At 44.0% G+C, this 60948-nt stretch overlaps 2 protein-coding genes across 2 annotated transcripts; both read right to left on the bottom strand.

Moving 5' to 3' along the window:
- Window positions 1–16017: 16017 nt before the first annotated feature.
- DERA (deoxyribose-phosphate aldolase) lies at window positions 16018–49327 on the bottom strand. The gene is made up of 9 exons (XM_085049248.1): window positions 49167–49327; window positions 44819–44916; window positions 43803–43950; window positions 43062–43157; window positions 41680–41814; window positions 37202–37330; window positions 23633–23745; window positions 19751–19900; window positions 16018–18421 (listed from the first exon to the last, which is right to left on the bottom strand). The coding sequence occupies exons 1-9, from the start codon at window positions 49195–49197 to the stop codon at window positions 18365–18367; spliced, it is 957 nt and encodes a 318-aa protein (XP_084905374.1). The 5' UTR covers window positions 49198–49327; the 3' UTR covers window positions 16018–18364.
- Window positions 49328–50313: 986 nt separating this feature from the next.
- On the bottom strand, window positions 50314–57862 carry STRAP (serine/threonine kinase receptor associated protein). The gene is made up of 10 exons (XM_085049249.1): window positions 57681–57862; window positions 56429–56564; window positions 55621–55702; window positions 55289–55361; window positions 54575–54671; window positions 53524–53661; window positions 53031–53167; window positions 52191–52340; window positions 51590–51655; window positions 50314–51260 (listed from the first exon to the last, which is right to left on the bottom strand). Exons 1-10 carry the CDS (start codon window positions 57790–57792, stop codon window positions 51193–51195), a joined length of 1059 nt encoding a protein of 352 aa, XP_084905375.1. The 5' UTR covers window positions 57793–57862; the 3' UTR covers window positions 50314–51192.
- Window positions 57863–60948: the final 3086 nt, after the last annotated feature.

The following is a 60948-nucleotide window of genomic DNA, read 5'->3' on the forward strand; positions in this document are numbered from 1 at the left end:
AGGGAGGGTTTGGGTGCTGTGTTGTTATTCCCTCTCAGCCCAATTCATCCCCCAGGCTGGTTTGATGCTCCCTCTGAGCAAACGTGGCAGAGGCTCTGCTGTGCCCCGAGATGGTGTTGGGAGCTATATTTAATTATGACAACCCCACACAAGGCCCTGCACTAGGAACAAACCTCCACCATCTGCAGGATGCCATGGGTTAGCTGTAGGCAGATGAGAGATGAACTTCCTCCAGGAGGCTGTAAATGCAGAGCTCCTTGCCCAGCACTGCCAGGGAGGCAGGGAAGGGAATTCCTCCCAGAGACAGTCATTACTGCTGCAGCAAGGTGGTAATTTTTACAATAAATAAGCTTAATCTTTTTGTGCAGATCGTTTTAGAAAATAAACAGGTAGTTTTTATGAGCTGCTTAGAACCAGGGCTGGGCTGGGATTTGTGGGAAGGTCCTGCACACACTACGAATTGTAAGCAATTTTGAATTCCTGGGGAACTACTGCAGATCATTATTTCTTGTGGGTTTTTAAATAACTTACAAATACAACATTTTTGCGTGTTTCAAAGCATTTAGATAGCAGAATCATTGCCTGGTGGAACTAAATTCCTGATTAGTAAAGAAAGACAACTCCAGTCCATGGCTGAGTTTGTAGTTTAACCACAGCACCTTTCTCTGATTGCTTCTGGAAGCTTGTAAGGAAAGCAGGGAGTGGGGGAGCTGGAGGGAGAGCCTTGGAAATATGAAATCCCTTGGTCTGCAGCTCTCTGCTAGCCATGGGTGTGACTCCAGCAGAGGACAGCAAACAGCAGGCAGCTCAGCTCGGGTGTCTTTAACCACTGACCTCACTTGCAGAAAGAAAATAATCAGAGTTTTGTGCTCCTGAGGATATCACTGTCCTGCCCTTCGTGGGCTGTGAATAGTAATGTACAGGAGATGTGTGATTCTGATGTGAGCTGTTGATTAATGTTTGCTGAAGAAATACTGCAGCTGTTGTCTTGAGGATAACAGAGATGTTGTCTTTTTCATGAAGTATTAGAGAAAGAAATGATATTATTAGGCAGAGTCAGGCATTTGATATCTTACAACATTAAATGACTGAATCTCGAGGGAGGACTGATTTTGCCTTCTGGCCAGCCTGAGATGAATGCATTTGTGTGACAGTCTCTGTTTTGACACTAGATTGATATCATGTCCTGGACAGAAGGTTTCACAGATTTGCTGAGAGTCTGGGAAGGAGCTCAACCATTCCAGCCCAGAAGCAGCCTGACTTTCAGGAGACAAATGTGGTCTCCAGGTTCAGCTGCTCCTGCTGCCCTTGAACCATGGGCTCAGTCCAGTGATCACAGAACCATGGAATGGTTTGGGCTGGGAGGGACCTTGAATTTCATCTTGTTCCACCCCCTGCCATGGCAGGGAACCTTTCACTGTCCCAGGCTGCTCCAAGCCCCATCCAGCCTGGCCAGAAACACTTCCAGGGATCCAGGGACACCACAGCTTCTCTGGACAACCTTCCAGTGCCTCCCAGGGAAGCTGCCTGGTGTCTGCCTGGGAGGCTGGATAAGGCTGGGGAGCCTAAGCCTTCACTCCTGTCTTGTAAACAAGCTGATTTCATATTGTTAGGAAATCTCATTTTCTCTTTATCTGTGGAAATGATGCTCAGGCACTGTGGAAAAGGGGATCACATAACCAGGTTAGCTTTGGCTGCATGCAGCCACACTTGGTGTCACTCCATCACAGGAGCATCATCATCATCTCAACAGCCACAAGTTCATGTAAAATGTCTCCATTCCCCACAGCAGGAAAGTTTGTTAGCACTGGATTCCTCTCCTTGCTATCCGAGCAGTTGTGTCTCACAATTACAGAAAGAAAAAAACAAACCCCTAATTCTGAAACATTGGCTTTAAATCAAATTCTAGGGAAAATAACAAGCATATGAAAACATCAGTAGTTCCATTTGGTGAGGTAGGTAGAGGTGTGTGTGTGTGTTTTTTTAAAATGCATTTTATAATGTAAATACAACCTGGATGAGAAAGAGAAAAATTGTTTTCATCATGAAAGCAACTGTAATTCCCAATTAAACAACTGCTAATAACTGTTGGTATTGTTCAGTCGCCGTGGAGGTCACCATGAACACCACACAGCCTGTGGGCCCCCAGAGCTCCTGCTTGTTTCCAAAGCCATCAGGTCACCCCACTCAGTTCCCCCCAATTTATTTAAATCTGTTACTTTGTTTCAAGTGCTAATTATCTCTCACAACAAACAGAGCCTTGTCAGCTGCAATTACTGGCATTACAATAGATTATCAACAGAAAAGTGTGTCTTGAAGCAAGAAGTGTTGCCTTGGTTACCAACCCAAAACGCTCCTGGATTGCATCTGTAACCACAATTTCCTGATTATACCTGAAATATTTCATGAGCAAGGCCCCTCTTTCCCTCCCAAATTAGCACAGAGCGTCGGGAGCCAAATTTTTCCCTGCAGAACTGTGATTTCAATCGCAGTGGAGCAAGTTTGGAGCCAATGGTAGAATATCCTAGAGGCAAAGCAAAGAGGTTACATTTTCCATGGCAGAGGAGATGCATTTTGCTCTTGCAGTCGGCGTTAGGATAATTCCTGTGCCTTCCCAGGCGCTGTGCCTGGCTGGAAATGGGAATTTCTGCTGCCCAGCAAAGCGAGCAGGTGTGCTCAGAAGGCTCCTCTCCTGCCCTGCAAACACGTGTGAGGAGCTGGCACAGCTCAGCAGCCTTGGACTGCTTGGAAATGCAGCTTCCAGGAGGGCTGGGAGGGAGAGAGGGATTGATGGGACTTGGCAGCAGGAGAAATGTCAGCCGTGAAGGAAGCGTGAGTTCAGGCGAGAAGCGGGGAGGTTGGGAATGTCTCTCCCCCTGTGTCACACAGCCCCAGGGAAATGCTCTGCCCAGGATGTGGCTGCTTGTCGCTCATTCCACACAGGGCTGCCAGCAGGAGGGGATCAAAGGCAGCCTGGATTTGTGGGGAATCTCTGTGACCTTGGCTCCTGAGCAAGGCTCTGGGACTCCTCAGGGTGTGCCTCAGCCTCCAGAGGGAAGGCAGGACAAGAACCGAGTGTTGTTCCCATTAAATGACAAGGATATCCTCAACTGCAGCCCTACTAAGCACCATTTCTTTGGATCCCCAGCTTGTGGCTCACAATCTTCCCTGGGCAGGTTTCTCCTTCTGTGCTTCCCCAAACCTTGGGATCGATTTTAATGCCCAGAGAGCAACTTCCTAGCCTTGAACTGGCTGAACAGCTCTTTGCCTGTCTTTACACCCAAACCTGACCAAGATCTCCAAACAATACATTTGCTTCCCCCAAAGGAGTCTGAACATTTGGGGGATGCTGACCAGTTTGGGTAAAATGTGGCCTGAGTTTTTCAGAAGGGCTGCTGAGAACAGTAAATCACCGCTGATGGAAATGTCACCTTTGAGCAATCCAAATCTACTGTGAGGTTTTGTTTCAGCTTTGGAATCACTGTCTAGGAATAAATAAGAGGTTTTGGGACATTCTGCAGGTCATTGGGGAGCACAGCCCAGAGTCTGAGCTTCACTCACATTTCTCATCCCCTCAATTTTCACAGCAGGAGCTCTGATTTGTACTCACAGCTGAACTGGTTTCTGTTCATCCAAACCCAAATATAAATATTTCCATAAAGATAAAATTTTAATGCAGGGCTTTATGACAAAGGCTGTTATTTCCAGGCTGCCATTAACAAATCCATGCTGCTGTGGTTTAAATGGAGAAATTGAGAGCTGATTATAAAATGTTGTATTTAGACAGAGCCAAGAGGATATGATGCTACCTGAACTGGAGACAGAGGGTCCTGTTGGGGATAAAAAAGCAGAGTGAAGGAGTATAAAGCAGTCCTAAAAGGGCACAGCCAGTGTCCAGCATGGCAGCACTGTCAGAAGAGCATCATGAGTTGCATTAGGTTCTCCCCCAGAAGAGTTTTCCATGAGTTAGCCCAGGAAAAGAATGGGAATCAACACAGCTTCTTCACAAGTACATTCTGGCTGCTTCAAAAATGAACTAATTAATTCTAAACAAACAGCAGTTCAAATAAAAATAGTCTGCCTTGAGAGGAAGTAACTAGAGTGAAGGGAGATGGTAAAGTAGCCCAAAGAGAAGTCTGGATTCCCATGGAGGAGCAGCTTTAAGGTTAGTCCATTCTGCTCTTACTAAAATGAGACTCTTCCCGTTTTTCCCTAACTGGAATTTGCATTGTTTTTGCCAACAGCCTCTCTGATGTCCTGAACAATCCCAGGGAATGAACTGGGATGGATTTCTGCCAGGCCTGGTGTTGGCTGAGCTGCAGAGTAGAGCAGGGCTGAGCAAGGGGCACAAAGACTGACCAGGGGGCACCCAGAGCTGACCAAAGGGCACACAGAGATGACCAAGGGGCACCCAGGCTGACCAAAGGGCACCCAGGGCTGAGCAGGGGGCACACAGGCTGACCAAAGGGCACCCAGGAATGACCAAAGGGCACCCAGGCTGACCAAGGGGCACCCAGGAATGACCAAGGGGCACACAGAGCTGACCAAGGGGCACCCAGGAATGACCAAAGGGCACCCAGGGCTGGCTGAAGGCCACCCAGACTGACCAAGGGGCACACAGAGATGACCAAGGGGCACCCAGGGTGCTCAGGCTGCCCTGTCCAGAGCAGCTTTCTGGGTCCATCATGTGTGCAATTTGGATTTTAATGCGCTTTGTCTGCATGGAGCCAGCCTTGGAACTCAGCTAAAAGGCTCCCCTGCTAGAGTGCAGCAGCTTTTGACAGCCACCAGTGCTCAGAGCAAGAACAAACGTGTGATTTCAACCATTGTTAAGGAGTTTTTCCCCGCAAAGAGTTGCCACATTGCAAAATTGTAAAGCTGCATATAATAGGATGCTGACTGCAAAATATGTTACAGCCATGCTCTCCTGTTATTTAACAACATAACTACAGTTATTTACCAATCTTAGATTGCCAACCACAGAGGGGCAAAACTACGTGAAAAACTTAGCATGTCTAAAACAAGAATTTGTTCTATCTCAGGCCATGTTATTGTATTTTAAAGTTTTATTAAGAAATAAATTTATTGAGCATTGTTTGCCTTAGAGGTGAGTGGTTCTGAAACTCTATTTCTTGTTTCCATGTGAGCATGCTTTGGTGAATTTTGAAGTTTTAACAGGAGTTTGGGGTCAGTTTCCTTAGGCAAGCTGAAGAAATTATTTCTGGTGATTCAGTCAGGAGTGGTGGTGAGATCTTCTGTAATCATACACAAGGCAGCTGGAATTAGATGTGGAAATTAATCTGTGGTGCACCTTTAAAATAGAGGGATAAATAAACCCAAAAGTAATTAAAGGAAAAATGTAACTTCAGACTGATTATAGGACTACTTTGTTTTCTGCATATAATGGAAGTTTACATGAAGAAGAGTGAGAGGCAGTGGAAAAGCTGAAATAACCCAATTCCAATGGATAGTTTTCCCATCATAATCTAAAATTAACAACATGGCACTGTGCAAGCACAGAACAGAGGGAGCTACTTTATCCCATAGCTTTGGCAGTGAGAAAAACGCAATTTCAAAATGCAGCCTTTGACTTTTTGATTTTCCTCCCTTTCTCTGAAGGTGCCCTGTGTGCAATGCTGGTTTCTGCCTTTCCTGCAGCCCCACATCGCTCAGCCCAGGAGCTGGGCGCTCAGCAGAGCTGCCAGATCAGCCCTTTGCCTTCCTCCCTCCCTCCTCGCACGGGTGCTGCTCCAGAACTGAAACAGCTAATCACAGTGTGGCTGCTCAAAGCCACATGGAGGGAGGAGAGAGAAGCTTTTCACTTCGGCAGTGCAAACAGAGCGAGAGCTTTCTGCAGGGTGTGTGGGAAGGGCATCAACAGAGCAATTACTGGGTGGGTGGGAAAGGGGATTTTGTCACTTTGGCAGTGCTGACAGACAGAAATAAACTGCTTCTAGGGGAATAGCAGGGTAAGAACTTGCACATCAAGAGCATAAGCAGAATTAAAATGGGCCCTTAAGGGGATTTATTGAGGGCTGGTTTTTTTTAATTTTATTTTTAAAGTGCCTAAGGCCCCTCCTATTCCATTGTGTGCCAGCCATCAGGAGAGGGTGAAAAAGTGAGCAAGTTGCATCAAAACTAGTCAGGAAGAGTTCTGACTGCAAGAGTTTGAGTGCAACCCTGATGCAGCTGTTCCAGATGTGGCAGAATGGCACATTCAGTGTGCAGGGCTGGTGAGGAAGGAGCAGTGGCCAAGAAAGCAGCGAGTAAGAAACCTTCTTCCCTTTTGAATTAAAAATGGAGTCCATTTCCTCTTTTGGAATGGAATGGGATGGGATGGGATAGAATAGAATAGAGTAGAATAGAATAGAATAGAATAGAATAGAATAGAATAGGCTGAGTTGTAAAGGAGCCATGAGGATTATCAAATCCAACTGCTGGCCCTACACAGGACACCTCAAAAGCTGCCCTTTGTGTCAGAGCATTGGCCAAACCCTTCTGGAGCTCTGCCAGGCTTGGGGCTGTGACCACTTCCCACCCAGTGCCCTACCATTTCTATCCTGGGCTACAGTGGACCACTGATAGACACATTCTGCTCATAGTTTTGCTTATTTTTCATGTTTTTTCTCACTAAAACAAAAGCAGTAGTGATGTCCACTGGTGTGGAGGAACAGACAGCTGTAGTGTGATAGTGATGAACTGGAAATAGCAGATTGCTGCCAAAAAAAGGTAAGAAATATGGGAGATTTCATAGAATGGAGACTGTAAAGCACACACTGCTGTTTCATGGAGGCAGATTTGAGTCACTGGTGGCTCAGTGGTGCAAACATCACCCTGATTTGGGGCTCCTTGCAGCAGGCTGGGCTCCATGCAGAGCTGAGACAGAACAATCCTGCCTTCAGCAAGACAGCCTGGAGATCCTTGAGATGGCAGATGATTGGTGATGTCACATAAAATTGACAGCTCTTCAGACAAAAGGAGGAAGCTTGACTTAATGAGTGCTATGGTGGGTGTATAAGCAAAGATTTTCTAAGAATTATCATTACCTGGGAAAGGCAATTTGCAGCTGAATTGACATCGCAGTAATTAAGGGCCAACGTGGAGAATCTTGGTCATTATAACTATTTAAATTTCCAAATTGCTTAGTTTGGAATTGCTTATGCTTGAAGTGCTGCTGACAGCCCCATCAGGGTCTATTCTCAGCCAGGCTGATTGGCAAATGGAGGAGTTTGTCCCACACAGCCACAGATCCTCCTTGGGGCCACAAGTCACACCTGGAGCTACATGGTCACATCAACCCACAGCAAATCCAAGCTTTGTGCTCATCCTGACACTGGAAATGCACATTAAAGGGTCACTGGGCAGCAGATTCTTGAAAGCCATGGTGTGGGATGTCTTCATATTTTAGTTATTTCAATTTACCTTACTGTGAATGCCTTTGATCAGCCTGGCTGGAATCCACACTGCTGGGCTATACAGAACCTCCTTTTTTCTGGCTTTTTTCCTCTGTGCTGCCAGCCTCGGGTGGACAGTGGTTTCAAATGGCAAATGCTATTCTGGGGTTGTAGGAACGTTTTTCAGAGATGGATAAAAGAAACATCTGGACCATCTGAGGGGAGTGCATTCTGTCTTGCAGCAACTCCCCTAATTCTGAAAGTGAATCATTATGTGTTGTACCTGCCAGTTGCTTTAATTCCCTTGTCACAGCAAAGTCAGAGAGACTGGGAGACACAAACCATATTTTTATTTTAACAATTTAGGAGACTTTGTGCATTATTCTGCAGGAATGGAGCCACTTTAGCTTGGTCTCCTTTAGCTTTACCACGTTGGCCTCCTTCTTTTCCCCTGTAAAAATGTATTAACTTATTGTGTACTTTGTTCTACTGACTTAGAGAGAGAGAAATTTTTATTTTTTTAGTCCCTCTTCCTCTGTACTGTCACTTTTGATTCACAGTTGCTAAGCGTTGCAAAAGCTCACCAGAGGGACACTCTCATAGTGTGATTTGCAAACTTTGAAATAACACCCACCAGCAGAAGCACCATATGCTACAAAGTTGCACAGCAAACTGACAGCAGTATTTCATTTATAATTTGAATTTCCAAAAATGTCAGCATTTTTCACATCAACAAATGCCTCTCAGCTTGCAGTGCAGGACTCTTTCCTCCGAGCGGACATTAAATTGTGCTAATTCCGCTTGAATTTCTACAGACTTTATTAATGAGACACACATTAAAATCAATTCACTTTTATTATGGTAACTTGTGGTGTTGAGACAAAAGAAATCTGTGAATTTCCTGAATGTGCAGATAAGGCACTGGGCTGAAGCACTCCCCAAATGTGTGTGCAGTTTATGGCATGTGGACCTCGTGGCTCTTGGTAACACTGATAATCCAGTGCACCCTCTGGTCATAAAATAAACTAGTAAGGAATAGTTTTTTAATCAATCAAAGGCAAACTTCACATAAAACACAAGCTGTTCCCTTTGTGGTAATTTTCATCCAGCTGCACTTAAGTACAACAGAGCCAGCAGAGAAAACTACTTGGCAACACTTCCTAATTAGGGGACGTTAATTACAGCTAAATACTATACAATTTCTATGTTATAAGAGTTCATCTAAATCAATGTTATTATGGCACTAAAGGAATTAATAATGATTTCATACGTAGAAGCTGTTGCCAAACTACCCATTAGTTCAGAGTTTAAAGCGACTTTACAATGAAATCTCTAAATCTGCACTTGGTGGAACTCTGGAGCTGCAGACAATCCACATGGCCCTGGAACTGGGAATTAATTGCTGTGCCTGGAGGCTGTCCCTGGCTGATGGGGTGGGGATGGGCTGGGGGAGATTGGGAGGGGAGAGGAGGGGAGAGCCCTACACAGCCCTACACAGCCCCACAGAGCCCCACAGAGCCCCATATGGCCCCATATGGCCCCACAGATCTCCACCAGGGAATGGAGATCCCTCCAACCCTCCCTGGGATCTTTGGTGAGGATCCATGGGATCTTTGGTGAGGATCCATGGGAGCTTTGTGCAAATCCCATGGGATTTTTGGTGCAAATCCTCTGCCACCCCCCCAGCCCCTTCCCCAGCAGCAGCTCAGACCCCATAGCTGCAATGCCCTGGCCTGTGCAGGGTGGTTTCCCAGCCCTCTGCCTCCAGGACACCATCTCAGACCTGCCCTGCCCTCCTTGTGGAGCTGATCCATGCCAAAACGTCCTACTTGTGTTGCTGCTTTAAATGCAACACGAGGATTAAATCACTCTTTGTTGCATCTTGCATTTCTGGCAGCATCTGCCTTGTTAAAATTATGGCTTAGCATTTCTAAATCAAATCCAAATTACCAAAAAGGGAGGAATGTTAACATACTACGCAGACAGAGACTTTATCCCAGGTTATTTATTCTCAAGCAGGGATCCAGAGGTGCCTGTCCCTGTCCCTGTCACAGCAGCCACTGCTGCCAGTGTCCAGCTCCCTTTTCCCATTCTGCCCCCTTTGTTCCCTGCAGTCTGAGAGGTGCAAAGAGATCCCTGAATCTGGTGGTTGGCAGAGGGAGCTGCTTTACAGCTTCACTGGTTTCTCTCCCAGAAATGGACAGAGAAAGATCTGTGTTGTTGCAGGGAAAAGCTGCTCAATTAGTATGTTTTAGAGCAAATCGGGATCAAAGCAAGTTATTGATTTATTAACGGTGTGTAATTAACTGGCAATCAGTGAACTACAAATCCAGGGTCAATATCAGCAGCGCAACAGATGAACCACAATGCCAGCTGCTTTCAAAATGCACAGAAACTTGCACATTCAAATAAAGCCTCCCACAGGTAATCCCCAAAAGGCTCCCACAGCACTGACCCCAGGGAGGGTGGAGAGGCACCTGCAGGGCTCCCTGTGCTCCAGAGGGACACAGGCTGGCCTGGCTGGGGCTGAGGAGCTCCCAAAAGGGTGAGAGCAGCTGGCAGGAGAGATCCCAGCGCAGGGAATGACGCTCAGCAAACACACGCAGAGACTGACACTGCAGCTCCTGAGCTGCTGCCTTTGAAGAGCCGACCTCCAGCCAAGGTATAAAAGTTGTTTTGCTGCACTGCCCCAGGACGGGAACATCAAAAAGATCAGCAGATGGAGGCAAAGTTAACCCTTTCCAAGAAGCAGCTGTGAGAACATGAGGAGGAAATGTTTGCAGCTCAATCCAGAATCCACAACCACTGAGGACAGGCAGCACCAGGAGGTGTGCAGCCTTCCCCTAAACCATCACCCACAGGGACTTCTGTAAAGTTTTGATCCATGTGGGGACAGGAATGCCCCAGACTGGGTTTGCTAACCCAAATTTGTTCCCAGGCTGGGTTACCTCCTGCCAGCCCAGAGCCAGGGGAGCACTGCCCAGCAGGCAGCAGAGCTGCAGGCAGGCTGTGCCATGGCCCAGGGATTGCCCAGAGTGCCTGGATTGTGGATATTCCAAACATCCCAGCTTTCACCCCATGGCCTCTGCTCTGCCTTGGCTCAGCGAGAGCTCTCTGCCTGCAAACCACAGTGTTTCGCCTTCCAGTTTGTAGCTGAAGCACTTTTTGTTTAAGAAAACATATCTAGATCAGCACTAGAATTGTATTTTAGTGAAACATTCAGCAATATTTACACCAGCAGAACACTAACAGATAGTGCTGCATCTTTTACGTATGGAGCAAAGGGCTGACTCGCAACAGACTGCTATTTTGATAAGAATACCTTCTGCTTAGGAACTATTCTTAAGTTTATTTTTCAAGCGTTATTCCAAATCCATGCTATAAAATGTTTATACATGCACTTAGGAACATGGTTATGGTATAGATGTAAAAGGAAAAAAAAACCATCCCACAACTGGTGTCTTTTCTCACACTTAAAATGTCAGAAGGGATTTGCAGCTCTCCCAGCCCGGGCTGTGCAAAGGCACAGGGGATGATGCTGCAATGCCCAGATGATGCCCTGAGCCCCAGCACAGCTCCATGCTCACAGCCCCAGGGCAGCCCCAGACACCCAGGGGGAGCACAGCAGCTCTGTCACCTTAAGATGGGAAAGGAGATGTTCCCGTGGCAATAAAAGCATCCCTAAGTGCACCTCCGATCATAAACCATTTTCAAAATTGCTCCTGGCTTTTTAATTTCTTTCACTGGGAGGATTTATAGCGCTGATGTGCCAGTGTGTTTATTCCGTGGGCTGCCCCTCACGTGGCACCCAATGGCACAGCAGCTCCAGAGCTCATCCCAACCTCTGCCACCATCCTCTGCAGCTCTAATAAATGACTGATAACTCTGGTGGAACTCTTGCCGTGATTAAAGTTAACATCAGCACAGCTTCAGTGGCTCAGCCTCTCCTTGGCGGCTGTTTGCCATTCTCCTTTTTAGTGTTGCCATCACTGAAACAAAAAGCTTCCTGTTTGAAAATTATTTATGGAGTGTTGCAGTGCTTTATAAGATTTTCATACAGCACTCTGTGAGCTGGGATCCTTCTGGATTAGAGTGAACTCTCAGTTTCAGTCCACAGATGAGAACGACTTGATTTCCTTTCATAGTTTGCAGCTCCAGAAATGGCCATGAATATGTATTCTGTCTTCTGACACTGCTTTGTGCTGGCTGGGGGGGAAGGCTGTGCAGAACCTGAGGGGCTGAAGCTGGAATGGACCCACCAGACCCTCTGCCTCCAGTGCAGGCTGTGCTTTCTGAACGTGGCTTTTCCTGTTGGGTTGGGTTCCCAAGTTAGCTGAGGAGCTCCTGCTGCCCTGGGCTGCCCAACACCCTCAGAAAATGACTTACAGACACACTTGGCACTCATCCTAAACTCCCCCTTGTTATTTTTGCCTGGTGCCCCCGAGGTAAACCCAGTATTTTGTACCAAACCCTCCTCCTCCACTGCTGGAATTCACATTTTTGCATCCCTGATGCGCAAAGGCACCAGGACAACACACCCCTGTGTGAAAACAGGACCAAAAAATCAACGCCTCAGTGAGTTAACTGCTGAGATGGAATCACACTCTGGCTGGCACCATGTGCCACACTAACCACAAAGGCATCTCCCGAGGATTGGCACCATTCTCCCCCTTGCCACAGGTCCATGCTCCCAAATATTGGAATTTCATAGCTCTCAGCTGCCCCAGTTTCTAGGAATGGGCCAAAAACTCCCAGCCCACTCCTTATTTTATTCAGCTTTATCTTCTGGCACTCTCTTCATAAGGAAGTTCAGTCAGGGAAGACACCAACCTGGCAAATGTCAGTCCTGGCAATTAACTCACCAGTGCCACAATTGGGGCATAATGGAGAATAAAACGTTTATGACTCTTGTAAGTGTTTGAGACTCCAACCTCTGCCTGGAACAAGCGTGATTTCTAAGGAGGATTTAAAGCTCTATTTGTGCTTTGCTCCTGCACTCCACTGCTGTTCTCTGCAAACAAACCCTACTGACCAATTAGGCTGTGTTCAAACACACAGGCAGCAATTAACTTCCTCATCTGCCTCACCTGTCACACGTGTATTTAAAATTCTCTCTTAGCATCTCAGCGTTTCTCAATCTCGTCAGCAAAACCCAAAGCACTGATGTATTCTCAGGCACAGCATATTTTTTCCTCTCCGTGTGTTGCACCAGTTTTACACCCCATTGAGTTCAGGAGAGTTGTACAGCAGGAAATTAGGCCCAAAGTACATATAGAGGTTTAAATCTGATCCTAAAACACTGTAACACACTGCTCTGGGGCCCTCTAATGGAGACAATGGCAGCCACGAGCAGCAAAATGAAATGGAATTAACACTGAACAAAGGAGTTTCTGCCCGAGGAGGCAGCTCAGGGAGCACACACTCAGTTAGCAGTGGATGGATACTCCTCTGCAGCTGAAGTGACTTTTATTTATGTATTTATTTGTTTATCAGAGCAGAAGGTCATGAGGGGTTTTTCTGAGAAGCAGGGGTGGGGAGTGAACAAAATTACATCAGGAAGAGTCCAGGTGAGACCTCCTGGGACCTCTGCAGCCCAACCTTCATGGGGAGCCAACTGCTGCTGGGGACATCTCTGTGTGTCCAGGGACAGGCTGGGCAGAGGATACCTGTCTGGGGATACCTGTCTGGGGATACCTGTCCATGCATACCTGTCCATCCATACCTGTCCATCCATACCTGTCCATCCATACCTGTCCATAGATACCTGTCCACAAATAGCTGTCCATAAATACCTGGGGACACCCATACCTGTCCCTGTCCCCGCTGTGTCTGACCTGCTGCAGTCCAACACACCTCAGCAGCACCTCAGCTCCCGTGACACTCACACACCTCTGCCCTGCCTGGCTCTGTGCAGCTCTGGGCACAGCTGCTGCTTCCTCCCTGGCAAATCCCACAAAGCCAACAATGCCAATCCCAGCAGCAGCTCTTTTAGGGATCTCGCCTTGGGATCTCACCTGGCATTGTCAGGACAAGCTCGGGAAATGTTTCAGGAATTATGAAACATCTTTGCCTTCAGCCCACTGGGGATATCTTTTACCTCTGCCTCAGCTGCCTCCTCCTCACCTCCTTAAGTGTCTTAAAGAAACAGGAGTTGTGGGGATTTGCTCAGGGTAATGGTAGAGAAAAGGAAAGATATTTTTCTCAGTCACTGCAGGAATAGACTCACTCTGGATCCCTTTGAGCTGTGTGAGTGTGTTGGACATCCACACTGGAACAGCAGCCAAGGAGATCTGTCATGTCTGACTCTTCCTGTAAGCTGGGGCATTAGTCACAGAGCTGTGCCTTTCTCATTTCAACCTGCATTCCACACTCAGAGGTGAAGAAGGAAACCATGTAAAGATTATTCCCATTTCATTAGCTGACCTGAACAAGCCAAGCAACCCCTGCCAGCTCTCCAGGAAATGTGGTGGCTCCCTGTCCAGCCTCACTACATCTTCAGCTATTTATTTAAAGCTCCTTGAAAAAAAAATTTTAAAAAATATGTTTAAAGCAGGACAGGTCGCTTTTCAGCTCCTGAGTGCCTCTGTGCCTGCATGGGCTGTTCTGAGCATTCCCAGGAAACAACAAAAGTTCCCCTTTTTCTTCACAGCTCTTTCACTTTTCGCCTAATGAAGGTGGAATATAAAATGTTGAAGGAAAAAGCAGTTTTCCCCCTACAGTAGAATTTCCTTTTCAGTTATTTTTAATCTGACATCTGTTTTAACATGCATTCACACACTACATTTATTTTAATTTTTTCCCTCCCTTGTGTTTTATTATTTACCTCCTGTTCCAAAGAGATCACAAAAGATTACACTTCTGTGAGGCCATAACAGCGCTGGTGATGATCTCTCTTACTTCTCACAACTTTTCTTTCCACCCCTCTGTTTTCCCTTTATCTACATCCTCCCATCCCTGCTGTCCCAGAGGCCTCGTTACAGCTGCTCTCACACGGGCTGAACATTCATGGGTTTTTTGGAATTGGACAGATTTGTGCTAACTAGAACACAAAGCCCTTCTTGTTCAGAGCCCACAGAGCTGCTTTTTGCTGTTTCAATTGATGCCTTTAAAAAGTTGCACCAAGAAATGCCTCTCTGGGTCAGCTGGTGTGCTTTGCAGAAAGCCCCAGACTCTGCTGAAGGCAGCAGAAAGGAGCAGAAAGGAGCAGAAAGGAGCAGAAAGCAGCAGAAAGCAGCAGAAAGCAGCAGAAAGCAGCAGAAAGGAGCAGAAAGCAGCAGAAAGGAGCAGAAAGGAGCAGAAAGCAGCAGAAAGCAGCAGTGCTGAGCCCTGCCAGCCTTCAGCCAGACTCCTGCCATGATGCTGGCTGAATGTTTCATGTCCCCTGGAAGTGAAGATAACATCCTTCATCATTTTGGGTGTAATTAAATTAAATCACAGGACACATGCACTCTGCAGCTAGTCCTGAGGAGCTGCTCAGTCTGAGCTCTAGGGGGGCAAAGAAGGGAGTTTGGCTGGGCAGTGAGCACTGCAGGCAGCTGTGTTCAAGAGAGCTTTGCTGTGTTCTTCTGCACTCACCATCCACTCACTCCTGCTTTGGGCAGTGCAAGGAATCAAACTTTCCTGGTGCTTCTAAGTCTTATCACCTCTTAATTGAGCACTGGCTTAGTGCACTTAATTTAGTTCTGACTTTGTGGGATTTTAATAAAAACAGGCAATCAGTCATTTTACCAATGGTGTCTTTAGATAGTAAGAATACTCTTCTCTCTGGTTGCCCTGTTACAGAAGGAATGACCAGAAGGACAATTCTGTTTCTCTCCTGTGCAGGTTGCATCTAAATAAAAGCACTTCCCTCCTTTTCCAATGCTTATCATCCAGCTGTAATTTCAGCAAAAGCTCACCAAGATTTGGATAAAACTTGTTGTTGTTGTTCATGGGGTTTTTTACCCCCAGGAGAGGAAAGGAGCTGAAGTTCCAACTGAGCAAAATAAAATTAAAAGTAGATCAGTTTTTTCTCTGGGTGGCATGTGCTATGGTATATAATGTATGTTCCCTGCTCCACAAAGGAAATGAAAGAATGAACTTATATGACTGATGAAATAAAGATATCAAAGTATTACTTGCCCCAGCTGATATGTGCACTTCACATATAATTACTATTTAATATCTTTGTTTCCTTCTAACCAGGAAAAAAGCTTACCCTCTGTCCCAATTCCCTCTTCTAGTAAATAAGCTGATGCAGAATATTCTAGATTTGAAGTTTCCACTTGACTTTCTTCTTGAATTTATTCTCTTCTTTGCAAAGCAATGCGGTCTACAAAACGAAGCTATTTAAAATCCTAAATGAATAAGTGTTACAAAAATAATAAATTAGTATACAAGACTGACTTGCACAAAACATATGTTCCACTCTGAAATATATTTAGATGAGTGCCTAATTGCCTGCTCCTCTCCTAATGGCCTGAAGCACAAATGAAATGTGAACTTTTCCCAAAGGCAGTGCAGCAGGGTGACACAAGGCTCTGGTCATGCTGCTGACCCACAGACACTGAAACACAACTTGAGTCCCCTTGGAGTTAAACAAAACCTCTTGCTCTGAAACACTGAGCCTTCTGCTCATTCCTCAGAAAAGAACAACCCCCAAACCAGAATCAGCTTTATTCAGATGTGTTTACAGACTCCGTTATTTTTTTTCTTTTTTGACAAAAATATAAAAGTTTCAACAGAAAAAAATGTATAAACTACTTTCCAATCCAGCTTCCCTGAAAACACTGGTTGGCCAGGAGTTGCACAGCACTTCACAGAGGTGTGTTTCTAATGTTCATGGGAAAGGGAAGTGGCTATGCTGGACTTTCAGGAACCTCTTCCCCTGCAGACAGAGCCTGTTACCCTGAGGGAAGCAGCAGCAGCCCCTGGGCACATCAAACAAGGGGCTGCTGGCAGAATTCCTCCTGGCAACTCCTTTCATCAGCACAGCTCCCGTGGAGACACTGAGGCTGCTCACCTGAGGTGCAGAGCTGCACCTCCACTCATTTGCAGGAGCTACACAGAGTCCTAGAAACTAAAGCAGCTCCAAAAATCAGCTTCTATCTTCACCCTGCAACTACCAAAAAAAGTGTAGTTTGCAAGGGGCGTGACTTCCTGCTATGAAAGAGTGGACATTTATAACATTTATAACACTTAATAACATTTAATGCCATTTCTGCAGCTCGAGCTCAACAGCAGCACCATGCACTGTGCTGCTGGCAGGGCAGGGCAGGGCAGGGCAGGGCAGAGGCTCAGCCCAGCAAGCAGCTGGGGGATGTGAGTTCATGAAGAAACTCTGCAGCTCTGAAAGCTCAGCAGCAGAATTCTCCTCTCAAGATGCAGACAGGCACTTGGGTTTTCCCTTGACAAAACTGGCAGTGAAATCAGAAGGGACACTCATGGTGGAAATGCCACTTTTCAGGAAAAAACCATGAAAATAGAGTCACAGCTCAGCCTCATCTTTGTTGAGACCTAAAGCAGAAAAAGACTGAAAGCCTTGGATGAACAACTTCCTGAGAAATTAAGGCCCATTTTTAATCCTCAGCACCACATACAGGATTTTGCTTTCTGTTTATGTTGCTTTCCTTGATTTTTTCCCCTAATCAGTTTTCCTATCTGTCCAAGGTGTTTTGTAGCACACTAGTGATTCAGGTAGTGATTCAGCCAGATAAATAACTGAGTTATTATCTTCACAATAAATCTCTTTGTAATAAATGCACCTTGTAGCTTGATTTACTGCAAAATCCTCCTCCTCCTCTTACCCCCATGATGAGACCTACTTAAGTCAGTGAGACTAGTCATGATGATAAGATAATTAAGTTTTTTGTACAACTCTGGTTAGTGAGCAGAATGCAGTTCTGATATAATGAATCTACTAACTCCAGCCTGATATTCAAAAGGTGCTGATGATTCTTAATGTGCTCTGAAAAAAACGCATTTTTTTACATTAAAGCATTAAACCCCATATAGGACACAATTCAGATCATCTTTTAAATTAAAGGATTGCTTTTAGAATGGCAAAGTTGAAGTTCAGCCAACCTGGCAGTGACACCTGCAAACTGACAGTCAAACCCCCTCCATTAAAATGGAAAGATTTGCATGAATGTGTTTTAAAATGACAGGAGACAGGAATTGGAGCTTCTAAGCAAGTTAGACTAAAATTTTAAGAGTGAAATGCCTAAAAATAGGCCCTGAATGCATAGTTAGGCACCTATATAGAGACTGCTTGATTTTCAGTTGTTCTGATCACCCAGAGCTCCCATTAACTTCAGGAGCAACTGTGGATACTCAGCTGTTCTAGAAATCAAGCCACTTTTATTCAAGGGTCTAAATATGGATGTCTGTGCCCAAGTTTGGGGAGAAAAATACAAAAAATAAAAAAGAGGTCTGGTTTGGATTTTTTTTTTTTTTTTGCTACAGAAGACATTTTATAAAAGAGAAGCAATAGCCAAGTTTCATTCTCCTTTCCCTTTACAATGCCTGCAACTGAATCAACAGAACAATTAATAGTGCAACACATCTGTGCCAGCAGATCTTGTCTGAGGTGAATGGAAATCTATTCCAGGATCAGTAGCTCTTAATTAGCAATCTGAAACATTCCAGAGATATTTCATATTCTGAGACTGCAAAGTGTTACCAGGCCACCTAAATCTTTTTCATAGTATTTCAGTGTTGCCATTAATAAGCTTTCCAGGCTGGTCTGAGGAACTTTGCAAGATTAACTTTGCCAATCTGTAAGTATTAACTATTTAACTATTTCAGAAATGTCACTTTTTTCTGCTTTTGGATCAAGTACAAGCAGCAGACTTGAGCATATTTTTAAATACCATAAACTATGAAGAAGGGAGAATTAGGCCCTTAATTCTATCATTTGTTGTCAGAAGACTTCTGAAAGCTGTTTGCTTAAAGAGCTCTTTTGTAAAAGTAATCCTGAGTTGGTTTTGTGTCTAAGCCATTGCCAGTTCATGCTGGAGGGCATAGGAGCCAGTCACATGATAGAAAATCTGCAAGAAAAAATAAAATTTATTATGGAATTATATACGACCATAAAACTGAAAGTGTCAAGGAAGTAACAAATTAAAGGCATGCCAGATGAAGATGATAGATATTGGTTTGTGTGTGTGCATAAATATGATGTCATATACCTTTATATATTTGTTTGTAGGATATGAACTAAGGGGATTCTTGCAGCTGTGCTTGGAAAGCAAAAGTAAAAAGCAAAGAGTCTTGTTGCTTTTAACTGAGATTTCAAAAAGAGCCAGGTAGGAGTCAGTGCTCTCCTGTCATCTGGTTTGGACTATTTCAGTATGTTTGTTTTATTGAGTATAATGATTGGGATATTTTATCTTCCCCAGCACAGCAGAGCTTTGCTCATGGCTGGGGCATTTGTGCAACCCTGGCAGATAGAAGATAAAGCCCTTTAGAAATCAGAGCAGTTGGTGCAACACAACCACTCAGGGATGGCAGTGCCAGGCAGAAAGCTCTGCCACAACCAGGGACAGAATTTTAGGTCAGGAGTGAGGCAGAGGGAGCAAACCAATATTATCCTCATTGCAGGAGTGAGGCAGGGCTTTTCAGCAGTCATGAATGTTAACCTGACACCTCCCAGCTATTCTCTATCTCTTAAAGCATGTCATTATTTCAGCTGCTGGGAAAGGCAAGGAAAGGGCAAAGCCTGGTGCATCTTCCCTTCCCCAAATCCCCTATAGCTCATGTCTTCCCAGCAGGATAATGACTCTCAGACATTTTTCTTGGTTAAAGGCAATATCACCTCCTCTCCTGGGAGTGCTGAGCATGGGAGCTCAGCAGAGTCAATGTTTGGTAGTTCCAATGACATTTCACTGTTCCCAAATCTGCTGCATCCTTCAGGTTTGACACCCTGAGCCAGTGGTGCAGGCAGGGATGGATAGACAGATGGGTCAGAACCCTTCCTGCCAGCAGGAACCTCTTCCCAGGAAACAACCAACATCCAACAAGCTCTCTGCAGCAGCAGCCATGTAGGTGAGCTGTGCTTGCTGCCCAGGAGGAGCAGCCTGGGAGCAGCTGAGGCACACAGGGGCTGGGAGCTGCCTGAGCTCAGCCCCTGCTGGCAGTGAGGCACAGCACTGCCAGGGATAAACTGAGCCCTGCTGCTCCCTGCCCTGCACACAGCCCAGCCCTGGGCAGTGCTGCCCCAGCATTCAGCTGTCTGCAGGCACAGCTCCAAGGGGTGCAAATGCTGAGCTGAAGTGAATCCATGGACAGTGAGTGAGAAGATGCTCCATTCTGCAAGAGCAGAAGGCAGCACACTGGGAATGATCCCTTTTGCTCTGCCCAAGCTGCCAACAACCCACCTGCTGCTCGATGTCCCCCAGCAGGCTGCTGGCTCCCAGGCGGAAAAGCTCTGGGGTTAACCACTCCAGCCCCAGCTCCTGCTTCACCAGCATCAGCCACGTGATTGCTTCCTGGGCTGTCCGGATGCCCCCAGCAGGCTTAAAGCCAACCTTTGGGGAGGAAAGACAAACAAACCAGTGTAATCCACATTTCGCTCATCAGCAACCCCAGAAGAGCAAGCATGTTTGCAGCCCTGCAGCCTCCAAGAGCCTGTGGGGGAACAGGGAAGGACCTGCTGCAGCCAGACAGGAGATGGACCAGCACTGGAGCCACCAAACCTCAGCCAGCTCTGGGAAAAATCAACATTTCCATCCTGAGGGAGTCACACTTTGGAGCCCCGGGCATTAGGTGTGATGGGAGTGCTTTGCCTGTTCAGGTAGGACTGGGATATCTGCACTATCACCCTGTGCCCGTGTGATAATCACCTCCTTTGGAATTACAATCTAACTCAAAATACAGAAGCACAAATACCCACCAAAGCCCCAAAGAGGCTGCATGTGAGCAGCTGCCTGGTGGACAGCAGGCAGAGCTGGCTGTGCTTCACAAAAAGCCTGGGCAGCACAGTTACACACGATTTGCCTGCACATTCCAGCCCATCAGAGGTCTAACTTGCACTAAAATTTTCCAAATGGGAAATAAATTAGGTCTTTCTTTATAAAAAATCGAAAGGTCTGTGCTCCACAGGAACTGCAAAAGCTCTCCCCCAGCACAGGCTGGATGTGCTTTCAGTCCCTGCTGTGAGATGTGAGTCCCACCTGGGCAGGTGAGCTGCACTGCCAGTGTGGAGAGGCAGAAACACAAGGAAAACTCCTCTTTGGGGTGAATTTCCATGTCTGCAATGCCCTGCTGGAGCTGCTGGGCACTTAGCAAACAAAACACCCCAATGCCAGTGCTTTGGTTATTTAAACACATCTCATCTCCAGACAGAGCTTGTCACTCACAGCTATCAAATCCCTCACCAAAAATGCCAACATGTTGGACTTTAGCAGCAGCCTAAACTCTTGAAAACCAAAAAACCAGGGAGAATCAGGAAAAAATTCTTTCTGCATGAAAAAAAGTAAATCTGAACAGTATGTAGCACACAGTGATTCTTCCTGTGTTTCCTCCTGCCATTAACCTTTGCATTCTGCAAGAATTATCATTTCATTTTTGCAGGGAAGCTCCTGAAACCTCAGTGCATTCAGGACTGCTTTGTGCCTCATGGATATAATAGTGGAATCAGAAAATATCTGTTTTAAATGTGCTTGGTAATCTTTCTTACATAGTGATTTCAGGACCAACAAACACAGAATAAATCCTTCTCTCACGCTGGAGCATTGTGATAATGGCATATTTCCAATAAGATTAAAAGGAACAAAAGCAGGAAAAGCTTGATAAACCCAAAGCACGAAGACTGTGTTTTTGTGGATGGACAAATAGATGTGTGAGGGTTTGCATACATCTGTCAACACTGCATTTCCAAAAAGAATTTAAAGCACAGCAACTGGAAAAGCATCTTCTAGATAATAAATAAAAACAGTTGCAGTGTGTTTTCCCTCAGGAAGAGAAATCCTAATGAAATTTGAATTTAGATTTCTTCCCAGAAATACTGCATCTCTTTGAGATAATCTGTGGCAAAAACAAGTAGAACAGAGTTAATAAGAGAATTAAAACCACCATTCAGAACTCCTTCCCCTTTTAGCAAATTCTGAAAGCTCTTTTCTTTGTAAAAAAAGCTGACAAAGACAAGCCTGTCCTCTCTCCATTTACCAGCTTTCCAAACAGCACATCTGACTGCCAGAAAAAGGTAAAAAAGGAAGGGGGGGTTGGAATTTAATTCAAGAGCAGTACAAAGTCCAGCTACCACTTTCCTGCTGTTTCACAGCATTTCATTATTTTGCTTAATAAGTTCATCTCCTCAAGAATTTTCTCTTCACCTTACATTATTAAAAGTAATAAGTTTTTCTGGATTGGGGGTTTTCCCAACAGAAAAACCAATTTATGTATGTCCTTCAATAATGACAGGAAAAGATTATTTCCCATTATATTGCACACTTTTCATATCACCACCACAGCTTATCAGTCAATAAATGTTACTCTGCAACTTGTTCCTTTCCTTGAAGAAGTTTAATTTCTGTATTAACCTGTTTTTCCCAGGGAACGCCTTGCTGGAAAGCATCCCTACAGCAGCAAAATTAGTTTGTTAAAGAAACCATTTAGAAATTTCTTGCCACTGATAATATTGTCTTCAGTTAATAAAAGCACACGAAGTCAGTTTACATCTAATTCACACCCACATGCACAGGGACACAAGCACTGATTCCTAATAACACATTTTATACCATGAATGCATCCTTTTGAAGCAAAAGGTGAATTCACCATTTAAATCCAATCGTGGGGACAAATTCTGTTAATGCAGCAGGGACACCTCTGAGCTGCTGCCACATACTGCACAGGGACACCTCTGAGCTGCAGTGACACAGTGCACAGGGACACCTCTGAGCTGCACAGGGACACCTCTGAGCTGCTGCCACATACTGCACAGGGACACCTCTGAGCTGCAGTGACACACTGCACAGGGACACCTCTGAGCTGCAGTGACACACTGCACAGGGACACCTCTGCACTGCACAGGGACACCTCTGAGCTGCAGTGACACAGTGCACAGGGACACCTCTGAGCTGCAGTGACACAGTGCACAGGGACACCTCTGAGCTGCACAGGGACACCTCTGAGCTGCACAGGGACACCTCTGAGCTGCTGCCACATACTGCACAGGGACACCTCTGAGCTGCACAGGGACACCTCTGAGCTGCACAGGGACACCTCTGACATGCTGCCACACACTGCACAGGGACACCTCTGAGCTGCAGTGACACACTGCACAGGGACACCTCTGAGCTGCAGTGACACACTGCACAGGGACACCTCTGAGCTGCAGTGACACACTGCACAGGGACACCTCTGAGCTGCAGTCACACACTGCACAGGGACACCTCTGAGCTGCAGTCACACACTCCTCAAGCCCCTGCAGCCACCTCAGCCCCCATCCTGCTGCCCATCCCATGACACTGCACAGGGACAGTGCAGAAGGACAGGAGGACAGGAGGACAGGAGGACAGGGGCCAGGAATGGGGAGAGCTCCTAGCCAGAGATGTGGATTCCTCCCCTGAGCTGCAGGCTGAACAGCAGCACCACATCTGCCCAGGGATGAAGGAAGGGAGAGGTGGCTTAATCCTCCTGGGAACCTCCTCCTCCTCCTCCTCCTCCTTTCCCAGTGCTTCAGAAGGATGAATGCACAGACAGCTCACCCCTGGCTCTACTGCACATTCCTTTTTCTCCACTGACCTCACCTGATGGATAAACATGAAGCTCCAGCACATAATGTTCTTCCCATCCCTGTCCCCTGTCCTTCCTGCCATCCCAGGCAGCAGCACACAACTGCATCTCCCTCCCTGTCCCCTTGGAAAGCTGCTCTGGCAAGGGAAGAGAGAGCAAAATGCATCCCTTGGGTTGCCAGAACAGTCACAAAATACAGTTGTGTACCCTGGATGGAGTCTTGGTGGCTTTAAATTTGAATACAACTCTGCTTTATGGGAGCAAGTCAGTCACTATCTGTTTGAGATCTGCTCTGTTTTTAATGGACATGACCACTTAAATACTGAAACAAAACTCAAATCCAAATGCAGCAGGGAATGCTCTGATTGCACAAGCTTTTATGGAATAAAGTAAGAGCTCTTCAAGGGAGAAAAGACAAAAGTATAAGAAATACATATGAACATTAGCAAACCAATCCTATCACATTCTTATTTCGTTCTGAGTGAGCCTGTTTGGTTAATCTTCACAAAGGAAATGAGAACTACCTTGTAGCCAGTTTGCCAGTAGTATTCTTTAATGGCTCTCATCATGACTATGCCAACTGGAAAGGTCGCATTTTCCACCTCCTTTCCTGTAGATGTCTTGATAAAATCAGAACCTGAAAGGAAGTGAAATGTTTTATGGCAGTTTTAGAACAAAATCACTGTGCAAGTGCAGAGTTCACAGCCTCAGCAATGCCCTCCTGCCTCACAGCAGTGCTGAGCCATTCCTGTACATGGATCTCCCTGTGGTGTACATAAACCAACATTCTAGTATTTCTACGAGGATCTTTGAGAACAGAAATGATTTTCATCAGGTTTTTTAATTTAACTTTGCATCTACTTAGTCTCCCGTTTGACAGTCTGGTATTGTATCTCCTGCAGCTGTTTTTAAGAGAAGGGAAGGATATCTCCTATGTTTGTACTAAACCAGCTGTGTAATGCTGTAAACCAAGGGAAATCTCCCCTTTTATGCTTTTTGCAATTGTAACATTGTGAGTTGCTATACTTAAAGCCATGGTCTGATTTAATGCAGTAACAAGGTCAAAACATCTGTATTGTTTAAAGAACAAGAGTTAGCCTTGGCTTATTTTTTGTTTTCTCACTTATGAATAATATTCTTCACTGCCTGTCTTCATATTTGTGTAACATCTTGTGTATCCTTGCTGTTCTGCCTTGGCTTAAAAGAAATCCTGAAGCACAGTGTAACAAGTAGCTAAGAAACTAACAAAAAATAATGTTCCTCGCAGTGCATGACCCTGCCTTGACAGAATACAATGACAGAACTTCTTTAATTTCATTAGGACACACTTCATCCCTAGGAACCTACTTCTTAGAAAAGGTGTACTGTGGGATCATTAATTATCAGAAGTAATTGGGAGAAGAAGAGGGGTAATTCAAACATCATGTAGTAGTGCATCATCCACTTCAGTCAATTGAACTGCATCTGCTTCCACTTCACATTTGGCTTGGGGTCCATTTTGTGTCTCATGTGAACCACGATGGCTCTGCAGCATCCCTCGAGCAGGAAGGGAGTTTCAGCCCTGGCTGGGCTGTGCTGGGGCAGCAGCACACTGCAGAGCTGCTGAGGGCACAGCTGGCACACAGCTGGATCCCAGGGCAGGGCATGGGCATGGCTGGGCATGGCTCTGTGCCCTGTGCTTTGAACACAAATGGCATCACCAACTCTGGGATTTCTCAGAGCACAGACTTCTCCACAGGCTCCCTGGCTGTGCACCATCCCATCCCAGGCCATGGCTGGGCATGGCTCTGTGCCCTGTGCTCTGAACAAATCCAATGGCATCACCAGCTCTGGGCTCCCTGGCTATGTACCATCCCAGGGCAGAGCTGGCATGGCTCTGAGCTCTGTGGTTTGAACACAAATGGCATCACCAGCTCTGAGCTCCCTGGCTATGACCATCCCAGGCCATGGCTGGGCATGGCTCTGAGCTCTGTGCTTTGAACACATCAAATGGCATCACCAGCTCTGAGCTCCCTGGCTATGACCATCCCAGCCCAGTGAGACCCAACTGCACCCCCTGTGACAATTCCCATTCCAAACAGAAACAGCCATTTGCAAGAAAGATTCTAACTCCAGAGCAAGTGCAATTAATAGCTGATTGAGCTTTGCAAAGAAGGGAGCCCACAGGAGAGACAACTGAGTTACACACTGCAGAGCTGTTCCCTTCCAGAGAGACACCACGAGCATCTGAGAGCCACATTAAAACAAGGAGCAGTGCAAGTGAAACTTCAACATCACCAAATTATATTTTTAATTTCCCTTTCGAAATGTAACACTTCAAGTCCTTCGGTGCAATACTTTTCATTTTTTTCTGCTATAAGGTAAGTCAAAGCTTTTATAAGTCTTATAATTACAAGTCTCTATGGTACAGTTTCATTAAAAACTTTCATTAAACAACAGCTGCCCTTGTATATGGTCTTCTAATCAATTTGGTCAAACAGAATGACTTCTAATCAGCTGTTGATAAAAATAGAAGATGAAATTTTAATTCTAATAGATTAACCACAAACTCAAGATAGTCTTCAAAATCCATCTAGTTCTATTCTCCAGTGGATTTAACGACTATTCAGCAACTCATTACTAAATAGAACAAGATGAACATTTTCCAGTTCATTAAAGAAATGTACTATGTATTTTTGCATTGTCCTCATGATTCGTTACAGGGAGTCTTAATTACAAGATAATGGATAATGGTTATTAAATGCAGACTCCAGTAATGAAGCTCTATTCATTTGCGAGCCTCAGAGACTGCAAAGAGGGGAAAATAAAATTACTAGCTTCAAAAGATTAACGGATCAAATTATTATTCAATTTTGAAAATCTCATTCAGACTTCATAGAAACAAGAAGAGATTAAAAACTAGTATTAGTACAAAAGTTGTGCATTTATATATTTATTTTTAAATAACATCTTAAGGCTATTACCAGAATAATCAGCTTTAGATGTGATTATTAGACAAACATACAGCCAATTTAGTAGCATCCTCTAACAATGAAAACAATACATTTTTATTTCCTGAACAAATTCTTTTTATGACACGAGAGTTTGCTAGCAGGACTGCAGGCAGAAGGCATTGGACCCACATGAGCACACAGAGCTGCAGTGCAAAGTGCTGTTAACATTTAGATTTCAGCAATGAAAAGGGGATTTAAAAATCCAGCACTGCCATAAAAGGCATCTCGTTAGGCAGAGTTTATGTCAGCCTTGGAATAATAAGGGAGTTTCACCAAGTCTATTCTTATTCAAAGAATAAGTCTATTCTATTCAAGTTTGTTTTCAAAACCAAGTCTAAGGAATGAAGTTCAGAAGGAGTTTCACCTGGAAATTTAGGTGATGATTTAGAAACCTGAGTTTTATCACCCATCTTCTTATCAGAAAATCAAGGCTAAGGCCAAACCACACACTGAATGGCTTTCCCCTTCCTTAGAGCAGATTACATGATTCAATGAAGCATTAAATCAAAGATTTTACCAAATCAGTTATTCAGGGTTCCTAGGCCCAGTGACCCTGGAGAAGACCACAATTTCTATTTTTTTCCCCAATGTGAAGCTACAAGAGAACATTTCCTTCCAGTCACAGCAGGCTCAGGGAGGCAGGGAGATGAGCTGAGCTCAGCTGGTAGGACATGCAGTGACACCAAGGTTTTGGGTTCACACAAACAGCCCATTCCCTCCAGAACTGGTTGTGTTATTTCTGTTCCACACACAGCCCCATTTCCCTCACCAAAGCTGCACAGCTCAGCAGCCAGAAGGTCTCCTGCCCAAGGTCTCTCAGCAAGCATTTGGCAGAGAACAGACTGAGTGCTCTGATCTCCCAAAAAGTCAGAAAAGCTTCCAGAACTGCCCTGCCCCATTGCTATCCTGAACATGGACTGGAAACTGCAGAGCTTTACATCACACTGGAGCAGAGCAGGAGAAGAGGAGAATCTCGTTTAGATGACAGCATCCAGCAAACACACTCTGATTCCATAATTAAGCAACGAGGAATAATAAGCAGAATAGCAATCGTGGAGTAATCACAACCTTTTGGTTGTGGAGTGTTTCAAATGCCCTTGGGGAATGATTATCTCCTGATAACTACAGACTCTGTGTTGTTGCCTTGGTCTTAATAAAGAGCAAGGATGTGTCTGGCAGTTCCAAACAACAGTTTAGAGAGAGATGCTTGCAGAGGGACAATTACACTGTGCTGCTCTGTAAGTATTTGCAGTGAGCACAAATACATCTTCATGGCTGCAGCTCAGCTAGAACAACCTGCAGTGACACTGGGAGAACACAGAGCCTGCAAGGCTGCCAGGGCTGGTGACAAAAGGGACATTCTGCTCAGAGGACCTGCAAACCCACCTGCTGCTCCTGCTGACAAGCTAGCAGGGACAAAATAGTGCCCAATCAAATGTGCATGAAGTTATTAGCAAGTCATCTTTCTATTTTAGCAGCACCTGAACTGAGGGTCTCCAGATTCACACTCAATTAGCCTGACTGGGGGCAAGCAGGTTAACAACCTCTGAAAATGGGAGGCAGGGCAAGATCCAAAAGGCTAATGTAGCAGCTAATTCTTGTCACTTAAGCCACCCTAATTGTCCCACTCATGTCCTTATCCTGCTGCAGCAGCAAGATGAAATCCATCCCTGCTGGCTCAACTTTGCACCGAGGAGAAGAGAACAAAGCTGTGACAACTCCAGCATTAGCTCCCCAGGCAGCTTCAGCCCCAGATGAGCTGCACTGCCACACCTCTGAGTGAGGTGCTGGGAATATTTCCATGTCTGAGTCTTAGCTACCATGGAAAAATGCTGGTTTATAACTCAGTCTGTTAACTGCCCATTTTTTGCAACTCTTTTTGAAAAAGTGCCTTCACAGAGGGGGAAAAAAATAAAAATCCCATCACAGGTCTCCATGTTTAATATCTGCTTACAAGTGAGACAACCTTTCTGCAAACCCATCCTGTCACCTCAGCTTGGTTTGCAAGTCCCAGCATGGATGCTCCTTTCCTGCACAGCACCTCCAGTAACAGCAGTTCTGCAGGCCAAACCATGCCCTGAGCAACCCTTACACATCACACAAAGGGACAAATTATTAACTCCACACTTATGCAAAATTCCCTGTGGAGGATGTCTGAAAGAATTCAGCATTGCTGAATTATGCATAGCTTGCTAATGCACCATTACAGTGTCTACCACAGGTCTCCACAGAATACCATCACTTAATTAGTATTAGTTTCTTGTGTGTTCATTTAAAATGTTTCTTTAGAAGGTTCAACAGGAAGAGCCACTGCACCTTCTGCTGCTCAGCTCCACAGCACAGGCACTTGCTATTTTTAGAGCATTCCTTCCAATCTGATCCCTGTTTGGGGTGGAGAAAGAGAAGATAAATAATTGCCATGTGCTCTGGGTCCAAAGAGCACAGCTGGAGCCTCTGTCCCTGTGTCCCCTGGCTTGGTGCCACCCTGAGGCACAGAAGGAGAGCTCCCAGTGCCCTCCTAGCACAGTCCTGCAGCACTGCTGGACATGCAGCAGCAGCAGGACAGCAAACTCCCTGATGCTGGAACAGCCTCTCCTCTTCCTCTCCAGAGAGGAGGCAGCAGTGCATCCTCCAGCAGGGACCTCTTGTTGGCTATCCCCATGAAAAATGTCATGTTTCTCTACCACAATCTCACTTTTCTTCTTCCAAAGATTCACCACATCCTCCAGCCAGGGCTGTTGCAGTGAGTCACCTACATTGTCCTTATTTCTTTTTGCAGATGGCATTACTGGAGCTGCTCAAGCAGTTTGCCTAATGACACACGACAAACCAGGGGTGGAAAGAAGAAATAAATCAAGGTATCCCAACACCTAATCCTAACCTTACTGTGATCACTGGGAAAAAACAGACCTTTCTCTCAGAGCTGATTTCCTCCACAAGCCATTCTTTGGGCTGGTTTTTGCCACACTCCTGATTTTGAGTGAGATTCAAAACACAGGAGCCATCAGCAGGAAAACCTCCCCCTTTAAGGTTCCTTTGCAAACACTGGAATGCACTGCATCACTTTCTGGTCCACACTTAAATTAATCTAAACAATGATAAACTATCTTAAACTGTGATATAATTAAAACAGCACTGGTCTAGGTCAGGCTTTTTCCCTCTTGGCATTCTTGGTTTTGGATCAATACATCTCAGCCTCTCAAAATGTTGTCCAGCACATGACATATTACAGACTGAGGCTAAAACTCTGATATATCTACCAGTAATAGCACTGCAATTTGGAAGAAAATAATAAATATGCATGATGGCTTAGAATCACAGCACTACATGGCATATTGCACTCCATGTTTTAGCAACCACATTTGGCTTTGTGCATTTGAACGTTGATAACAACTTTGAAACAAATATGTTAACATTAAATCTCAGGTACACTTATGTATTGTCTATTAGTTTGTAACAAAATTACTCAAATTGAAGAGAGAGCTGTTTAAAATCAATTTGGAAATACTCCACGCTGAATAAAGCAAGTAGAAAATCATTGTACTTTATCAAGAAGGTGCTATGAATTTTAAAGATTTAAAAAAATCCACCATACATAACACAGCCAAAATCATGACACTTCAATGTCATTTTGAGTGTTTTTCAACACTTGATGTTAAAAGCAGTTTAAGATTCTGTTCCTACTCTAACCCAGAGAAAGCAGGATTGATTTTTGAGATTTCAAAGTCTATGCCACAGTCAGAGTCTGTCCAGCACCCAAGCTCTGTGTCCTGCAGAGGACAAAAAGCCCCAACACAGCCCTGTTCCACACTGCTCTGCAATAAAAGGAGGCTGGCAGGTGAAAGCCTCAGTATTAGGGAATTTCCAGCATCAAAGGTATTTTCCTTGAGCAGTTGGAATGCTCAGTGTTTTGGCTTTTGGCTTTGCCTGAACACCAAAAAATACAAGGTGCCAGATGTCACCAGACCTGTCTGTGATCTGTTTGCTTCCACTGGATTTACCAGTCAGGCAGAACAGATTTCTCCAGGGCTGGCATAGAGGATGAATATTCCACTTCCAGTAATCATGTGATTGCCAGGAAAACGTGAGGCACTTTTAGCTTTTTTTATGATACTCTAACATCTGCAAGGCCAAGAAGTTGCAAACACATAGATTTTATCATGGACTTGTGGATTCTCCAAACGTCCCAAGGTGACCCTGATGGCCTCACCTCTGATAAAGCAGCCTGGTGCAAAGGCAAGCTGGCTGTCTTGAAACAACACCAATCCTACCTACAGCTCCTGCTTCCCACGAGATTTTGCCCCTCAGAGGGTTTCTTTTCCTTCCTCCACCTGGACAATATGGCAGAACTGCCAAAGCCCAGGAGGGCAGGCAGCAGTGCAGGTGAGAAGTTCCAGCTGCAGACAGATGTTTTCACTGCTGGCAGCTCTGCAATGTCTCTAGCTCTTCAGGCAGCCTGAATACCAAAATCCTGCCAGCTCCCTTCCGTGGAAGAACAAGCAGAACCCCTGGCTGTGCAGCCACACTCCGAGCAGGAGGCTCCTCTCTGCTGGTGGTCAGGGAAAGACACTCCTGGCTTCTCAGAAATCCTTTTTTCCTCCCTCTGCATTATTGACAATGCTTACATGGCAAAACTAACAATTTGATTTCAAAGGGATGCTTTGTGAAGGTGTGCTGCTGATAAATTCAGTCAGACTTTTCTGGCATTACATCTACTGAGCACTGCTTGAATGAAGGAAATAAAAAAGAGCAGTAGCACCATCAGAAAGAGGCAGCAACTCATAAAAAGGTATTTAATAGGCCAGGCCATTGTTTCTCCACCTCCATTTGTCAACAGCCTGTGTGCTGCAATTATGGTGAGCATCTCAAACCAGAAGCACCAATAATCTGATTAAACAGCTGCATGGGCTTTGGTTAAAAAAGAATTGAAACTGGTAGAGAAATGCTGATTTCACCACTCCACAGGCAAAAGAAAAATGATATTCCAGTCTTCAAATCCACATTTTACATATAGGTTTTACATTTTTAAAAATTTACACTAAATATATATTGTAATTTTGAACTGTGGCATTCCACTCTTTTTACTGGAACACTATGAATCAAAGAAATTGAATATCAAACTCTCTTTGTGTTAGATATATATATATATATATTTATATAAATCCTCATAGGTATTTAGTGGCAAGTTATTAAATGCCACTATTCATTGAGACAGCACATTTCATGTCTTTCTCACAGAAAAAAACCCATCCATGTAAAGTTTGTGGCAATATCTCAGAGCCTCATTCTCAGAGGGATTCCTTCACTCCAATTTCCAGGCTCAGAAGGAGATATGGCCAAGCAGAGCCCCCTGTGCTCCCCTGGGCTGTCACCTGCAGGGACAGGGACAGGGACAGTGCCACCACCACCCCAGGGAGCACAAACAGCCTGTCCTGCCTTTCCTCCTGATCAGGAACTCTGTGTTCAGCATTTCTCCCACCAAACCACCTGCACAGGGATCTGCTCAGGATTTAGAGGAAATGCTGCTGTGGGTAAAGCAGCAGAGCTGCACATCCCTTATCAATGAACCAACACTCTGCTCACCTCCAAGGCCCCCAGACATCAACCCAAAGCAAAACCACATTGTCTCCATTTAATTACCTCTCTTTTCACACTTTCTGGGACCCAAAAGACTGAGTTAAAATGGTTACTGGTAACAGGAGAGCAGTGATAACCAGCAGGCTGAGCTGGCTCTACGTGCACTGAGTTAGAAAAAATGCTGCTGCATGCTGGTTACTCCTCCAACCTGAATTTATAAAGTGAATTAGCAAGAATTAAAAGGATTAAAATCCCAGGAACCAATAAAGTCAAAGAGAAATAGAAAATGGATTCAGTCCTGAAAAGATAAAATTATTTAACAACTTATTAAAACAGTTCATCATTGTAATTAAAATCCAAGTGCCTAGGAAAAAGTGCCACAAGAAAGGTAATTATTTATGAGGAGACTTTAAAAAGCCATTCATAGTGAATTTGGGAGAGAATCAGCCTGAAAGAGTTGGTAGTAAAAAGAAATTGTTTGTTTATTCATAAAACTTATTTTGGTCTAGGATAGCACTAAGAATCCCCAACATCTGCTCAATGGCAGCTGTAAGTAACATTAGGAACACTCAGCCAATTTATATCTTTCCTTTTTATTAAAAAGTAAACAGGTCTTTTTAAATTATTCACTAGTAAATTAACATAAAAATCAGTGCTGCAGCTAACCACACTTTGTGGAAAGGCATCTGCAAGCTTTGCCTGCTCGTGATGATCTCCATCTTCCCACACTTCACTGACTGCTTCACTCTTTATGTGATGTCCCACCTAATTTAGCAAATGGAAACACAGAAAACTTGCAGCCACACTGGAGTCCCAGCCATGAATAATACAAAAAGCATCACTGATACCTCAAAAGCCACATTAGTTGCTTCCTTCAGACTTTAACTGATTCTGTTCTTATCTTCCCTTTGCCTTCCACTGTGTAAAAATTGCTCTCCAACAATCCCAGATCTCTCCTGCTTCTTTCACAAACAAGACATTCATCAGACAGGAAGGAGTACAAAATACAGAGGTGCTGCTAATCAATAATTACCTGTTCTCATCTGCAGCACTTCTATCCACAGATGACAAAGTGTTTTGCTCCAAAACTGCTCTTAGGACAGTAAAAAAAACCAGCAACAATTCACACCTAAAAGCTTCTCATTAGCTCTCACTAACATTTTTTTTTACTTAATCTCTTCAACATTTTAGAAGAAAAATATCTCCAAATTACACAGGCACAACCACTAGGCCTTGATACCTTAAAAAGAAACAGGAAAAGAAAAAAATCCAGGACCTGCAACCCTAAAATCATGTTTAGTTTATTTACACATCTATATTAAGTTTCTGTTAAGGGACTGGATTTTCTAATTGGTGTTCCTACTTGCAATCTCTTAAAAGATACTTTAATATTTCATAAGCCAATTTTATATAATTGATAGATACAGTAAATTAAATATTTATTTCTATTTTTCACTGGTTCAGTAGAATTTAACACCTGCTGCTGTCAGAATGAAAAAAACCTCCCGAAATATCAGAGAAATAAATAGTACCCAGTACATCTATTGATTTTACATAATATTTCCATGTTTTAAAATTGCATTCTCTCAAACCATTACCTTCAATACAGGAGCTTCACAGATGCAAAGTTTTTCGCCAGGAAGCTCTGTGATTTCGCTGGCATGTTTGACTAGAATTATTCACTGTGCAACAATTCCTGAGGCTGAGGTGATATGAAACCTCTGAAGTTTTAACTCCAATCCTAACAAGTTATTTAACATAGAAACAAGGTTTCATTCATGGGGAAAATTAACGCAACAGGGGTGCTTTCTCACCTCTCTGCATCAGTTGGTATAAATTGAAAGTCGAGCATTTATATATTCCTTAATTAACATGTTTGGGGCAGATGTTGAATATCAGCACAAGAGCTGTGCAGTTGAGCTGCTGAGGATAATTTGATAATTTGCTAATAGGAGGTGACCCTGCTGCTCACTGCTCTCTGCATTTCAGTGCCAGAGGTGAAGCTTAAAGAAAAGGCTTTTGAAAGGTCAAGAAATCTCCAGATCAGCATTCAAAGCCTCCTTTCTCTGGGGTTCCTCAGGAGCTTTGCCACTCCTGCAGTTCCACTTTGCTCAGCACAGAACACCAAAGCACAACTGAGGAGAATGAAAAACAGCAAAACTCTTCATTTGGGAGAAGCTTTGGGAAGATGGTGTGAGGAAGCTGAAAGGCTCTCCCTGCTGCTCCTGTCCTAAGGACACAAATCATCAATCCAGCAGCACTGCCACTCTGCTCACAAATCACCCCAGCAGCTCCACCCCAAATATCCAACTTCTCTTGCTCCATCTCCCAGGCTGAACCATGACCAAGAGTACTCCATCTTCATGCAAAAGCACAAAAGTCTTTTACCTTTTAACAGGAGGAACACACTTCTATTTATATCTTAATTTACTGAGCCTCACAGAGCTTCTAGAAAATGTGCAAAGGTTGATTTGGCATACAGAAAACCAGGGAGGCAAGGAGAGCTGTCAAAGGTGATGCTATGGAGTCATTCTGCACCTCAAAGCCACCTTCTGGCCTCCTGGCTGGGTGTTCTTCTGGAGAGAAGTGCCTGGAAACAGCACTTTGCTATTGGGATGTGCAGGAGAAACTCCAGTGGGGCTGTGGGTAAGAAAATCAAACCAAGAGCTACAGAGCTGACAGGTTATCTACTCTACACTGCTGTTTATTTGACTTCATTGGAGGTGGTATGTTCTTATTTTCTGACGACAGGAGAACACCATTAATAGAACAGAGCTTGCACAAAATTAGCAGAGGTGCCACCGTGCTGTGACAAATATGAATGGCCCAGCAGAGATCTGCCCTCAGCAGGGCTGTGCAGCAGCCTCACTCCAGTGAGCACATAAATAAATGCATAACAAAAAGTGCCACTGCATGCACGTCTGCCTGTGAACAAACTGCAAACCAATGAGGCTGCACTGCATGCTCTCCAACCCTGCTCTCCCTTCCCTTCACACTCTCTCTGCATCTTTATTCTTCCCCCAACATCTTTGTTTCTCTCAAGTATTATTTCTGTCCTCTACTTACCAAGCAGGGTTCTGTTGACTCTGAAAGACTTTCCAGAGATCCTGAATAGCCTTTCTCAGCCACTTCCACTCCTTCACTGCTGATTCCCTGCACATCAGTTACTGAGCTCCACACAGATCCTTCAGTCTCATTCTGCATTCCTCCAAGCTCTGCTTTACTCAAGCCCCACTTTTTTTTCTTATTTTCTTTTTTTTTCTACCAGTCTTTGCATGGCCTCTCATCAGTAATTCAAACCTGAGGATATTGTGATTGCATTGTTGGAACTTTTCAACTCCAAGCTTATCTATCACGCCTACATTATTTCCAGTGATTAGCTGCAGTATCACTGCTAAGCTTGTAGGCAATTACCTCATTTAAGGGAGCATCTTGTAGTGCCTAACTGAACATGCTGTTATCTGCATTTTCCTACTCCTGCTTTTTGATTTCTCCCTGCTCTGCACCAGAACAAGCGAAGTCACTTGTTTCTGCACCAACCTCTTCTAGGTTGATTGTATTTAAAGATATCCCATCACTGATCTTACTCAGAATTCAAAAACTTTCCCAGTCCATGATATTCAAAATTTTGAGACAGACTTTCACTCTGCATCTTGGTTTTCCACAGTGTGTTTTGTGCTTGTTCTTTGCACTAAACATTCAGGGATGTTACCTGGAGCTTTGGAGATGCAGAACAACCACAAAGCAGGCAGAATTCAGGACATCTGCTGCAGCAGACAGGAAAGTGATCAGCAGACAGGAAAGTGATCAACTCCCAGTGTAATTGCACAGCAATAATTTCTGTCCTGCTGAGCCCCTGAAAGCAGCAGCCAACTGCAGCCACTGCTACAGCCCAGACTGCCCAGAAAGCCTCACTCACCACTCAGTGCTGAGGACTCTTCCCACACTCCATTAAAAGTAAGCAATCACTGATTTGGCCCCAGCTCCACACTGAGAATTCCAGAATAAAAATCTTATATATGAGCAAAATATGCAATTAAGTCATCAACAGCTTTGCTGAAGTATTCTCTCCAGAATTATACAAATGTATAAATAAAACAAAATTCAACTGGAATTGGAGGCTCTCAGCAGTTCTGACAAGTTGGAGTCTGAAAAAGTCTCAATCCATGTATGTAGAGCACAAATAAATTCTTGTTTTTACACCTACCCACAAAGAAAAAGCAAAAGACTGAAATAAGGAAATTACTGGATATGTTCAGACAGATAAGTATCTTGTAAAATGAATAACTGGGCAAGGAAAATCATTAACAATAGAGCCATCTGCTGTATTTCAAAAAAACTACACCAGCAAAATTCTGGAAACGGTAAAACGCTTTACAAGCTGAATTTTTCACTACACAGTGTTACAAAAGTGATCATAATGATTAGTACATCACTTTAAACAACAGGAAATGTGCATTTCTTACACCTCTTCTAATTAAAAGCAATATTCAGTGGCATGAAACTGATCCTGTGTGTCTAATGACACTAATTGACATTGTAGCTGGGCTTGCTGTAAGCCTGGAATGCTCTCCACTCCACTCGAATCACACAAGCACAGCTTTGTGTGTGCTGACAGTGAGGTCAGCAGCAAGCTGAATATTTATTTATTTAAATACTGACAAGACACTTGACTTCAGTTTTTCTCGCTTTAAAACGAGAATTTCAGGTCTGGAGAGTTTACAGTAGAAAAAACAACAAAGTCAACACCAAAAATGAGGGGAAGTTTAGAAGACAGATTAACCCAAGAGGTGTTTAGTGTATCTTTATATTCTAGAAATCAACCTGGGAGGCCTTTTTGAAGCACAGTGGGACAAGGCAGTGCCTGGAGCCCAGTTTGGCATCTCCACCACAGCAGTAAACCACAGAACTAAAATCCTGGTCAAACTGGGAAGAATTGTACCAGCAAGAGCCAAAGCTGCAGAGAGAGAACATCCTGCTGGAAATCTGGGCTCCAAGGGGGGCTAAGCTGTGCAAAAAGTAACACCTAGAAAGTACATTCAGCCCTGGAAACTCTGTGCTCTGCACTGCAAGGCTGATTTCTGAGCTGCATTCTCAGAGGTGCTCAGAAGTGATCTCAAACCAAAACTGAGAGCTGCTGGCATCAATCTGCCCAGGGAAGTTCCCCTTTAATTCCAAATCACGAACCATGCAGGTTCATCACACCTGCAGGTCACAATTTCCTCCATCAGTGCGTCTGCCCCAAATGTCTTCATTAAATATTCCAATCAGATCAGATATTTGATCCAAATTTCCCTTGTTCCCACACCCCCTGCCATCCAGCAGCTTATTTACCATTTCATGCAGTTTTTGCAGTTACACAAACCAAGTGACACTTCATTACTCCACCTGCAACTTCACTAATTGCTACACAAGTTTTCCTACAATCCACAAAACTAAACTCCCACGCCCAGAATCTTCCAAGCCTCATAAATAACAGAGCAAAGACATGCTCAGCTGGAAAAGGAGAGCAGAGCTATTTACCTGCCATCATAGCTATCATGCTGGCTTTGTAGACGTTGGCAAGGGAGCCAAGTTCACCTGTGGCCAGGATGGTTTTCATGTGAGCTTCTCCACAGGCTGCTCGGCACAGACGGATCTCCTCGTAGAGAGCTGGGGGGAGAGAGAATCTGGGAATGATCAAAGTTGACACAGAGATATTTGCAAGTATGGCTGTGATTTCCACTCCTGGGTTAATTTCCTATCTTGTAATTAGTCGTAGGAACTCAAGTTTTGTAAGTTCAGTGAATTACATGACTGGAGGTAATTAACAGTGCTGTGCAGTTTCAGACTTTACCTAATAGCTATTAATGGCTGTTCTCTCAAAACTACAGATGTGCACAGTGTACCAAATACCCACCAACACATCAGGAGTCAAAAATGCTCTGATAGTAAAGATTGATCCTAAAACTGCTTTTTCAGCAATAAATATGATCATACATTGAAACAGGACAGCAAAACCCTCCCACCCTCCCTGGTAAAATCCAGCAGTGCTCTCCCAAAAGTTTAAACGAGGGGAGACTGAAAGAGCTAGAAATTAATGAAGCATTGCTGTCAGAAGTTGCCACTTGGGGATGTCTAAGATTGCTCTAGTGTGAGGAGAAAAGCAGCTCTTACAGTCACCACTTCTGGGTTTTGAATTTAAAAAACAAAGATGCAAAATAAACAGGATGCTTTGCAAAAAGGTCCTTTTTGTGAATTATACTCGATCTTCAAGCACATAATCAAAAAATTCTTGATAGAAGGCTAAAATACAGCTTTAAACAAGTCCTGCTGAAACAGTCCAGGCTACAAAGATTTGTTTTTGTCAGAAATACCACAATTTTTTCCCCCTCAGCCCTGAAGTGAGAGCTGGAAGCAGAGCAGGGTCTGGATGTCTCTCCATCCTGCCATGCCAGGGGCTCAGGGGCAGCAGGGTGGCACTGCTGGGGTGGCACTGCTGGGGTGGCACTGCTGGGGTGGCCTTGGGGACAGCAGCACACATCAGCACACACTGCTCAGGCACTCAGCCAGTCCCTTTATAGACACCAGGACTCACCCTGCTCCTCACTGGGCACCAAAGGTGTGAATTAATCAGTGCTGCATGCAGCCTCACATGTTTTATTGATCAATTGATGATGCTCCAGCAACCTACATCAAATCGAGCCTCAGAAGGGAAACACAAAGGACCTGTGCTATTTTTTGTGCATTTAATAAGCCTGCTCATGTTAGATCCAAATGAAATCTCTTTTTGTGGAGTGACTCTTTCCTGGAGCTGCTGAAAACCCAGAGAAAGCAGCTTGCCTGCTCTCCTAGCTTCGGTAACAAGAGGAGAACTTTTCTCTACCTTTAAGATGTACCACCAAAAATGTCAAAATAAAACCAGCAAAATGCACATTCAGGTTGGATCCCATGAGAAGGAATTCCATCCTCCCAGCTGTTGTGCAGCTCCAGCAGCCTCCCTGCAGTGGGAAGGTAATTTTGACATGCAATTAGCGTCAAGCTCGTTTAGCACTCATCATCCCTCGGACAGAACACTCAGGATCCTCAGCCAGCCGTGGCTGTGGGTTAGCTGAGGGCAGGAGAGGTGGGCAGAATGAGATGGGGCAGCTGGGCAGGTGAGGAAAGCTGGTTTTTGCTCACAGAGCAATTATTGCAGACAATAGCTGACATTCATGAGCTCCAGCCCACAGCAAGGGTGCAACAGAAATGCAGCTACACCTGGGAAAAGAGAAAATGAACCAGAGCATCCCAGCCCAGGACAAGCTGGAATTGTGTCAAAACTCCCACTCCCTTCAAAAATAAAAAGAGAAGTTTCAATAATCTGTCAGGTTTAAATCAAGGCACAAATAATGGGATTATCCCGAAACTTTGGCAAATGTCTGAAGTGTGGGTGGAGTTAGTCACACTTGGAAATTTTCTCAGTGTTTGAAGGAGTCCTGGGATTCCCGAGGGACAATGTGTGCTGCCAGAAATCCAGCATTTAATATTCAGCTCCAGCAGGCTGAACAGGAGCAGGAGCAGAGCTGGATGTCACACATCTGGGAACATCTGGGAACATCTGGGGCCTCTGCAGAACACCAGAACTGCCACAGCCTCTCTGCTTAGCAGCAGTGGCACAAAGATTTTGGTCAAAAAAATCACCACAGAAAACCCTGCAGGAATATTGTCAACTGTGAGCTAAGAACACCATGAAGAGGCTGCAAGAGATTTCCTTTTGGACTCCTAAAAGTAAAGAGAAGCAAATCAAAAGCTCTCAAAGCAAATGGCCTCTGCAGCCTCCCCAACAAATCACCAACATTATCCTTTCTAAATGCAGTGTAAATCTTAAGCCAGGCAAAGAAAACCCCCAAAACCCAAAAAACCCAAGAAAATCCAGAACAATGAACCCCCAAAAGCAAGGCAACCTGTGCAGAATAAACCTGGAGAGCCAGCTGCTCACTAATACAGTGTGCAGGAGCTCCACTGCCTCAGCTGCTAAAATGGATGTGACAGGAGAACTCTCCTACTTTGCACCACTTAAGATACCTGACAGCTTTCATCAGCTTTAGATCTCCTTTCACTGGATGCATTTATAGAAGTCAGAAAAATTCAGATTTTGTAGGAAAAAAAATGCTTTCATAGCTGTGGTTTTAATTTCACTGTTATAAAACACGAGAGTTGGAAGCTTTCTTGTAGTTTTCCTAAAATTGTAAATATTTAGTACATTACACTGAATTTTAGCAGCTATTAAATACAGCAAAGAAAATGTTCCTTCCCCTATACATTTCTCAAGCAAACATCCCTGACAGTTTCTGCTGGCTATAATCTGCACCAGATTGTCTAGATGGTCTGTTACTCTGGTGTAATACATTAGCCCTAAAAATCACAAAATTGAGGGGATAATCCATATCTCCTATAAAGGAAATGAAAATATTAAAGGGGGAAAAAACCACACTGCTTAATTTTTTATGAAATAGCTCTTCTTCAAAAATGTGGTGACAGAATGGCCTTGTTCTTTAAATTCAGTTTATTTGGTGTTTTTATCTAGTCAGTCCCAATGACTAAGGGTGGAAAGGGTGGTTAAGGGTGGAAATTGAGATGAGGAGATGTTTGATTTCTGTTAGCCCAAAAGATCAAGGTAATTGTGATGGGAAACTGGAAAATGAGCTGGAGCTGCTTCTGTCTGCCATGATCATGGCAGCTTTGGGAACAAAATGACAACAGTGAGGTTATCAGCACAACACAAGTGCCAGCTCTGCTCTCAGCCAGATGTGCAGCTCTGGAGTTGGGACAGAGGTGGGACAGTTGGGGACAGAGTTGGGGTTCCTGACTCCAGCTCTGGATAAAAGAACATGCATTCCAAATCAAAAGCCATCCCTAAGTGACTTATTTAGCAAACTGACAGCTTTCTATCACATCCATCAGGGCTGGCAGTTTACTCCTCCCTTGTAATTTGTGGCCACAAAAAGTAATTAATCTCCTGTGCAGAGAAGCCAACAGTGTCTGTCCAGCTCATCTCAATCATGACTCAAACTCTCAATCCAAGTCCTGTATTTCTCCTCTGAGTTCTCCTTCACATCATCCTTCAAGCAATATAACTAACAGCAAAAGGATGGAGATGGTAAAACTACAGAAGTGGTCAAAATATTACAGCAAATGGAAAGCAGGACATCCATCCTGAAGAATCTGCAGAAACATGTGGGATTTTGGTTCAATTCTGTTCACTGAAAGCCCCAAATCAGCAAACAGGATCCATTACCACCATGGCTGCATTTCCTTAAACAAAATCAGGTACCAGGGCTCTGTCATGAGCTCTGCCCAGCAAACAGGATATCATGGCTCTGCATTATCCAGCCAAATGAAAATTCATTCCAAGACAATGATGTGTCTACCTTCACATGGAGATTAGTTAGAGGAGCACTGTCAGCACTTAAGGCAAACCATTCACAGTACATTAAGGAGGCAATTAGAGCAAAAACCATCTTCAGCATTATTGTTCTTACTAATTAGTAGTAGTCTGCAGACACCAGAACATCAATAATAATATGAACAGTCAATTTGTAGCCTCAATTTTCAGCAGAAAGAAAACAACTAGAATATGTATTTTCGTCAAGAATTGAAACATGTATATTTAACAAGGTATCATCTACACTAGCAGCCCCCTGGGCTTTCTAACAAAACTGTTCAAATAATTAGGCTTTTAGTTGCCTTTTTTTTTTTTTTTTAATGCTGTACACAAAATCCTCTAAAAGCACAGAGGGAATAGACCTGAATTTTCAAACCACAAAGTCATTCTGCTTGCCCAGCCTGACACGCCAGCATTCCTCTGCAAAAACACAACCCTTTGTCACAAATTAAACAGTTTTTATTTATCCCAGAGCCCCATATTATCAGTTGCTCTTAGGGAAGGAGCAAATTCTCCAAAGATGGTGGGGAGCTGTGGGGAAGAGGCAAAGGCAGAGCTGCCTGAGCTCCCAGCAAGGTTTGGGTTATTCACTCACCTTCCCACTCTGCAGCCAGCACCAAACTCCTGCTGATGACAATGTCAATCTCCCTGGCTCCATACTCCACTGCCAGCCTGATCTCTGCCAGCTTGGTCTCCAGAGGAGTTTGGCCAGCTGGAAACCCAGCAGCCACTAGCATGGAATGTGCAGGGAGAAGGAAGAAGTGTTTTAAAAGTGTGTTAAAGTTTTATAAATTAACCATACAATTAAAATACCTCTAATTCACCAAAAAGTTTGAAAGTTATTATTTTCTTTAATCCCTGCCATGATTCAAAAAATCTAAAGGAATCTCATCCTTCCCTCTCTTCATCCACTCTACCCCCAAAAGCCAATGTCCAGCAAGATGCTGAGTGCATCTTGTGAAAAGACCTGTCATATGCCTGAAGAATTTCCAGAGCAGCACAATAAAAGCACAACAGCTATGGCTTCCAGCAGAATTGAGCAAACAAGAGTGAACTCAGATAAGAAGCAATACATACATTTTTAATTTTTTTCAATTCCTGTAAGTAGTATCTCGAGTTAAAGCATAATAATCATGTTTAACACTTAAATCACAACATAGCAAAAATTGCTTTCAATGAGTTCTATTTAAGATTCTGTTTATGATGTTTAAGTACAAAACCCAAAGGTAATTTTGGAAATGGAAAAAATAATGGCTTTGTCAGAGATTGTCTTTCTCTCTGACACATAAATACATTTAGTATGCATTTTCCCCCCACACAACAATAAACAGGAATAAAAACCTCACATGGATCTTAGCATGAAACACCTGATCTAAGTGCCAAGGCAGCCCTGCTCTGAGCAGGCTGGACCAGATGGCATCCAAGTCAAAGCCTTTGGTGCCTCTCACCTCCTCACCAGCAGCAGGCTGGGAGTGCACAGAAAATCAGCCCTTTTGTGATCTGAAACCACCAATTTTCTCCCTTTTACTCCTCCAGTTCTCTCTCCTGCCCATGGTGGCAGTGGGTATGAGCAAGTGGCTCTGTGGTACACAGTGCTGGTTTGGGCTAAACCTTGACCAGGATTACACTGGAAAGCCAAATGTGAGAGGGAAAATAAACCTTTGTTAGAACTCCTATCATCATCATCTTCATCTGCTTAGTGTCTGCTGATACTTGTCCAGAACTCTAGTTCAATTTCTTCTCCCCAGGTGAGGAAAACACTGATGTATTTTAAAGACCTCTTTGAAGAGCTTCCAGCAAAACAAACTTGGCATTCCTGATAAGCTTCAAGTTGAAGACAACAAAAGATTATACCAGAAGAAAATCCTCCTTCCAGCTGCTACCTTTTCTCCTTACTCCCTGACACAAAAGTAACTCCAAACTTCTGGATTTCTCTCCATATTTTATAACATCAAATGATTTTTGAATAAAGCTTACCTGAAGCTACAGGGATGTTACAGCCAGCAGCCTTGAGGCTGTTCACAGCATCACAGACCCTGGCAGGATACACACAGACTGCTCCAACTGTGATACCTGCAAAAGCACAATTCCCTTTCCAGTCAGACTGCCACCTTCTGCAGAGCAATGCACCCCATGGACTGTCCTCACCTGCCACTGCTGTGCTCAAGGAGCTCAGCACTACCCCAGGGATGGTTGTTAATGTTCAAATGGCTCCAGTAATTCTCATCCTGCTTCCTCCCCCAGTGCTCCTTCAGTGACCCTGGGAGCAAAGCTGCTCCAGCAGGAGCTAAACTCCAAGATTTTTATGCACAGTTTAATTCCAGCACATAAAGCCATGCTTAATCAGCAAATTACTGCAGGAGAAACTGCACTGCCCAGCTCTGCTCTTGCTTGTTGAGCCACACTGAGCCCAGCAGCAACTGAGCAGTCTTTATGGTAATGCAGCTCCTGCTTTTCCAGTTAAAATGCTCCTCTCTCCAACTCGCAGATAATTGACCTCATATTTTATACTTCAACTGCCTGAAGAGTCCATAAATCCAAGTTTAAAAAAAAAGACTGATCTTTGATATTTGATGTGTATGGCTTCAGTCAGAGGCCTGATTCCCCTTTGGTCCATACGGCTTCACTCAGCAGCCCAATGCCCTTTGTGACAACTGGGAAAATAATGAGGAAACTCAGACATTTTCTCTACAAAATCCACTCCCCAGAATATCATACCTTTGTCATGCATGTCCAAGGCTTTGAGCAGATCCTCCCTGATGGGGTGCTTTGCTTTGAGGCACAGTCTGTGCACATTGGAAGGAGTGTCATCGCCTGCCAGCGTGGTGAGGTCGATGCAGGTGACAGCTTTGAGCAGCCAGGCTGCCTGCAGAGGGGACAGGGCAGGGATGGAGATTTGCTGGGACAAGGCAGGGATGGAGATTTGCTGCTCCAAAGCAAAGGATGGAGATTTGCTGGGACAAAGCAAGGGATGGAGATTTGCTGCTCCAAAGCAAAGGATGGAGATTTGCTGCTCCAAAACAAGGGATGGAGATTTGCTGCTCCAAACCAAAGGACAGATATTTGCTGCTCTCACTTCCCAACCCAAACTGCCTGGGAAGATGCAGAAATCAAGCTTAGCTCTCACTGACAAAGAGGAAACCCACAGGATGTGACATGGAAAATGAGCAAAGAATGGCTTAGGACAGGCAGGGTTGGTATTTGTTTGTGTCTCCAGCAGTATCTAATGACACAGAATCCACAATAAAGGATCCACTTTTCTGGGAATCAGGATTAAAAAACGTCTGTAATTTTGGTGCAGAAAAAACCCCAAAAGCAAGAATGTTTAAGCAAAGAAAAATCATCCAGGTAGGTCAAACTTGACAGGGACCATGATCATATCTTACAGCTTTAAAATTAAAAAATAAGAAGGCAGCATGCAGAGAAGTCTGTCTGGGAAACAGAATAAATGTGGTGGGATAGTAATATACAATTTAATCCACTCATGAATAAAGATGACTTAAAGCCATTTGCGGTTTTGCCACTCATGAGTTATAAGGTTTTTAACTTGTTTGGATAAATGCGTCACCTTATTCCCTCCCATCACCATCAAACCCAAATTACTAAAATAAGACATGGACAAGCACATCTTTTAAGTTTACATGTATCTTGAAAAAAATTCAATATTACAGCCTGGAGAGGCAGAGTGACTGCTTTAAAAGTGCAGGACCAGAATGCATAAGGAGAGCACTTACTTGCCAATTACCTTTCAGAGTTTTCCATTTTTTAATTTGCTCTGCATGCCTCACCACTGCAGGTCGATTCACATACACTTTGGAGATCCAGCCAAGTTCTGGGGGGAGAAACAAACAAACAAACAAACAAATCTCATCTATTTCTGTGCTTTTTTAATACATGGTGTGGGACTTCAGAAAAAAGTTGGAGAAAGTTTGGAAGCTCTGAAGAGCACATTGTTCTTTCATGTAGAAAGAACATGTTTGGGTTCAGAAGAACCAAATATTGGACTCTGCTTAACAAAGGCTGACTGAGACAGGAGAACTGAGACAGGAGAACTGAGGGTTCAGAATTTTGATTCTTTACATTTCTGCTCAGTAGGACCAACCTAGAGTGTAATTTTTAATATCACTATACACAAATGGCTCATGAGAGTACACAGCAAAAAGGAATTGGAATATCTTCTAATCTCTCATATCCCAAAACATAAATAATTCTACTAAATACTGATTGTATGAGCATTCCATGAAAACACTCTGAAAAGAACATCAACAATCATTAACCACCAATCACCAGCAAATCACCACCATCAATCATCAAACAGCATCACCAGTTAAGGGCAGAATATGGACATGGGCACAGACAGATACTAGGAGATAATCATTCTGGGTGACTGAATTTATTAAGAGCATGTCACTCTATGAATCTTCTTTACTGCAGTATTAAAATGCATTTCCCTCGAGCATATTGATTAAAAAAAGAGATTCAAAACTTAAAAAAAAAGAGCTCATAGACAAAATCACTAATTTTGTACAGAAATCTTATACTTTGTTTTCTTCCTACTGGATAGCTTTAATAGCAAAAAAAAAAAAAAAAAAACCAGAAAATGAATGTACTAGCCAAAGTATGTATAGATATACACTTGTTTTCCTATACTTACAAAAACCAGTTTAGGGTAAAGATGACTCAGTGCAAATGCACAACAACATGAGGGAGCTGAACAAAACTGTGTTCTGAGCACACTGAGGCACTGTGCTTCCTGTCAGCACATCCAAGCCATTAATGAGTGACCCACCAGGCCAAAGGGTTGGCTAAAAGGAAACACAAACCAATGAAGGAATTTCCTAGGGATCAACTGGAATTCATGGATTTTTAAAGAATTTAGCATCAGCCTCACTGGATGGCAACAAGGCAAAGGAGGAGCTGCAGAGCTGCAAACCAGAGAATAAACCTGAGTTCCTCTCTCTGCTCTCAAATTATCCATTCTGCCCCAAAGCAGCTCAGCAGGGACAAAAAACAAAATACTGCTATAAAAACTATGGTTGGAACTTTGCTCCTTCTCTGCCTATCAGCAGGCATTGTAGGATATATTTAACCAAGTCCAGGGGGTAGAAAAACACAAATAAATAAATAAATAAATAGAGAAAGGACACACCAACTGTGTGTTATGATTCTTCTACTACGTGCCAAGTGCTGAGGTAGATCATTTAATCCCATTTATTCTAATAACCTTTGAACCCTGCTGGTGCTCAGTGACCTTCCAGCCCCTTTGGCAAAGGTGACAAAAGCAAAGGAAGCAGTTCAGGTGAGGAACTCAGCTTCTCCCTCTCTCATCAGGATCCTTTCAGTCAGTCTACCCTAACCTACCCTTTCTACATTCTTGAAGTCAACCAAGAGAACCAACTAATAATTGATTTATAAGAACTATTCTTTGGGAGAATACAAAGACAGACAGGGAATATCTATCTCACAGATGAAAACTGAGCTGAAAGGACATAAATTTCATACATGGTCAGGTTAATTCTCCATTGGTCATTGTTTGTAGAGGATTCAATCAATTCATCTCGTGCTGGATTGGGTAAAAACCACATCCAGTGTGGTTTATCCATCCTGACTCAGAAAGTCTAAGCATCTTTACAGGATGTAGAGCTCTGCACACCAGAGCAGCTTAAAGCAAATGCTGAACTTTAAAGCCTTTTGGAGAACAGGATAAAAAAAGACAAAAGAAAAAATGGGAGCAAAGGTGTGGAAGAAGAGTGGAAGTGAAATGAGATACAACTTTTGCTTTGCAAAGCCACCTGTGAAAGTCACCATCAGCTGCCCAGCAATTGCTCACTGCCTGCTCTTGGCAAACATAACAAACCCACTGGTTTAAATTGGTTTAAATCCTTTCAGTGCCACATTTGACCTGCTGGTTTCACTAAGGCACAAAGGTGGCTGACATGTGGCAACTCAGTGATGTCTAATATCTCATTTTTGTGCTTGGGATGCAAGATTCCCTGAGAAACTACACAGTTTGGATGTCCAAGTGTTTTTTTGAGTGTGAAAACTCAAACCACAGTTTACAGCACAGGCTGAAAATTTAAAAAAAAAAAAAAAAAGAAATAATTTAACAAAAAAATCAGAATTCTATCCTTTCTGCACAACTTAATGTGAGAAATTACGCAGCTTACTACAGAAAATAAAATGGTGCAATAAAAATTGCACAGCAAGGAAGGACAAAGGTTCTGGTAATATGCAGCAGCAGATGGAGACTTCAATATAACACAGACCTTTTATTCAAGCCCATTCCACATTAATTAAAGCAATGGGTAAGTGAAAACAAATATGTCTCAGCACAATCGTCTCTAAATAGACTTTCAAAGTTTGCCATATGAGGTCTCACCAAATCTTTAGATCTAAGTGTCTTTATTGAGAAAAATCACTCCTAATTCCAGCTTTCCTTTTTTTTTTTCCATTAAAAATCAGAATAAAGCCATTTTTTGAAATAGAACTGACTGCCTTTGGATTCTCCCCCTCCCTCACTCCCCCAAGCTTTATGATTTAGTATCTGGCTAAGGAAAACTATATTTAATTAGGCTCATTAACCTTGCAGTGTGAACACGTCTTTTTTTTTTTTTTAAATAAGTCATCTGCTAGTCATCTGCACAGTCATGTGGCTTCGGGGATAAAAGTAATTAAAGCAGTTACACTACAGCTAATTAGCCAATATTCTGTAATCACTCTTCTAGTTTACTTTTTTCTCTGAAGACGTTTGAAAAAAATCACATTCAATTTCTTAACAGGAAATTCATCTCCTCTCTTCGAAGAACACGAATCCAAAAATACCGAGCATTTCCTCCGAAAACAATAAATAAACCCACTTCATTAGGGTAATTACACAAATATCTCAGGTTCCTAACACACTCCTGATCAAACACACCAAGCTTTGCAGGAGCTTTAAAGCGATGTGTTGATGGCATCGCATCAGATGGAGGAGCAGAGAGCCCAGCGATGCCCCAGGCGTTGGTTTCACAGCATTTCAGGGCAGCTCTGCTCCCAAAAGGAGCTTCCCCTTTATTTTATTTTATTTCATTTCATTCGGTGTGCCAGAGACAGCAGGTTGCTCTGCTCCACCCTGAGCACATGGCTGGGGAGGGAAGGGAAGGCAAGGGGTGAGAGCTGGGAGTTGTTTCTGGAGAGGAAAACTGTCCTGAGCCTTCCCTGGGGACAGGAGCTGTTCAGCTGGACACAGGTGACTCCAAATGGCCACAGGTGACCCCAAATAGCCACAGGTGACCCCAACTGGCCACAGGTGACTCCAGCCGGCCACAGGTGACCCCAGCTGACCACAGGTGACCCAGCTGACCACAGGTGACTCCAGCCGGCCACAGGTGACCCCAACTGGCCACAGGTGACCCCAATTGGCCACAGGTGACCCAGCTGACCACAGGTGACTCAGCTGACTACAGGTGACCCAGCTGGCCACAGGTGACCCAGCCGGCCACAGGTGACCCCAAATGACCACAGGTGACCCAGCTGGCCACAGGTGACTCCAGCTGGCCACAGGTGACCCCAGTTGGCCACACATGACCGCAGGTCTTGCCCCACTTGTCTCTCCGCGTGAGCTGCCCACAGGTTTGGGTTATTCAGCTCTGTCCAGACAAGCTGTAGTTAATTTCCACAGCGACTCTCGATACGGACAAGAGGTTGCTATTTTCACGTGGATCTTTACTAGGACAGATCAGTCTCCAAGCCATCGTTGCTCAGACCCTCGCAGGAACCAAAGCAGACTGAACAGAGCTCAGCTCTGCTATAGTGAGATCAGTGCTGCTCTTGATCTCAGGATGGAGCAGGGAATCTCCAGAGCACCTCGGAACCGCTGAGCAGCTTTCCTCACAACACAACACAACACAACACCAGGCTGCTTCCCGCAGCTCCAAGTGCTCTCTGTCCTCTGTCCCTCCCTGGCCTGAGACACTGCTTACCTCAGAACCCAACTGCCCAGCTCGGTGCAGCCCGGTTCAGCCCCTTAACCAGCCCGCTTCAGCCCTCACCCAGCCCGGTTCAGCCCCACTTAGCCCTTACCCGGCCCGGTTCAGCCCTTACCCAGCTCGGTGCCCGGGTTCCGGCCCGCCATGCTCTCTCCGCCCCACCCCGCCCCGCCCGGCAGGAAGCGGCAGTACGGCTCGGCTCGGCTCGGCTCGGCTCGGCACAGCACAGCACGGCTCGGCACTGCCCTGTTCAGCACTGCCCGGTTCAGCGCTCCCGGGACTATCGGCACGGAGCTCGCAGCCACCGCTCGGCCTCAGCGAGCTTCTGCTGATACCGTTACCGGTCAGCTCTCAAACACTTGCTCGTAACAGAACTTTAGTTTTGTTTTTTTGTTTGGTTGGTTTTTTGTGGGTTTTTAAAAAATTTCTTCCTTTATTTTACTAGCCCTTAGTAAGTGTTGGGTTTTTCTGACTATTAGGTCTGTTTCATTTTTCTGCCCGCTGGAGCAAGCTGTAAATGCAGATTTCTGGTGAACTTGGGAACACCACGGTAACAGTTGGACTCAAAGGTCTTTTCCCAGCTAAACGATTCTGAGATTCTATTGCAGACCTCTCCATGAAATGCTATAGAGCATCTATGTTTGCATATACTGCAAATATAGGATAAATGCCAGAGCACACAAGAAGTTGCACCACGGGGCAAGGTGGTCCAAGTTCCTCTTTTTAAATCCATCCTTCAATCTGTAAAGTGTTTTATGCTGAAATACTGCAGCTGGAACACTCATGAGCCTTAGTGAAATTAACAAAACTGAACCATCTAGCTGTAACTCAGAGTTGCTTGGTTTTAGAATAAAATTCAAATAGGTCATTGCAAGTAGGTATAGTCTGGGAAATAACATATTATTAATTGCACTAAGAAACCATAATTAACAGCATCCATCTTCATTACCCTTCTTCCTTCTCCCCTCCAACAGCAGAGAACCTGAGCGACTGGTTCACTGCCCTTCACAATGGGTAAGTATTTTCTAATGTTCAGATAGAACTGCCTATGTTTCAATTTATATTAAAACGTTAAGTTTCTGTTTTCTAGGATGACAGCATTACTGTACTCTTGGGGAAGAAAAATCAGGACAGTGAGGACAAGTATGACTATGAAAAAATAAAAAGGTGTATGAATAAATATACTTCTAACTTTCTTCTTTTCACACAGAATTCATTATGTAAAGCTTTCAGTAGAACATTAAAGGAAATGACAAGTGGAAGAATGGCAATTATTTTCTTTAATGAAGAAAATATGATTTGTAACCTTGAAAGAGTAACTTTTTGATCCAGTCTGGAGGACTAAACCCAAGCTTTACACAGATTTGCAGCCAACCTCTGATATTTTCATGTACAACCAAATACTTCAGGCAGCACGTTTAATTTAGGAATTTTCACTGTTTTTCATTTTAGAGACTCATGTTTACATTCAAACTTTAAAGAATAAAAAAAAGATACAAAGCTTACAGATCAAAGAACTTGCCACCCTCTGTACCACCACTAAAACATTCCTTTGCTTTCTCTCTGCACAGTACAAACCCAAGATGTCAAGGATTACGTGATTAATGTGGTTGCTTTTCCATTCCATGAACCCAATGCTCAACAGTAATGGACGAGTTTGGAGAGGCATTTTATTCAGACAACTGAAAACAGTTAAACATTCAGAAGCAGCATACAATGAAACAAAACCCGAACCAAATACTTTGAAGTACATAATCCCTTCTTTTCAACTAGAGCAAATTTTTCCAACTTTCAAGGAAAAAAAAAAAAAGGTAAAAGCCATTGTATCTCTTCTCCATAATAATGAAAACACACTACAATGAGTCTAATTGAGATTGGAGAGACTGGATCTTGGCTTGCACACTTCTTTGAAAAGACAGTAGGCAGTTATGCCAAAAAGCCAGCAGAACTCTACTACTTGTCTTTTGGGTTTTTATTTGGATGCTCAGTTCTCTTACAGACAACACCTAGCCAGTTCCACCGCATTCTCATCAATTACTGCCATCTGCCCCACGGAGAGAGCTCCCTCTGCAAGGCTGCTGTCTGTCTCTGCTCACTTGATTTAGTCTCACGTGTCCAAGTGCCACAAACAGCTGCACCAGTCAGGCTTTCACTTCAGGAGTTGAGCTGTACACTGTATCTGAGTTTTCAGAGGTGATCTCTTCTGCAACTGAACAAAAAGGATGTTATTGAACCTCACTTTCGATATCTAAACCAAAGCAATGGTGCAGGGATTGCTTAAACAAGACCAGTTCAGTTTGTTTTCCTGTTCACCCTGATGCAGTTATTCTACCCCCTCTGCTCTGCCTGCACAGCTCCAGTCTCCAGTCTGACACCACATGATCACTGTCAGGCAAATGCACTCAAAGATCTTTTGAAAAGAGTGAAAAACACCAGAAAGCACTTGGGGGAAACTACTTCTTCCATACTAAGGAATGCTATCATCTTGACTCATCTTTCAACACTTAGGCAGTTAAAGCTGACAGTTCAGTTCATTACCTATTTCCTCCTCTGCAGTTCCTGGAAGAGTAGTCCTTGCTTTTGCTGCTTCTGCATTCTCCTCTTCTGCAGAGGAGGAGAAAAACAAACAGTCAATACCTCCAGTTCCACCCACCCACCTTAATTTAAAAAAAAAAAAAGTAATTTCAGTGTAATTCAGTGTTGAGGAGAAAACACCTGAGCAAGCAATTCTATTAATGAACATCCTGGTGTAGTTATTGCTTCCCTCTCCCCAAGCTGAGGGAACCAAAGTACAACATAAAATAAAGCTGCCATCCCCACTTCTTTCTAAAGATTCTCTCTTTGAGAATTATAAAGGTGGTATTACTTATTTCTCACTATGAAACACAAAAATACATCACACTCTTGGCTTAAATATCCACAAAGTGTCTATATTCACAAATTATCCCCACAGTGTCAGTATTCAGAAAGCTTACAGGTATGATGTTAATTGCTTCCATGAGAGCTAAAAAATTCCATCCTTAAATCTAACAGGTATGAGGAGATCAGAAACCCTCAGCAGAGAAGAGTTACTGTACCACATTCAGTGGTTACACTAAAGCTAGATATGACTTCAGAAGAGCACCAAGCACACACTCACCAGGAACTACACACTTCCAAAGGCCATAGGTTTTGCCTACTGTGGTCTGCCAGAGCCTCAGTGTGCCATCCTCAGAGCCACTGGCATAGAGCTCCCCGTCAGGGCTGAACCTCACGCAGTGAATTGGACCAAAGTGCCCTTTGTAAGATTCTGCAGGGAACATGGCAACAGCATCAACTGCAGATTGCAGCCAACAACTGACATGTAAGTACAAACTGAGCAGTTTCTGATACAAAACAAGGCTTCCTTGAATTGGTGTGTCAGCAAGGTCTGCTTTAGGCAAGATGTTAATGGTTCATTAAGTGAAACATTAAGAAAAAAGGTGCTCAGTTATTCTGGACAGAAGTACAAAGCAAGCCAGCAGGGCACATGCTCAGCTCCTTCCACCACTCCTTCCACAGGCATACTGTTTGAAATGAGCCCTGGATCAGTAAGAAAAACATAGAAATATGCTTTTTTGAAACTAATTTGGCCAAAACATCACATTTTTCATAAAATCTTGTAACTGACATGTCTAATGAATAGTATGACACTGAAGTTAACATACAACTATTAAAGCAATACAGAATGAGATTTTTTTTTAAAACACATGCAGAGAGCTGTTAAATGGGGGTTATAATTAACTCTAAAATAGTATTAGGTATACTGAGATAGAAAAAATGCTTAATATACCTGATAATATACCTATTAATTATAGGTATTACCTATTAATTATAGGTTATCCTCTTGCACAGCATGCTATGCCAAGACCTTATTTGAGTACAACAGTTTCATTTACTGGTCATTGTTTTATTAATACCTATTTCAGAACTCCTTTTTGATTATAGGAGACAAACATACCTAATTCTTCTCCTGTATTATAGTCATATTTATAGAGTTTAAAATCTTCACCACCTGCAACCAAACATTCTTTCGCAGGGTGAAGTGATGCAGAATTGATTGTAGCAGGTGCTTCAAATGATTTAATCTGCTCTAGACTGAGGGAGAAAAATTTGTTAATACAGTTCATATAAAAAATTTATGAGAGCAAAGAAACTGTGATTCTACTCATCTCATTTAACATAAATAGAATACAACCCCACAGAGCTTCTGAAACAAATTTTAATACTTTCAAACCATGCTTGTCAAGTTAGAAACGACTTCAAAATAAGCAAAACAAAAGCTCACACATTCAGAACTACTTTCTGGAATATGTTTAAGTATGGAACTTGCCTTCTTAAGACATCATAGAGATGCCAGTTTTGACAACTGGGTGATTCTGGCCTTGTACAGCCAGCTTTACCCCCAGCCAAGCCCATGACTCAACCTGTGAAAACTCAAGTTGTGCACTCACGTTTCTGCACTATGAAAAGCAATAGTTTTCCCATAGGTTATCACCAGGATCTGTCCTTCTGGAACATACTCCATGCTGCTCACTGACATTGCCACGTTTAGGGACTTCACTTCAGTCATGCTACTCCGGTCCCAGAGGCTTAAAGGGAAACAAAAGGGGGAAAAAGAGACTCTCAGACTACTTGTGCAAATCAAACAATCTCCACCTCACATCCCCAGCAAGGCCTGGATCAAATGAGGCACCCAACAAGGAACATGGTTTGACTGCACAGCTACTGCAGATCTTCAGTGGCTTTAGCTGCATTCTCACCTAGGCCACGCTTGACACATTCCCTTTTTTTTAAATACTTTTACTTTTGCAGCTTAATGCCACAACAGCAAATGGTAAACACACCATTTAACTACTCAATGATTCTCCTGGAGATTAAAAATCTTGGCTTAAGCCTCCTAAGCAACACACCTTGAAGTAAGGTTTGAAGATTTCATTCTGTCTTTTTATTTCAAAAGACAAAGAGGTACTAATCCCAATTTACAGAGGTTCATTAAGGATAATATTTTCTATCTAGCAATGCAAGGAGTATCTAAACAGAAATTGAATTGTTTTGCTGTAACAAGTAAGAATCTTTATTCACTAGCTAACTGCTGCATTTCTATTTCTACAGTTTGAAGGAAAACAAACAGGACTAGGCTCTTGGCTATCCTGAAGAGTAGGAAACTGACAAAGACAACAGCAGTAGCTCAGGACAGTGTGTGTGCCAGGGACTCATCTAGAAATTCATCTTCTTTAGGATTACAAAAGGCATTAATTTATTCTACTGTGCAGTTCTCAAAGAGCTCTTCTTTCCAAGGAGAACACATCTATGAGGAGCACATGTTTGTGGGGTAAATTAGAACTAGTAGCAAAATGATCTCTAACAGCAGATCAGAGCTGAATCAGGCATGCAGCTACACGAATCTAGGATCAGGTAACTTAAATCCTTTATCAAAAAAACATAACTATATCCTCACATAGATTATGACAACAAAGAAAACTGAAAGTTCCTTTTTCTTACCGGACAGTTTTATCATCAGCTGAAAGTATCTGTTTGTCATCACTGCTCCACAAGGCCTTTTTAATGCCAGAAGTATGTCCACTGACAACATCAGGTTCTTAAAATAAAGCCAAGAATTTTAATACATGAAATAAAATGAAATCATGTCATGCAGCAGTTTGGGAGCTTCTGTAAGCTACATGGATCTCCAACAATAGAGACTGTAGAATTACTTCAAGAACTTATGACTTTATTTGTAGATCATATTTGAGGAGCAGAATAAATGTAAATGGGTATCTGATTGCCTAGCTTTCAAAAACTTCACTAGGTGAACATCAAAGTTCTCTAGCTTCCTATCAACAGTTCAGTATCAACATGAACTTAAACACACTTAAATATGTGGATTCTTAATTTCTTTCAAATGACTGAACTTTACTGAATTAGACCAATTTCCAGTGAGTCTGCACTGAAGTGAACCATGCTCTGCTGGATGTCCCAAGGCAGTGCTCAGCACCAGGCTGGATGGAGCTTTGATCAGCCCAGCAGCCACAGGAGAGGCTTTGGAACCAGATGGTCTGCAAGGGCCTTTCCAAGCCAAGCAATTCTGTGACCTTACATACCAAAAGGTTATAGTCACTACCTGGGTAAAACAATCCTCACCTTTGTTTTTTGGGATTCAGAACTTCATTTAGCTCAAACCAACCCCCCAAGAGTAAGTTTTAAAAGCAGACTCACCTGCTTCTGGCTTGCTCAAGTCATAGATACGCAAGAGCTTATCTTGTCCACCTGTTAACAGATAATTGCTATCCTGAAACAGAAGTTATAGAGAGTCAACTCTATTTTGAACCAAAATACAGCCTTTGTCCATGAGTTAAAATAACAGCTTTTTCTCTCAGACAGCCTCTAACAGACTTGTTACATTTACCCTACAATCTTAAAAATGAGCAGTGGTATTTCAGATGATTTGCCTGTTACAACAGACACATAAAAAGCAGAAAAGTAACTAACAGCACTGCACACTCAAGAGCTTATTTCCCTGGTGAACAAGATATAAAGGTTTCTCCTACCTGTGTAAAATCCACACTTTTGACAATGTGTTTGTGAGCCAATGTGATGAGTTCATCGCCTGACACAGCATCCCACACTTTGCTAAACAGCAAGAGGAAACATTCATGTTTTAGAGGCACCACAACAAACCAGCCTGGACAGTCAGATGGATTTGTAAGCAATCCTTCCTGATGCCATCACAACATTTTATCATAAGTGCTACATTCTTATAAATTACAACCCAATTAGTCAATAAGAATACTTCTCTCCTAAAGGTTTTTTTGGACTATCCCACCACTTCCCTTTATCTTCTTCAGGACCATGCACACTAATTAACATTTTAGTTTTAAGACAAAGGTGGCTCTGCTCTGCAACTTCATTAACAGAATTCACCCTCTACTAACAAGATTCAGCTTGCAAAATATTTATATTGCAAAGAGCACAAACAACAAAAAACATCAAAGAGCTCACTCACTAGAAGTTTCTTGAGAGAAAAAGAGGCTAACTGCTGGAAGCAAAATAAAAATCCCTCTCTCAACTCTGCTATAACTCCAGTGCCAGAGACTCCACCTGCATGGGAAAGTTATTCTAGCAAACCACTGTGGGAATTAAGCACATCAGGAAGCAATCCCAGCTGTTCACCACGATGGAATCAATCACAGCTGCTTCCAAGAAAGTGAAAGTCTAAGTTTTCATTTGGCTAGCCAAAAATAGGCTAACAATTACCAAAGAAAACCAAATGAATCAGTAATTTAGTTCAGCCATATTGGCACCAAGAGCACTACAGACTAAAATCAAAATACAGAGCACAGACAGTTCATCACTTACGCTGTAAAATCAGCTGCTGCTGTAGCTGCTTTGGTGGCATCTGTGTTCAGGGTGGCACCCCAGACAGCACCCTTGTGACCCAGAAATGTGCCAATCCAGTCTCCTGTGTCGCCCTGGCGCAGCATAGGCTTGCCATCTTCACAGAAACAAAACCGATATTCGCATAACAGGGTAAGAGAAAGAAGCAGTTTTTTATAAAGAAAAATCGTTCCCTTGCACCAAGCACGTGGAAATAACCCATACTTTACAAAGCCATTCTTTGCAAAGTCATTTATCTGGAGAGCTTAAATATGCAGCTGTGTTTGCTGCATGCCTGTAAACTGTACAGACATTTAAATACTACTCCAAATGAGATACAGTTTCCAGATAAAAGTTTTCTTTAAGATAGAGAAGAGGCAGAAAGAAATATTTCATTTGGGTTTTATTTTTACAAAAGTTTCCTGCAGGCAGGACAGACTTGGTTTGATTTTTTTCACTTTGGAACAATATTAGGAGGCTATCAGTATGCAGAAACAAGTCAGACGTTTGTAATTCTATACCTTTAAAACACACAGCGATATGACTAAAGCAGTAACAGAAAGCCTTTGCTGTCATTGTTTCTGGCAGGCTATCAGAGAGCTGTTCACACACGATGTAGAGCTGAACTGGAAGCACTTCCAGGCAGAAAGGAGTGCCTTTAACACTCGTGCATTTCAGAAGATGGCCATAAGTATGTATGAAGATGCTGTTCTCCCCGAGCAGCTCTCCCGTGCTGTCCGGCAGGCAGGGCAGCTGTCCGGCACACCGGAGCTGATTGCAGCCCTCAGCCCGTGGGACAGGCGGGCAAAGCGGGAGCCTTACAAACAAACCATTCTGGAGACCTCCCACCCCCAACAGCCCGGATCCTAGCGCGAGCGAGCGAGCTGCGATAGCTGCGATAGCTGCGATAGCCCCGATAGCTCCGACAGCCCCGATAGCCCCGACAGCTCTAACAGCCCCGATAGCTCCGACAGCCCCGGTAACCCGGCAGTGCAGCAGGAAACACAACCGGCTGTCCGCCTTTGTCACTGCACAGCAGCCCGAGGCGCTGTGCCCGCCCCGGGAGATCAGGGACACCCCGGGAGATCAGGGACACCCCGGAACACCCCGGGACAGCCCGCGCTCCCTGCCGCCCGGCGGCACCCTGGCCCGGCGCTGCGCGGCCTGCGAACGGCGGCGCTGCCCCACGCCCAGCCGGCCGGCGGCTGCCCAACAAAGCGGCCCGGCCGCTCACCCTTGCAGGCGCTGATGAGGAAGTATCCGTAGGGCGTGACGCCGCTGAAGGCCAGGTCCACGACGGGCCGCGTGTGGCCGGAGCAGGTGAGCGGGGTCTGCCTCATGGCCATGGCGGCGGCGCTGGCGGGACACGAGTCCGGCGGGCCCGAGCGGCGGCGGGCGGCGGAAGTGACGGATCAAGCGCTTCCGGCGCAACGGCGTCATGCGCGGGGCGCGGCAGAGGGAGCTCCGCCAGGGGGACAGCGCGTGTGCGGCTGGGGGAGCTCCGCCAGGGGGACAGCGCGTGTGCGGCTGGGGGAGCTCCGCCAGGGGGACAGCGCGTGTGCGGCTGGGGGAGCTCCGCCAGGGGGACAGCGCGGGCGCGGCTGGGGGAGCTCCGCCAGGGGGACAGCGCGTGTGCGGCTGCGCAGGCTGCGGGTGGGGGTGGCGTGCTCAGTCTGCTCCGTGAGGGAATAGCGAGCTGAGCTCGGCCCGTTCCGTGCGGGAAAAGCGAGCTCAGCCCGCTGGCCGTGCGCGAATAACGGCGGCACGTTTGTCTGCTATCCCGGCTCCTGAGGGAATAACGAGCGCATCACCGTCCCGTTCATCCGCTGTCCAGCTTCCTGAGGGAATAACGACCGCGTCCCCGTCCATCCCTGTCCCGTACATCCCACACCGCTCCCGGGCTGCGGCCAAGGCTCCCCGTGCCCGCTCTCTCCCCTCTCTCTCCCCGCTCGCTCCCAGCCAGCTCCGGTGGCTGCTGCCCCAAGGCAGTCCCGTTTCTCTGCAATATCCATCAACCCCAACTTACCAGGAGATCATCAGGGCCTCGCAATCGTGCACAGTAATTCACCCATCCCTGCATGGAATAACAAGTGTGCCAATCATAGGTGATAAAGCACCTGGGCCAGACTCTTATTTCATATTTGTAATTGCGTGGCTGCTTGATTAACCAAAGTCTTTGACAGCCAGGGATTGAATTGTCTCAGAAGTGTTGCTGACAATCAATAAAACTCTCCTAGTGTGAAGTCCTGATTCCAGTGCTATGATTACAATAAATAATGCAGAGACTCAATTAAGCAGAAGTGTTTATTACACATATTTACATTTCCAAGGACTCCCTTCTCTTAGATATCGCAGTTGGAAATACATTCTCTCACCACCGAGTGGAGCTCCTTACCCATTTATTGGTGCACTAGAGATCTGAGAGTTTCTCCTGGGAGGTGACACTGGTGATTTCAGCATGTGCCTGGCAGCTGTGCAGACACAGCGCTCAAGAAGTTAATACATGCTTCATTCTCCAAAATTAATTAGCTAAACAGGTGAATGGAAATCTCTAAAACACAGCAGCAGGGTGGACCCTTTGTTGGCAGACCTCAAATACGAGTTATTTTAATGACTGGTATACTCCATACACACACTGATGTTCTCCATCTCTGTTAATTTTTTTTTTAATTTGGAGAAACGCCCAGCTTCTGTGCAGCTAATTTAGGGAGGGCAAAAAAAAAGAAAGAAAAAGGACTAGCTGTTAGCTGGAGGATGATGTGTTGCAGATGCTGCATGCAGATATGTGAGAGCAATTGCAGAGTGTTGTGTTGCTGGGTTTCCACTGGGGGAATAATTAAAAATGAGTGCCAGCCTTGAGCAGTCAATTATCACTGATAACAAGATGAAAGATAAAAGGCAGATGTAATCATATTTCACAAATAATACATCAGTGTGCCTCTAGTCATGGAGCCCTTCCTACATCAGCCTTTCACAGCAAGTGACCATATTTTTTTCTAGTTTCCTGCAGCTTCAGTGTCTTCAGAATTCAGTGTTGCTGAAGTTAACCCTCAGGAAATAAAGGAATGTAAAGTAAAGATATACATACTGTTATTTTGCTACTTCTTTCCAAGCCTCATGTTGGATCCACTTGATAATTCAGGCTAGCTAAATAAATATTTACCTGTGCAAAAAGAATTTCAATTCATAATAAAACCGAATACAATTGCAAAGCTCTGCTAAAGGAGAATTAAAATTGCCTGACAGTTTACTTGTTTTCCAGGAAACAGCTTAGCAAAATTCTTATTCTCTGAGGATCATCACAACTGTAAAACCTCTCTGTGAGCTCACTGTGCTGTCAGAAACAGCAATACAAATTTCCAGGAATGAGCTTTAGCTGAGCTCCTTCACAGTTGTAGGCTGCTCTGATGTTTGCACTTGGAAGATGTTTTTCACAGTGCAAGGTGTTTATAGTCACTGTTCTGGGAGACTGAAGTGATTCAAACAGCAGCCTTGCAAATCAGCACACAGACAGCCTTAGTCCTGCTGTCCCAGGAACACCTGAACTGATCTGCCAGGAAGGACAGTGACTTTCCCCTTGTTTTCAGGGGTAAATCTTTGCTGAAAAGACAGAAGCTAAACCAGCTAACATCAGTCAGGCTGGTTGATAAGCCTTTTCTAGTCACTGTTTGAACAATCATGCAGATTTGCTTCAGCTTCAGTTTTTCAGCACTCCCTGGTAAATGCAGGTTTTGTACTATTAATATTAGGGGTGTGAAATATTCCAATTTCTGATAAATAAGAGTTTGTAACTTGAGTCTCAGCCTCTCTTCAGCAGGCAATGTGATATCTGCTGGTTTATGAGAGCAAGTTGTGCACTGCAAAGAACAGGAGCACAACAGTGTTGTTCTGCTGCAACTTGCACAGTAACTTAGATTTGAAAAAGCAGAATGTTTTTTTCCTAATGGAAATCACTATGTACTGGACTGTCTTTGCCTTTTAGGACACACCAGAATAAAGGTGAGCTTGAAAATAGAGGTTAGGAAGAAAAAGATAAGCAAGACTACTCATATGTGACATATATTTGTGTTGTTTAAAGAAAATACTAGATTCTGTACAATTTCTTTGCATAGACAGCAATTCATATTATTCTCTCTGTCCTCTGGCCATAAAAACCTCAACTTTTAAACAAATAAAATCACTCTTCTGAGATTTGAGAATATGTTCCATTTCAAAACAACTTTAAGCTACATTTGTCTCTGGACTGAATCCACCAATGTCATCAGTATTAGATCATGGATTAATTTGGCTCATGATATTATGCTTGGAGTAACTACAGTTGTGGGGTTTTGGTCTTTTGCCATGATCAAACTTTGAAAGAAATTAATAGCACTGATGGTAGAAGATGATGACCATGCTTCTTTTACACTCAGGAGACAGAAGAGAGAGATTTGCAAAGGGATTTTTTTACTATTATTGAGATTTTGAGGAACAAAGATTATTGTGCCAAGATACATAACACT

The sequence above is a fragment of the Lichenostomus cassidix genome, chromosome 1Ab (genome assembly GCF_008360975.1).
Source record: "Lichenostomus cassidix isolate B80296 chromosome 1Ab, HeHo_3.0, whole genome shotgun sequence".
Lineage (NCBI taxonomy): Eukaryota > Metazoa > Chordata > Aves > Passeriformes > Meliphagidae > Lichenostomus > Lichenostomus cassidix.

What these genes read in the sequence shown, in the direction of transcription:
- DERA (XM_085049248.1), bottom strand. Translation starts at nt 49,197, where the DNA reads ATGGCGGGCCGGAACCCGGGCACCGAGCTGG. An exon ending in TAACATCCCTGTAGCTTCAG is followed by an intron (nt 41,815 to 43,061) that starts GTAAGCTTTATT and finishes ATTCCATGCTAG; the next exon opens with TGGCTGCTGGGTTTCCAGCT. An exon ending in GCTGGCTGCAGAGTGGGAAG is followed by an intron (nt 37,331 to 41,679) that starts GTGAGTGAATAA and finishes CTCTCCCCCCAG; the next exon opens with CTCTCTACGAGGAGATCCGT.
- STRAP (XM_085049249.1), bottom strand. Translation starts at nt 57,792, where the DNA reads ATGGCCATGAGGCAGACCCCGCTCACCTGCTCCGGCCACACGCGGCCC. An exon ending in GCAGCAGCTGATTTTACAGC is followed by an intron (nt 55,703 to 56,428) that starts GTAAGTGATGAA and finishes CTTGCTGTTTAG; the next exon opens with CAAAGTGTGGGATGCTGTGT. An exon ending in GCTTTTCATAGTGCAGAAAC is followed by an intron (nt 53,168 to 53,523) that starts GTGAGTGCACAA and finishes TTTCTCCCTCAG; the next exon opens with TCTAGAGCAGATTAAATCAT.